Source organism: Cibotium barometz, chromosome 9, assembly GCF_041138505.1.
Source record: "Cibotium barometz isolate CiBa-2024 chromosome 9, ASM4113850v1, whole genome shotgun sequence".
NCBI classification, from domain to species: Eukaryota; Viridiplantae; Streptophyta; class Polypodiopsida; order Cyatheales; family Cibotiaceae; genus Cibotium; species Cibotium barometz.
In genome coordinates this window covers 39,626,761-39,698,849 of record NC_141054.1, presented here as the reverse complement: position 1 = coordinate 39,698,849, position 72,089 = coordinate 39,626,761, and the positions used below count along the sequence as shown (strand labels likewise).

The following is a 72,089-nucleotide window of genomic DNA, read 5'->3' as shown; positions in this document are numbered from 1 at the left end:
GGTTTACAAGAAGAGGGAAAGATAGGTCATGGAGTTGCAAGGATCAAACTCCACTTGCTTGTTGCTACTAGTCATGGAAGATATTAGTCGTTGAGGTTTACAAGAAGAGGGAAAGATAGGTCATGGTAAGAGAGCTGGAGTGGAAAAGAGCGAGTTGTAAATGATTCAAGGAGAGTGAGGGTAGTGGAGTTTGTGATGGCGAGAGAGCTAGAGTGGGAAAGAGTGAGAGAGCAAGTTGCAAATGATTCAAGGAGCGTGAGGTAGTGGAGTTTGACCATGGTAGGGTTTCTTGATTAGGGTTGCATTTTCAAGGCATTTTCTCCTTCCCATGATGATTTCGCCAAAAGCAATGTCGCCACCCAAGAATGTCATGATTCCCATGTGTATGTGCTGTATTTTGTGTGCCGCATCTACTACTCTTTGCTCCAAGTTCACCTTCCTTTGCTTTTCATCATACATTCTCTCTCCATTTGATGTCACCCATTGGAGTGTTGTGCACATGTCTTCATCTGGTTGCATTGTATAGATGGGAATGATGCCATCATGCGCTCGTCCGCTCTGTGTCTACCTTTGTGTCCTCCTGACTGGTTGGTTGTTGCCCTTCATCATTTCTTTCTCTATAGGGTTTGAGTTTGAATATGTTTACAGGTTTGGGTAGTGTTTTACCACTTAATGTTTTTAGCCTGAATGTGCCCTAGCTTAATTCTGCTATTTTGAGCTTACCTGGGTGTGGTATGAGCTTTGAATTGAATAATAGTACTTTGTCATCCTCTTGAAAGATCTTGTGCTTGCTGTTTCTATCCACCCATTTCGTTATTCTTTTTTGAGTGATGTCTTCCACCCATGCACTGTGTAGCCTGCTGCTCTCTTCTATCTGGCATGAGGTACTGCATCTGCTGGTTGAATGATTCCTCTAGGCTGAGCCTTTTGGTCAAGGCTATTCTGAGGCTTGGGATAACATAATCAATTGGAACTACTACCTCTAGGCCATAGAATAAAGAGAATGGGATGAATCCAATGCTTACCTTGTATGTTGTGTGGAATGCCCATAGTGAAAAGTGCAGCTTTTCATCCCAGTCTATTTTATTTTAATTGACTATCTTTACAAGGATCCATTGATTTGTAGATTGTGCTTGACCATTTGCCTACGGATAGTAAACAGTTGATTTTTCGTGTAGTATCATGTGTTGCTGGAGTCAAATTGTGAATCATTTCATTGATGAAGTGCCCTCCTTGGTCACTTACTAGCTCCATTGGACATCCAAATCTTGTCATTATGTTCCTATAAAAGAATTTGGCTACTACTGTAGGCTAAATTATCCTCGAGGGCTTTTGCCTCCACCCATTTAGTGTGTGCAGTAGTCAATTGTTGCCCACGAAGATGTAGATAATGATCCGCATGAAACACAAAGTGATTTCCCAGTAGATAATGATAAAATTTATTAGTAAATCAGTCTCTCCCAAGGCTTCCATTTTAGTGGTGCTGTAATTTTTCTCAGCATCCGAATAGCATAATAAATGGGCCTATACCACCCTTCTTCTGCCTACTAGATCAGCACACTTTCAATTGTTGTGTCCAATACATCCATGAATACATGGAACGTCTTATCCCATTCCGGTGGTTCGATTATTGGTGTGCTAGAAAGCATCTGCTTTAGAATTTGGAAGGCTCTTTTTTGCGCTCTTCTAACCAAAGAGGAATTGTGTCTCCTTCTTTGTGACGTTGTACAGTGGTCTTGCCCACATCAGCAAGGTACCTGAGGAATCGGTTTTGACATTTGATTTGGACCAAAAATTTGCTGAGCTCCTTCAAGTTATGAAGTACTTGGACATTCTTTGATCTATTGTAGTCTACTACATGAAGTACTTAGATACTATGGTTGTATGTCGTGCTATGTCACTAACATGTACTTTGTGAAGTAATTCTCTTGTACTTTGGTGGTACTGGTATGTTGTAGTATTGTCATGTGCTTACCTCTAGTATGTTCAGTACTATGTGTACTGTCACACAACTACAGGAAGTACTTGGAATACTATGGTTCTATGTCCTATGATATGTCAATACTATGTCCTTTCTATCCTTTAAGCTCTTTGTTCTTTGGCAGTACTAGTATGCCAATGGCACTAGTATTGTGTAGTACTTACATGTCCTCAGCTCAAGTATGTTCAGTACTATGTAGTGTGTGAGTATTGTGTGTACATTGTGTATAGTACTGTGTGAGTACTGTACGACTACTGTGTGAGGACTGTGGAAGTATTGTGTGTTGTGTGGGGGGGGTTTGCAAGCAAGGTAGGGTCTCTAAAGGAAATGGAGTAATGACTATTATATTAGTATTGTTCACAGTACTATGTGAGTATTGTACATAGTAGTGTGTGAGTACTGTTCACAGTACTATGTATTGTACATAGTAGTGTGTGAGTACTATGCACAGTACAATGTGAGAAATGTCTGACTACTGTGTGGGGTGGTCTGCAAGCAAGGCCTATGCGTCTTAAAGTCAAGTACAGGAAGTACTTGGACATTCTTTGATCTACTATAGTCTACTAAGTACTTGGATACTATGGTTGTATGTCTTGTGCTATGTCACTAACATGTACTTTGTGAAGTAACTCTCTTGTACTTTGGCAGTACTGGAACGTTGTAGTATTGGCATGTGCTTAGCTCTAGTATGTTCAATACTAACTATAGGAAGTACTTGGAATACTATGGTTCTATGTCCTATGATATGTCAATACTATGTCCTTTCTGTACTTTAAGCACTTTGTTCTTTGGCAGTACTGGTATGCCAATGGCACTAGTATGGTGTAGTACTTGCATGTCCTCAGCTCAACTATGTTCAATACTATGTGTACTATGTGAGTATTGTGTACACTGTGTATAGTACTGTGTGAGTTATTGTACGACTACTGTGTGAGTCATGGGTAAGTATTGTGTGTTGTGTGGGGGGGGTCTGCAAGCAAGGCAAGGTCTCTAAAGGAAATGGAGTAATGACTATTGTATTAGGATTGTTCACAGTACTATGTGAGTACTGTACACAGTACTCACAGTACTATATGAGTACTGTACATAGTACTATGTGAGTACTGTACACAGTACTATGTGAGTATACACAATATAGTATGAGTATTGTCTGACTATTGTGTGGGGGGTAATGGACTAATGTGGGTTGTGTGGCAGGGTCTACAAGCAAGGTATTGACTGAAAGGAGAGATAGCTGTCAAGAAGCAATGAAGGTGGATGGTGGGGAGGATGTGTCCGTTGTTGATGGTACGGCTAATGTAAGGCAGTCTGCGAAGAAAATACGGGCTTCGCAAGTCGATGACTTTGACGAGGATGCCCTATTGCAGCAAGTCAAGAAGCAAGCCAAGACCTACAAACAAGTCGAATAAGGTGAATAATGTTGAATGCACTCCGTCAAAGGGTGAAGCTACCCCGACCCGGAGGTGTCGACGGTTGAGTGGGGAATTGGAGGAGTTGCAAACTCTGTATGAGTCACCTTTACTTGAGAGTTTGGTCTCTGATTTCCACATGTGTTTTCTTTTACTGTGCTCAAAAGACCTGAGTACTCCGAGGTCTAAGAGCCGGTCGGTAGCGCTGAATGAGGCACCTACTGAGAAGGTTGCTTCTGCACATAATGAGGATCCTAGCAAAGGTATGGTTGTGTTATTCAAATTGACATGTTTGTGTTTGGTAGTCTAGGTTGCAAGGGTGAAACCAATATGTACATTGCAAGTCACGTAGAAGGGGAAGGTAAAGTGTCTAACATTGCTAGCAGCCAGCATGTTGTGGGTGTGGATCTTGGTGAGGGCATTACAGCTGTTGTCCGTGACATTATGAAGCTTGGGGGGGGGAGATGTTGCTGACAAGGACATGGAGGGCCCTGCGGATGTTGCTAACAACAAGGACGTGGAGGGCCCTACTGCAGGGGAGCATGCGGTCAATGGTAGGTATCTCTTCTGTGCAGCAGTCCACAGACTTGGGAATGGGTAATAGGGGATAGGAATTGCGATGTAACTCTATCTTAGTCAATCAGATGTTGCTGACAAGGACATGGAGGGCCTTGCTACAGGGGAGCATGCAGTCAATGGTAGGTATCTCTTGTGTGCAGCGGTGTGTTATCTTAATGGTCCGTGTCATGTGCAGTTTTGGTGGAAGAGAACGACAATGCCCCACTGCAAGATTTTTTGGCATCATCAAAGAGGAGAGGGAAAAGAGCCCAATCCAATAAGCCCCATAAAAAACCAAAGCTTTAATGCTTTTTGTAACCATTTGCCAACCAACGATGCAATTGGTCTATGAGCAGAGCTATGTGGGTTGTCTCCTATATTCAGACCTTTTTTTTGCAAACTCAGACTTAGTGCCTTTTTTAGCAAACTAAGAATTAGTGCCTGACTTAGTGCCTTTTTTGCAAACTAAAACTTAGTGCCTTTTTTAGTAGGTGTTGTAAAAGCTATCATACCAGTCATTAAACTGGTAGTTTTGGATTTGAACGGCCTATTAATTAAGTGGTGGCATTTCCATATCAACAAGGTGTCATTCTTTGGCTGTGTTGCGCACGATCTAGGCAAGTATAGAGTTGCGTTGAGACCCGTATTGTGCGCATTGCTGAGGGAACTATTTGGCTTGTTCCGTGTAGCCATATGGTCCTCAGTAAAACAGTAAGAAATCTCTATCATGTGATTCAATTGATAACCAAAGAATTTGAACATGAGGTTTAGGTGCCCCTTCATTTGCTTTTCTTTATTCACATGAGGATTGTGTGCAGAGGCTACCACATGAGGATTGTGTGCAGAGGCTGCCCCATGAGGGTCACAGTCTAAACCAATTTTCCTAAAGCCGTTCAGTAGGATCACTTTTTTAGGTTTTGATCCTTTTCAAACGTTGCTCATAGATGACTCTCCAGAAAAAGCATCTTTGAATCCACCAAACACATATATTTTGCCTGCACCATTCCAAGGGACACTACCTTGTTGCAACGACTATTGCCATATCTGAAAAGGCTTGCAGAGTTTGGTGGGATTGTTCCTGACTTTGTGCACCGTCATCAATGGGAGAAGTAGCCTGAAACCCTAAACCCTAGCTATTATGTGGTAGCTCAGTAAGATTGTAATGTATGCAATGCCAAGAAGCTCAGAAAGATTGTAATGTATAGCCTCTGAACATCTGTAAATACTAATGGATTTCCAAATTAATACAGTAGTATTCTCTCTTAGTTTTTGTGTTTCTCTAGCATTGCATAGTATTTTTTTGCACCAATGAATGACTAGCATGGGTAGGTGGTGGTCCAAACCTTCCTTGCACGACATGATTGTATGCCCCAACCTCACATCGCATGATGCTTAAAGATTAGGCATCTTCATGGGTCAATACATTAGCCAGAGCAAGTTTGGGTTACCACTAGCATAATCTCTCTATCAGTCTTTTTGACATTAAGTGAGAAATCAACTTTGGATATTTGTAATCTAATATAGTGATAAGATACTCTCCTATCTTATATGACCTTGTACTCTAGGCACTTGCTTCAAGCCACGCAAGGCTTTGCGCAACCTGTAAACAAAATTGGGGTGTGCATGATCCTCATATCTTGATGGTTGCACCATGTAAACCTTATGTAAATCACCATGTAGAAATGCATTCTTTACATCCATATATGATACCATCAACAATGACTTCTCTTAATGGTTACCATCCTAGTGACCGCGTGGAATGTCTCCTTATACTCAATGCCATATGTCCGTGCATATCCCTTGGCTAATCTTGCCTTATTGTATCTACTAATAGACCCATCTCTGAATTGTGCTTCACTTTGAAAACCCACTTACATCTAATTACCTTTTTCTCCTTAATCAAAGGTACCAAATCCCATGTCATATATTTCCATCTAATGCAACCATCTCTTTATTCATGGCATCTTCCCAATGCTTATGTCCAAGTACCTCCTCAAAACATGTGGAATTTATCTCTTGAATGTCTTTGACCATATATGCATGATGATGAGTTGTATACTGATCATGCCTCAACTTGTCAACAAGATATCTAATCCTAGTAGACCTATATATACATGTATCACTACCAAGTGTATGCATGATGATGAGCTATATACCCATCATACCTTAACCTGTCATAAGATATCTAATCCTAGTAGACCTATGTGCACTTGGATCAATACTAGGTATTCTGGGCTCGTTGTACACTAGATGTAACGACTACTGGGATCATATACTCTTCATTAAGGCTTTGCTTTGAGCCACTAGACTCTCTGCCATCAATAAGGAGTGACCTACTAAAACACCTATTGAAACATTAGGCATTATAAAAGGTTGATTTGCCTTCTCTTTTCTCTTACATGATACATGTGAACTTGCTAAATTTTCAGCACCTGTAGTACCACCATATGTGGTAATATCTTAGAGTGCCTTACATTCTACCTTAACCTTTCTTACCAAAGTCTCACAATAGATTCTACATTTGTGGCACCCATTCAATTGTTTGCTTTAGCCTCCATAGAATTCTTCACTATTGTATACCATCTACTCATCTCATCAAAACACAACATCCCTGCTCACTCACATCTCATGTATAGTGGAGTTATAACATCTATAACCTTTGAAAGGGAATAAAAAATGAATATACATTTTTCTACCTTGAGATCCAACTTACTTCTCACCTCATCTGGTACATACATGTACATAAGCAATGCACTCAAACACTCTCAAGTGTACGAAATCTGGTTTTCTACCACTAAACCTTTGTTCAACTTTTGTTTAGGTGTCATGCCATAAATTGCAATGGGCATCCTATACATGATATAAACTATAATTACTACTATTTAGCCTAAAAATAGTGAGGCATCCCTTTCTCACTCATCATCAATGTATGAGCAACTTTTGAGATGTGCCTATTCTTCCTTTCTACAAACCCATTTTGATGTGGGGTGTATCTACATGTAAACTATCTCTTTATCCCATGCTCTCTAAGATAATTGATGAATTCATTAGAGAAATATTATCCCCCACCTTGTCCCTCAAGCGATATTTATGCTCACTTGGTTCTCACTTGGTTCATTCGAAGGTAAACTTGGACTTGCCAACCTTAAGGAATGCACACTTATCCTTCTCTAGGAGGAGAGGCCTCTAATGGGGTCAAAATAAAGTTATCACCTATTACATTAAAGAAAATATTGTGATGATGATGATGAATTATGTAAGGCCACTTTCACTTCCCCCTAAGTCTTACTTCACTACATCTAGCAATGTGGGATCTAGTTGGATTAGTTCCATAGGTAGAGGTTCCAAAATCAGCACATGGAAGGCCACTTTCACCTCCCACTGACCTCCCATTGTGTCCTCCTTTCAGAGGTTAGATTGGCTCCAAAGGTAGAGGCTCCAAAATCAACTCTTTTTGTGGCTTCTTAAGAATGGTCACAGGTTTGGCTATAACCTTTAGCATTCTCTGAGGTTCCTTTATTGGTGCTATGATTAAAACTAGAGTAGGGTCTAGGATACGCTCAGGTGGGGTAAGTTCATACTTGACCATTCAAGTACAGGCTCTAGTTCCCTACACTTTCCTTATAAGCTCTTGGGCTTGTTTCTTTCGCTTCAACATGGGGTTAGGATACTCTTTGAGTTTCTTTGGTGGAAGGTTTGTGTAGTCAATGGGTTTCTTTTGTTTAGAAAGATTTGGTTGAGTGGGGGATCGCTTGTTATCTCCATGTGGGAGGCAACTTTGGAGCTATCATTCGAACCACTTTCAATGGTCATGCCATCATTATCCTTAACAACTGAGCATGTATTGCATTTTCGTGTGATCTTTGAGGGGTTTTCTTTTTCTAGACCTCTATTTGCAATACTTTAGCCTTCTCATGGGCTACTATGGCATTTCGGGCTTGCACCTCGACTCTTTGGATGCTGGCTTTGAGGTTCAAGTGTGAGATTTTTTCTTCTTAGTTGCCTTCAATGTTTCCTTAGCAACTTGCTTTGTCTTGGTATGGAGCCTTGTGATGGAATTAAGGGGCACTATATGAATAAGTCCTCCTTGTATGCTTAACAAGGAAAGCTCATCAAAGTGGTTAATGCTCTTGCCACCACTATGGTAATTGTCACTTTGTTGGGATAATCCTTGAAGCCATGTTTGAAGCCACACTTGTAACATGTGCTCATGTGGAGATACTTGGTTCTAGCAATGTAGTCCCACATTATTTCCCCACCCTCTTACTTCAAGTTATAGATATGTGTGATGAAGGTTGCACAAAACCCTATGTTTAAGGATTTCTTGCCCCATGGGGTTGTGGGTTGTGGTTTCCGTCAGCCTGGCTTTGATGTTATAGGCTTGCTCTATGTGAGCTGAGGATACACTATGTGAATTCCCTTGTGCATCCCTTGGTTTGAGGTAGAAGAACTAGAAACTTGGTTCCGTGGAGAAGAAGCTTGTATAATGGGTTGCTATGGAAAGTAGGACTCCAACTTTAATTGTGTGACCTTCGTGTTGGGTGTTTTTGGAATACTTATCCCTAATGGTATAACAAAAGAGACATGTCCTAATTGCTGTATCTACAATCGTTGGGGGTACTGGTGCCTCGGATAAGCCAGCTCAAGATTGACACCAAATGTTCAAAACATTATTATGTTAGATATCATTTGACTAAGGCAACAAACTATGAGGTTGAACCATTAGGTTCTTGAATGCTCCTTTACCTGGTGGATGATGTAGTGGTATCGATCGTGGATTTTGCCAAGAATTACACCTTCAAGGTCCAGAATGAAATTCAATCCATGCATTGGCATAGTGAGCAATGTACAATATTTATCCACATTTGGTATTGGCATGAAGGAGGTGAAACAAAAAAGCAGTCAGTGTTCTACATATCTGATGACAAGAAACATGATACTCTATTTGTGCAGCATTGCTTTCTCCTACATCACTTATCCTAAGCTGTATCCATAGTTCCATAGTACTCATACACTTATCCTAAGCTGTATCCATAGTTCCATAGTACTCATATAGTACTCTTTAGTACTCCTATAGTACTCACATAGTTCTCCTATAGTACTCATATAGTACAATAATGGTGCTCCATGTATACTGTATCCATTGGTGCATTGTACCCATAGAGTACTTAGTCATATAATACATTCAGTACTCTTTATAGTACTCATGCACTTATCCTAGAGAACTCCTAGAGTACTCATATAGTTTGCTTATTACAGTACTGAATAATCATTGCTCCCACAGTACTCACACAGTTCTCCTTCAGTACTCATATAGTACTGTAATGGTGCTCCATGTATACTGTATCCATAGGTGCATAGTACCCATAGATTACTTAGTCATATAATACATTCCGTACTCTTATAGTACTCATGCACTTATCCTAGATAACTCATATAGTACTCATACAATTTGCTTATAGTATTGAATAATCATTTAAAACTCCTACAATACTCACACAGTTCTCCTACAGTACTCATATAATACTGTAATGGTGCTCCATGTATACTGTATCCATAGGTGCATAGTACCCATAGAGTACTTAGTTATACAATACATTTAGTACTCTTATAGTACTTATGCACTTATCCTAGGGAACTCCTATAGTACTCATACAGTTTACTTACATTACGGAATAATCATTCAGTACTCACACAGTTCTCCTACAGTACTTATATAATACTGTAATGGTGCTCCATGTATACTATATCCATAGGTGCATAGTACCCATAGATTACTGAGTCATATAATATATTCAGTACTCTTATAGTACTCATGCACTTATCCTAGAGAACTCCTATACTACTCATACAGTTTGCTTACAGTACTGAATAATCATTCAGTACTCCTAAAGTGCTCACACAGTACTCATATAGTATTTTAATGGTGCTCCATGTATATTGTATCCATAGGTGCATAGTACCCATAGAGTACTTGTATCCATAGGTGCATAGTACCCATAGAGTACTTAGTCATACAATACTATATGAGTACTCACACAGTACTCATATAGTATTTTAATGGTGCTCCATGTATATTGTATCCATAGGTGCATAGTACCCATAGAGTACTTAGTCATACAATACATTCAGTACTGTTATAGTACTCATACACTTATCCTAGAGTACTCATACAGTTCGCTTATAGTATCGAATAATCATCTAGTACTCCTATAGTACTCACAGTTTTCCTACAGTACTCATATAGTATTGTAATGGTAGTACTCACACAGTACTCATATAGTACTGTAATGGTGCTCCATGTATACTGTATCCATAGGTGCATAGTACCCATAGAGTACTTAGTCATACAATACATTTAGTACTCTTATAGTACTTAGTCATACAATACATTTAGTACCCATAGAGTACTTAGTCATACAATACATTTAGTACTCTTATAGTACTCATACACTTATCCTAGAGTACTCCTATAGTACTCATACAGTTCGCTTACACTACCAAATAATCATCTAGTACTACTATAGTACTCACACTATTTTCCTACTGTACTCATTTAGTACTGTAATGGTAGTACTTATATAATAGAACACTGCTCTTTTATGCTCTGATGTTATACCATAGTGTTCTCTGTTAGCTCTGCAAAACCTTAAACCCTAAAGTAGTATTGCATATCTAATGATGCTGGTACTTTTCATTTACTAAGATCCGCATGATCTGGAACTTCTTTGCATCCGGATATGGTAAAGGCGAACATGATGGTGCTGGTGCTGTGATTAAGAGAGCCCTCAGTGCAGAGCACCTCAAAATCAATGGAGCAAAGTTGCAGAATGCCAACGATGTTGTTGTTTGGTTAAGTGCAACCATGATAGATGTCAAGCAGAGATCTTGGAGGTTTGTGGAGGTGAAGAAAGAAGATGTAAATCGGAAAGATCTGTGGGATTGCAACACAGTGAAGGGCACACAAAGGCACCATGTAGTGTATGGTTTCAGCAGAAAGGATCCTACTTAGCTTCTAATGAGAAACCTTTCATGCTTTTGCGAGTATTGTGTGGATGAGTTGTGGGATTCATGTGTGAATCTGAAAGCATAGTCATCCTTGGAAGCTTGTGAAGCTAGAGCCAAGTGTTGCGGCAGGCTGAGACAAGACCCATATATTCTGGAAGAAATATAGTTCGAAGAAGACTTAGTAAACTAGGCCGACCTAATAGACATTGGGGATAACTTTACGGTGAGAGATGAAGAGGGAAACTCCAAAGGTGTTAATTACTATGTGGTCTTATGTGATAAGGCTAAGCATACTATTGAGAAGGACATGACTGATGGATGGGGGAATGTATTTGCAAAAGGAGATGAAGTCATCTGTGGCATATAATACTAGAAAGTTCCAAGTGCAAGAACTAGTTATGTGTTGCTTAAGGATGCACCAAAGGCATACGTTCAATTAGACACAATTATTGCCATTAAGTTCCCTATGCCTTTGGTGACACACAAGGTGAAAGGATGCCAAACAGTGTATCATGTGCCACCAGAGGTGCATGCAAAATATTTGATAGCTTAAACAAGTAATTATGTTTGATTATGTATTTGATATTTGATTGTGTGATTATGGTCTCAGTATGGTATGAAACTGTCTGCAAATGCCCTAAACCGGTTGACCATAGTACTCACCATAGTACTCACAGTGCTCACAGTACCCGCAGTACTCACAGTACCTCGAGTACTTTTAATGGCCTTATTATTTAATCACATGGTGTGACGAGTCGAGGAAATTTAGTTTTGAATTTGTTTTAGATTAATAACCTTTGGTGGTTACTTATCATTGTATGCACTCTGTACATGGCCTTGAAATTCCCCCTTTAACTCTCAGTACAATGTAACCTTTTTATAAAAAAATACTAAAAGCGTAACCTATGTATACCTATTTATAAAAATACTACAATGCCTAAAAGTAGGCATGCTATAGTTAGGCAGTTGACTGGCGCTCTAGCTCTACCTCTCTCTCACCCATCGAGGTATCTCTCAACTCTCTCTCTCTCTCTCTCTCTCTCTCTCTCTCTCTCTCTCTCTCTCTACTTATCTCTCTGACTATGAATCTCTAAAATGGTTGCGCACCCTCTCTTTCTCTGTCTCTGTCTCTCTTTCTCTCTCACTCTAAATCTGAAATGGTTGCGCACCCTCTCTGTCTGTCTCTCTCACTCTGAATCTCTGAATTGGTTGCGCCCCCCCCTCTCTCTCTCTCTTTGAATTGGTTGTGGGGCCTCTCTCTCCTACCGATGGTTTTTCCCAAGGGTTGTGACAATTTGCAAAATCTGTGCAGCTGTGGAATGCACTTTACTGAGATAGATAGGCCTTGTGAGGAAGATATAGAGGAAGACTCGGACGAGAAGACTGAGGAAGAGGAAGAAGAAGAGCACGAGAATGTTGAAGAAGAAGAGCACGAGCCTACTGAAGAGGAACCATATGGCTACTAGTTTTTGAATGAGGATGCAGATGATGAGGATGATGATGCAGAGGAAGAGGAGGATGAGGATGCAAAGGAAGAGGAGGATGAGGATGCAGATGAAGAAGCAGCCAAAGGAAGGAAGGAGTCCAAGAAGTCTAAGTAGTAGGCTAGAAGAAAATTAGGTTAGAAGAAAAATGAAACCAAAATTGTACTCTTGCCTATACCTCGCTATAATGTAATGTTGGGACTCTTGGCTATAATGTAACAGTCAATTAGTGTAAGATAACTTTTTTGTATGCAAATTTATCTTGATGCAAACTGCCTTGATGCAAACTGTCTTAATGCAAATTGTCTTGATGTTAACTGTCTTGATGCAAACTATCTTGATGTTAACTGTCTTGATGCAAACTATCTTGTATGCAAATTTATCTTGATGTTAACTGTCTTGATGCAAACTATCTTGTATGCAAATTTATCTTGATGCAAATTGTCTTTATGTGCTTTGGGAGTACTCACACAGTACTCCCAGCAGTCAGTACTCATCATAGTACTTCTTAGAGTACTCACATAGTACTGTGCACAGAACTCACACAGTACTATGCACAGAACTCACACATTACTATGCACATTACTCACATAGTACTGTGAATAGTACTCACACATTACACATTAATCCATTTCCTTCACAGACCTTGCCTTGCTTGCAGTCCCCCCCCCCACACACACATCACACAGTAGTCAGACTAAGAGTGCCATTCCACCAATCAAAGGCTATGGGCCGCTTTTACCAACAACAATTTAAAGGGCCCAAGCTATTCCCAAAACGGAAGGAGGCCTCGCACAGAGGCATAATTTCTACTTCGTATCTACCTTCCATGCTGCCTCGAAAAGTGACCTACCACTAGGGCTATCTAAAGCTTATCACTAATATGCATTGTGGGATTGCTCTCGAACCATACCACTTAATCTCGTACACTAACTTTATGGCATATCTTAGACCATCCACACCTCTCCACTCTAGGAGCACCTTCACCATTGATTTGGGTGATGCGAGGATGCACTCATCACCATTAAGAAGGGAGATATGTTAATTATTTCGTAGGTTAATATGGTTTCACCCGCCTGACCTAATGTAAGGCACTTTACACTTATCTTTTGTAAGATGGCACTGGAACAGATAAAGCGACCTTAACATGACCATAGGGAAAGTCCAAGGATTTTGTGTACATACTTGCTGAAGACTAGTAATAGTGGTCGAACCATTTTTTTAAGTTTAGTTAGTTTTGACACTAAGCAATATACGTTCATTTCCTTGCAATAAAACACGTATGCTTGCTTGTAGGTTGAATATGCTTGCTTTTAGGTTGCTCCCTCATTGGCTTCCTCTTTCTCCACCTTTTGTGAGAGAGAACCACCGCTAAGGCCAATCTCTATTTGCCTATGTCAAGGTAAAGAGAGCTCTTCCTTCACCCCTTAGCAAAGGTGCATTCTGATGTCACCACGGAGTGAGGATGTAACACACAATCTAGTGTACCCACATTCGGGAGTTGCATTGCATCTCGAAGGTAAGACTCAAATGACACATAATTCAGAAAGGCTAAGGCAGTTTTTGGCTTGAACATCAATTGAGAAAAGCTTAGTACATAGGGCAAACTCTTGGCCTTTGAGAAAACCTTACGACAAAGGCCAAACTCTTGGCCATTCAGAAAAGCTTAGATATGCTATAGACCTACGTACATAGAAAAGCACTATAGCACTATACTTTTTTTCTCTGCTCCACCTAGGAGAATCCATGCTCATCTATGCCATGCAGAAGCGCATATATCACTCCTGCATGGAGAGAGATAAAAACATCAATATTATTGGGGGGGAGAGGAGAGCCCCTCTTGTATATGTGAGAAAGAGAAAGAGGGTTGCACGAAATACGAAAATGCAGAGAGAGAGAGAGAGAGAGAGAGAGAGAGAGAGAGAGAGAGAGAGAGAGAGAGATGCATGCACCCGAGAGAAAAGAAAAGCCAAAAAGTTTTAAACTTTTTTATTATGATAATTATATTCTTTTTTCTTGTGATGGCACGTGGATAGCCCCAATGGGTTTGCCCTCTTTTTCCCCCGCCGCAATAAAAAAAATAGAATTTAGAGTTTTCCATTGTGTAGGGTAATATTATATATAAGCATATTTCACAACAAGTCAAAAAAGGAAACCTTTGCTTCAAAAATCTACATATGAATCTGTTTTACAATTGAAAATTTTCAAGTATACCCAAAATTTAGATCTTTAATTTGATACACTAAAAGGGTGGTTTTTTTCTAGCTTGGTGTAGAGGAAATTTTCCAAGCACTATGCATTTTCGGCCATGGGAAGTAGATGGAGGTTCGTTTCACCATGTTGTGGAAGTTGTTTTCCAGAGCAAGTTGTAAGGGCTCTAAGTGTTCCACAGAGCATGGGGGCCCAACGTCTGAAGGTTAAATACGAAGGAACCATGTGGAGTGTGAAAAGGCTCTAACTTCGAAGTGTCCCGGATAGGATGGGCCCAAGGAAATGTGGAGTGTCGTTGGGCCCAATGTCCAAAGGAGGTTGAGGAGGAGACATGTGGAAATGCGGTGTGAAAGGGACGCAGAAAGTGTCCGGGCTGCGGACCTTTAAAATGTGGGCCGCCAAAAGCACAGCGCCCACTGCATCTCGCAGGAAGAGAGCTTTCTACATGCGGGGAGTTCCCACTCACAAGTGAGTGCGCTGTGCTTTTTTGCTGTGCTTTTTTTAATCTTTTCATTTATCTTTTTTTTTATTAAAAAAATGTGCGCGCGCCAGTCAGTGTGTGTACACACTGTAGCGGCTCGCCTATGGCTTTCCGTCCTGCTTTTTGGTTCCCTAACTTCAACGTTCATGTTGTCACCAGTGTACCTTCCTCCAGCAGCTGTTGTACGCAACCTACGAAAAAGTCCTTCCTTCGCCTACAAAGCCTACATATAAGAGCCTGTTTATGCGCCCATCGCTGGTGCGCCATTGCAATGACAACGTGTTCCCAGTTCACCTCCACAAATGTGGCCACAATCTGCAAGCTATACAAATGGAGTAGAAGCTAGCAATTTTCCGATTCTCTGGCGAGCGAAGATCGCAAAAACATACCGATTACGCTTGTGTTGATCCGGCCTGTCCATGTACCTGTCGAGCCTGCCGGCCTCACAAATGTGGCCACAATTTGCAAGCCGTACAAATTGAGTAGAACCTGGCATCTTTCCGTCCATCATAGTACATAGGGGTGAAATAATAACGTTGGCCCTTCATATCCCCCCTCCTTCGATTTGTTCATATATGAAAAAGAGAGCCCTGCCCCACCAAGTGCAGGGCATGTGACCCCACCACCCAGTAGAAGCTGGCATCTTTCCGTTCATCATAGTACATAGGGGTGAAATACCGTTGGCCCTTCATATCCCCCCTCATTCGATTTGTTCATATATGAAAAAGAGAGCCCTGCCCAACCAAGTGCAGGGCATGTGACCCCACCACCCAGTAGAAGCTGGCATCTTTTCGTCCATCATAGTACATAGGGGTGAAATACCGTTGGCCCTTCATATCCCCCCTCATTCGATTTGTTCATATATGAAAAAAGCCCTGCCCCACCAAGTGCAGGGCATGTGACCCCACCACCCAGTAGAAGCTGGCATCTTTCCGTCCATCATAGTACATAGGGGTGAAATAATACCGTTGGCCCTTATATCCCCCCTCATTCGATTTGTTCATATATGAAAAAGACAGCCCTGCCCCACCAAGTGCAGGGCATGTGACCCCACCACCCAGTAGAAGCTGGCATCTTTCCGTCCATCATAGTACATAGGGGTGAAATACCGTTGGCCCTTCATATCCCCCCTCATTCGTGAACAAATCGAATGAGGGGGGATATGAAGGGCCAACGGTATTTCACATGCCCTGCACTTGGTGGGGCAAGGCTTTTTTCATATATGAACAAATCGAATGAGGGGGGATATGAAGGGCCGATGGTATTTCACCCTATGTACTATGATGGACGAATGAGGGAGACATGAGGAAACCAAGGGTATTTTACCCCTATATACTATGATGGACAAATTGAATCAACGCCATATGGGATATCTAGAAGCCATTGCATGCCATGTGGAGAGAGGAGGGAGATTAACTTCAACACCCCCCCTTAATCAAAGCCTCCTTTTGACGTAATGCTGCAGACAACCATGCAACACGACCACAACACCACTGGGAGCCCACACCAAGATAGGTGCTCATCACACCCATCATCAAATAGGTGGTGCATAACTTTGTCCAACTTCCAGTCTCTCGTCACCTCCAACTTCTGCTTCACCTTGAGCACTCATCCTCCTACCACCTCCTCCTTCATGCCCTCCCGCTCTGCAACACCTCCTTCACCTGCGACTTCTGCTCCACCTCGAGCACTCAGTCTCCCGCCACCTCCTTCTTCACACCCTCCTGCTGTCCAACACTAACGTGGTGGGGTAGTCTCACATGGGGGGATGACAATGAAAGATGTTTAGTGGGGGGATTATATTGCCATTTTAATCATCAAAAGTGCTGACATACATTGTGAGAGCATTTATTGTGTGTAGTATATGTGTGTATAGTGGTGCATTCAAGAAACTTTCATTTAAGTAGGCTTACTGACTAAGGCATCAAAACCATAACATTTTTTATTAAATTATTAGCCTCTTCCCACATCGTATAATTTTTAAAAGAAAGTATCATAGAGATCACAAACATCGATCTATAAACCAGAAAGAAAATAACTTCAAAGTATAAATACATCTCTTTCATATCTTTCTACCATTTAAAGAGGCTGGCAGTGAATTTGAAAAGGGAGAAGACTCGTAGAGGCTAGTCTAGAAAAGTGGGATGAAGAAGAAGATGGCTAAAATTTTTGTCACGTAGGCAACCCTCGAAAAGGTCCCCTATTATATTATGTAAGATAAAGTGCTTATTTAAATCCATCATAATTGGGCCATATAGACATTAGGTTCAAGTGTCGCCTTGCAACAAACGGTGATGTCCAGAGCTCACGCGTCAAATAGACAGGTCAGGACCTCACACAGTAGAGAGACACAATGTCCGAGGTGAGAGAGAGAGAGAGAGCACATTGCATCGTGAGCAGAGAGAGAGGGGCGAATTTTGTCCCTTGTTGTGAAGAAACGGTAGTAGAGAGACGGAGAGGCCACGTTGCAACCACAACAGAGAGAGAGAGAGGCGCGTGGAAGGGAGACACAATAGAGAGAGAGAGAGGCGACGTTGAAGGGCAAGACGCGAAGAGAAAGAGAGAGTCCAAGAGAATAGGCAACCCTAGAAGACTCCAGAGTGTCCACATGGTGCGCATGGCCACCAAGGTTTAATCTTCTTCCGGCAACAATGACTGCATACTTTCTTAGTTCCCCTGAATCAGGCATTCGCTATGTACGAGCATCAGCGGGCATCTCCTCCTGAAGAAGAGTAACTACTGCACGGATCCTTCTCTCTGGGTTTCGTACATTCGCGTCAGGCATCCCTATTATAGTGGTACCGACAGCACGGATTCCTAGCTTTCTCACGTAAGGCATTCCTATATACAGACACAGTTTTCTCTCTGCAAACCTACCCCAGGCATTCCTCATTTTATCAGAGCGTCAGGCGGCATCCCTACCATAGGAAAAGGATAACAGAGAGGAAGAGAGAAGCAAAAGATTGTCATCAGTTATGTTAACCGTAGTGGGGTCAGAATGAATTTGGTTCTTCATACGAGGAAAGTGTTGCACGACCAGAGGCGTAATAGGTGCGGTTGCCAAGGGGCGACGGGAGTTTTCGGAGGCTTCTCGCGGTTTTCCACTAGTAATCCTCCCTCTTCTCTCCCTTTTCGTATTGCCCGGCGGTCCGTGAGATAGAGTCGGGAGTCCACCTGCGCCTAGTGAGAGGGGTCGGGCGGAGCCCTGCTTCATCGGCTTGACGAGGGCAAAGCACAGGAAAGGCGGTAGATTTTGTCGGGCCCGCATTTCCTATGTCCCATCCCCCTCCCGTAAAACTGGTGCAGGCTGCACAAGTGCTCTCCGAACCGGGCTGGATAGTCACCCATCCCATCACACGGCTCTCTAACTTGACGGATGAAAGGCCGGGTTCCCACCCGGAAATTACCCCTCTCCCCTCCGGCTCTCAGAGCGTGACAAGTGCGTAGGCTCCTTCCCTTCTACTTGGCATTCGCCAAGTGCTTCCCGGTTCCTAGGAGGGTAAGCAAGTGGTGTGGGCCCTCTGACTTCTTTCTAGGGCTTTGCCCCCATAAGATCTCACCGTTGTTTCCTACATGGCTTGTCCAATTGTTGATCGAACGCCCTGTGTTGGGATGTCATTCAGTGTTTTGTCCCCACATGGTGGCAATCCGACTAGGAACGTTGGTTCCAATAAGCACGGCGATAGTCACGATGGCCGCCGTAAAGTAGGCACGTGTATCCACGTCCGAGCCTACGGTGGACATATAATAAGCCCGAGCAGTAAATCCAAGAACTCCGATACTGATCATGGCATACACCGTGCCTGAATAACCGAAGACAGGTTTTCTGGGGAGAGTGGAGACAATATAACTAATGATACCAAGTCTCGACGGAATAGAAGTATGAACCTCTAGATAACCAAGGAACCAAAAAGGATGCTGGTATAAGATAGGGTCCCCTCCTCCAGCAGGGTCAGAAGAGGTGATATTAGAGTTTCAATCGGTTGATGACATGGTAATTGCACCTGCCAATACGAGAGGAGGTGGTAAAAGTAGGAATGCTGTCACTGAAACGAACCAAACGAATAGGGGTAATCTATGCATGGTCATTCCGGGTCCGCGCGTATTGGGGATAGTGGTTATAAAATTAATGGAACCTAAAATAAGGAAAACACCTGATAAGTGGGGACTAGAAGTGGCTAAATCAACAGCTCCTCCGGAATGACTGGTTATACTACTCAAAGGGGGATAGCACATATGTTAAATAGCCTCAGCAGCGTTGTGCTTGCCTAATGCTATACGCCATATGTCTCTGTATGGATCGGACTGTACCTTTATCTATCACCCTGTCACGAAGCCTTTCCCTTAGAGAATCCCTCAGGTCTACTCGAACTTTTCCCGATTATTCTTATAGCGGATGGCCCTTGACCGGAGCTTCAGCTCTAGTGATTTCATACCCCTGAATCGGCTTTAGAAGAGCTAACTTGTGCCAAGCACTGTCCCACTATAGACAGTCTTTAATCAATAGGGGCGCGCGTGGCCGGGCCGAGTAGGAATATGTGGCCTTCGTCCCATAGCCTCTGATAAAGGCCTATCCAATTCGTCAAGCCAACCGCGATAGAGACCCGTTGTTGTTTTCTGTCCTTCTCGTATAAGGTCTCTCTGCCTCTATAAAGCCGGTAAGCCGATCAAGGTCAGCAGCCATACCTGTTGCCGGGATTGACACAAGTCTCTGGAAGAGTAGCACCCCTTGAATCTTTACGGATGTAGCATTTGTGCCCCATTGAGAGCTTTGGATCTTTCAATACCTGATGGGCTTGACGAACTCCCTCGCAATAGAAATGCTTACTAGTTAAGCATGGGTATTGACCAAATATAGGAAAAAGCCCCTTAAAAAAAACTTTAAACTTGAGGTCATGACGTTCAACACTCAACACCTAAGGTCGTCCACTCTCTCCACCATTTAATTAATGGACAACAAAATTTGGTGCCCATATTCTCATTAACCCATATGGCATAGGAAGAAGGATTGATTTTAGGTTCACTAAAAACTCTTTCTTGGACATGGGGAGACTGGGGGTGCAATTTCATGCCCCCATGCACCCCCCAAACTTTCCCATTGACTTTATTCTCTTATGGTGACGCTGCTCCAATCCCATCTCGCCTAAACATGCTCATCAACTACCAGAAGACTAGAAAGTCCAAATTTTATGCAAGATATTGTGAAGAATGGGAAAAAATTGTTCAGTCAAAGCTATTGGGGTCAATCATCAAGCGATCCAAAGGTGGAGGTTTGTTTTGCAAGTTTTGTTTTTGAATTCGGTATAAGTATGTTTCCACTAACATTTATTATTTGTGTGAGTACAATTATTTCTTACAATAAAAAATTAGACATTAATCCATCAAAAAGGTGAAGGTTTCTTTTCATAAATTTGTTTTTGAAAATTGTAGTTTTGGTGTAGATATGTTTTGATTAGGATCTATTGTTTGTGCAAGTATAAAGTTAGTCATCAATCCATCAAAGGTGAAGGCTTCTTTTTGCAATTTTGATTGGTGTGATATGTTTTGATTAGGATTTATTGTTTGTGAAAGTATAGCTATTGATAATAAGGCTCGATTCAAATGAGGGTGGAAAAAAAAAGGTGCTTTCGTCCTTCAAGCATTTCGTCCTTCAAGCATTTCTGGCTCCGAAAGTATTCAGACAGGGCAGAGGTCTTCTCTGAATCAACTAGGTGGCCCTATCTTGCAGATGCTCGTCTAGTCTACCAAAGCTTTTCCCCTCCAAGAAAAGCTTTGGTTTCTTGCAGATGTCTACAGATATCCACTCTCTACAAGCCGGAAACACTTTTTTCAATGGAATTTTTGTGGCACGACCACCACATCCTTCCCTCTCATCTTAAGGGGACCTAAAAACACTACATAGTGTCATAGTGGCAAGCCACCATTTTGCAAAGGAATGTTTGCAAATTGTGTTTTCTCTTGATTCAATTCAAGTAGAGGGGAGAGGCCCGGATAGCCCACACTTTAAAAAGCCCATTTATTTTGTTGTTCTTCGTGCTAGTACAAATCTCTTCCTTTGAGAAAAGCCGGCATTTCTGGTAGAAGACCCAGTTTCACAAAGCCCTTCTGAAGAAAGCTCTCAAAGAAAACCCATGCAGCCCATTTGTAGGAAAACACAGAAAGCAGAACTAAGTGCCCACAAAGCCTGTATGAAGAAAACATAGAGAAGGCCCATCTCAGAATTGGCTTTTTGAGAACCCTGATTGAAGCGCAGAAAGCCCACTTTGCTGAGCCCTTCGCAGCCCATTGATGTGGCTATTATAGGCAGAACCCGCAAAGCCCACTTTGCTGCTTTAGCTCTTCGGTGTATTTCTTTCTGGTAAGAGAGAACCCACAAAACTCTTCTTCACCCTGTTTGCTGCTCAATGAAAACCCACAAAATCTTAAAAGATTGCTGTTACAGACAGAATCCACTAAAAGCCCTTTTCTGTTCTCCTTGTTGCGTTACCTAACAGGAAACCCACTTGCGCTTGCACAGCCATGAAAAAAGAAACCTTAAAAAAAAAGCCCACTTCTAGTAAGAAAGTTAATTTACAAAGCCCACAAAGCCGACTTGCTTAATTTAAAAAAAAAATCCCAATAAACTCTCCTTTAATCTTGTTGTTTAATGAAAGAAAACCTTAGAACGGGAAGCCCTCTGTCTTGTTCTTGCTGGTAGAGAGAACCCAGAAAGCCCTTCTTGCTAATAAGAGGGAACCCCATCAGTTCTTAATTGCTTGCAAAGAACCATAAAAGAGAGAACTAATCTGAATGCAGACTCTGCATCTACGTGTACTTGTGTGTGTATGTGGATTTGTTTTTATTTTCTCTCTGTATTTGTCTCATTCAGGCCTCCCTTACTTAACTGCAACCAAAGAAACGTCACACGGTCCATGCGTGCAACCTTCCCGCCTCTTCACCTCAACAACACCACACATGAAAAACCCACATTTCCCATCACTTTCCTGGAACACTTCCTTTAGAGTACACAAACCACAGGCAAAATACACATTTAAGGGCACAGTCTGTTATCTGAATCAAAACCCCACCTTTCCATCCTGCAGTACCTTTCCACGGTTCCACCGGATTCAGCTGCCTCCACGCGCAAATGGTGAGCACTGAGAGTGGGCACTTCCTACCTTAAAAGAAAAGGAGCTCACTGTAATGCAACTCCTCCTGTCCACTTGGTCATTATAAAGTAACAGGCTCTCTCTCTGTAGGATTGAGTTTATGGTGGGCTAATTAACTCCTATAACTGTATCAATAGTGGGCTAGTTAAGACGGTACTGCATCAATGGTGGGCCCCAGTTGTGTATATGGTGGGTTAATGGAGACCCTAATCGTGTTTTTGATGTGTTGACGGACCCCCTGATTGTCTATGGAGACCCTAATACTGTTTTTGATGGGTTGATGAAGTCCCTGACGGTGTGGATGGTGGAAATAATGGTGGGCTTTTGGAGACAGTCTTTTTTATGGTGGTTTTGACTGTGCATGGTGGACTAACGGAGACCCTTGTTGTGTGTATGCTGGACTCAAGGAGGTGCTCATTGTGCTTACGGTGAACTAAGAGAACCCTCTCTTCGTTCGTATGCCGACTATTCACTGATCTTCATTCCACATGGACCTTGAAGCTGGCCTTCAACCAAAGAAACATGGGGTGAGTCTGTCTGCTTGTATCAAATCTCAAATTTTTCGCACAGTATAGCAATTTGTATGGGCATTTGGGTTTTTTGATATGAAAGCTTCAAATATTTTCCCCTGCTTAGTCAAGCTTATTATAGTGACTTTAATCAACCTTATAGTATGCCCAAGTTTAGTCAGGCTTACAGTGAGTATGGACAGGTTTAATACCAACTATAAGCCACAATAAAATTGGTCGTACTCACTAATACCAATTTTAGTAAGGTATTAGTGAGTGCGACCAAATTTATTGTGGCTTACAATGAGTATGTGCATAAATATTCTTGGAGTGACTCACTCTCTTTGATGTCTAACCCAAAAAACTGAATTTTAAGAGTTATTTTAGAGTTCTTTTGTTTGGCACCAAATAACTTCTCTAGTTGGGTCAAAAGTTGGAATCCCATCAGCAAGTTTAGCAAAAGGGAATGTCGTCTGCATGCATATGGACATGCTAATCCCAGTGCTTATCCTTGATTTGCAGCAGCAGATAAAAGACTTGATTCTAGAGCTTCATTAGCTGTCATAGGCATGGAAGGTATTGTGGTGGACCAGGTCTCTGTCGGCCAGCAGATGGAACATTGACATGATGGGATCATCATGAAGGTATTTTTCCAGGTCCATGGAACTGACTGACAGCAGGTCGGCCAGTTCACTTGTCCTTAAAGGGCCTATAAAAGGTGGTGCTTGGCTCATTGTTAGACATCTAACACCTTTGGGTGCTAGGTCACAGAGTAGATTAGGTAAGATAGGTTTTCCACCTTTTCATGGGCATGCCTAGGATTGCCAAGGACTATGTACCTTTTTGTACGATATGAACATACTGAAAATACAGTTATTTCTCTCTCTTCTCTCCATCTCTTCTTTGCGTTTTGCATCAAGATGTTCCTATGAAAGGTATTTAGGGCTGAAAGAAGACAGAGAGCTTCCGCACATGTCCCGAAAAGGTGAACTAGGGTCTACCTTAGCTAAACTTAGACCAGGAAGGATTTCTTCATGTATCATATTCTTAGATGTGTCCTTGAGAGTGGTGGTGACTAGAGGCATAGCACACATTTTATTTTCTCTGAGGCAGATTGCCCCATGTCCTCCCCATTGGTTTCTAGAGGCATAGCACACATTTTATTTTCTCTGAGGCAGATTGCCCCATGTCCTCCCCATTGGTTTCTTCCATTATCCAACTTGGAGCAGTATGTGGATATTTTTCCGTCATCGACCCCCAAGCTCAGTAAATGAGGTTGACAGACAGTCCATTATGTGGAACAACCTTATCAGAGACGATCTTGTAGACCCCGGAAGTAGCAGGGTATATTGAGTGGCCATGCGGGGAGAGATGCGCAGCAAACAGTACTTGACTGGAATAATTTTAAGTGTCTTTGAGATGTTGAGAGAGAGGCAACTACCCAACATCTCAGAGGGCGTCACCGACGGATTGCAAATATTGATGCAACTATTCCTAACCACTGGTTCATTGGTACATTTTTACATGAGTATCATCACTTATGGTTTGGGTTTTTTTATGGGACAGGCGTGCCCCTTCAGGTGTTGGGATTCTTAAAGCCAGAGGAGAAAGAGGGTGTTGCCTTCTATTCAGTGTGGATGGCAGATGGAGAGATCTGATGTAGTGGTGATCACACCAGGCCTTGTGATCCGTCCAGTGAGAGTAGTGCATCGCTCTTGGAAGCATTGGTATACTGACCCTTCCATATGATGGATGCCCTATCAGATTGGGACCCTAGAGATTGGGAATGGACTGATGCTCCTAACCCCATTAGGAGCATCAGCTACACTGTCTGTAATGCCAAGTTGCTCATGCTTGGACAGACCCAAAGAGTTCCGGGTTCCCACTCTTAGGCCTCATTGGGAGGCATTTATGCATATGACATTACTACACCCCCCATTCAGAGGAGATTCTAGCAGGGACGTTGGCTCTCGTACAAGAGGAGCCAGATATCCTACTTCTTCTAGCTGTTTCTACAGAGTGGGTTGCTCACCAACCAATGGAGATCTATTTTTGGTGTGGATCCCTCTTGTCCTAGATGCTCAACTCCATCCGAGACAATGTATCATTGCCTGTGGGAGTGCGAAGGAGCACAGAGGATCTGGGTATCTATAGCCCAGCTCTTGGGCAGATTGAGGAGTGATCCTATCTATATTACTTGGGGTGCTATTGCATGGTTGACGTAGTCTGGCCCACAGCTTCTTTTTGAGGTCAGGGAAGTAGGTCCTGTTATACTTGTCCATAGGGGCATAGCTCAGAGATGTTTGCTTGAGGATACTCCCCTAGTTACGATATACACAACACCACCTCCTCTGAGTATTGACACCACCGGAGATTATTGTTAGTATCACGTCGCTGCATATCCGGAAGACTAGATGCTCAGAGGCCTTTAAGGGTATTGTTTATGACACTCAGTGTATTTGCAGTATATGGAGTGACATCGTTTATACTCTTTTGGCCACCTGGGCCCGTATACAGGGATCTTCTAGAGTTGTGCGCAAACAAAATGCAGCAGATTTATGAGAGTGTGGAACCATGGTATTTTCTTTTCCTCCACTCCTACAGGACTTTTATGGCAGCATAGTGCCCCCAATTGGTTGAGATCTCCCTAACTTTCGGTTTGAGATCTCCCTTTGTTTGATTCTATATTACTTAATAGAAGTCTCTTTTCTGAAAAAAAAACAAGGGAATGTTCTTTTTAAAAAATTAGACATCAAATCCAAATGATGCCACCTACTCAGGCATATAGTGAGTATGGCCAAGTTTAGTCAAGCATAAGCTTTATGCCAGCCCAAAGTTTTGTTTTAAATTTCTTAATTGTTAACACTATGGTACCTCAGTTTGTCTCTATCCACCATTTGGTAATCCTTGTCACTATAACCCTAGGGAAAGTAGCTTAATTTATCTCAAAGCGTTTATCATCGGATCTGGTTTTTGGGACCATTTTTATTTCTCTATTTGCATCTATCTAAAATTTTTCTGCTCTGTCCAACCACATGCCACATGGCAGTTATGGTGCAGCTCTTACTATGGACTTGTTTGAATTGCCACATGGTTTAATCAAATATTTGGTAACATGAAGGATTTTCCTTACATTGATAAGGACTGGTGTTTTTTTGGCTATAAATGTGGCCCTCATTTGACATGGGGAGTGAATCTTCCTAGGAATCTAGTCTAATATTCCCTCTCTAAAATGAAGGGTGGTTTCCCAAAAACTTTTTGATTAAGGGGTCTTTAGAGAGTAGACGGTTGCCAAATTTGAGGGTTTTTGAGATGGAGTACATGCAAAGAGGGTGAGCAAGGGGAAAGGTAATGGAGGGGAGAAGTGGCTGAGTCCACCCTTCATCTCTGGAGAAGTGATAGAAACCGAGTATCACCCACTAAGCTGGACATATCTTTATGCACGAACCTACAGCTACTTTTGTGCGTTGATGACGTGAGCAGGGATGCCATAGCACGTAGTCTATGCTATGCATGATGGAGTTGCTTTGTGAGTAGATGCTTATGGAGTTGCTTTGTGAGTAGACGCTTATGGAGTTAAGATCACACTTTGGTTGCTGTTGAGTTTGGGGAATTACCTGAATTTCCATTGGTATATATTGTGTCAAGTCCTAATTCTTGATAAATTACAATGGAGGTCTTTAGTAGGCTTAGCTTTACTCTTACACAAATGCATTGGCTTTCTAATAGTGTTCTATTCTTCTGAGTAGTTACTACATGATGATTCGTATACTAGCTTCATCGTCATTATCTCATGTTCAAAGCTTGGTGTAACACGTTTTTCCTTGATTGTAGGGAACCTCCTGGAAAACTGTGTTGGCTCTTGCCTATCAAAGCTTTGGTATTGTGTATGGAGATCTGAGCATTTCCCCCTTGTATGTTTTCAAAAGCTCATTTGCAGGAATCGTGAAACTTTCGGAGGATGATGCAGAAATCCTTGGGGTTGTGTCTTTAATATTTTGGACGTTCACTTTTGTGCTGGTGATCAAGTACGCCTTTTTTGTTCTCAAAGCTGATGACAACGGGGAAGGTACTTTTCATGCTCTTGAAATTTTTCTAGGAGGAAGTGGGTTTCCTTGCTTGAAGAAGAGTTTTAATTGGAAATGATGCATGTGCGCGCGCGTGCATATGTTAGCACACAAAGCAACTCTGTTTTACAAACTTTTTTGGCTCAACAACTGCCCCAAGACTCTCATGATTGCTGTGATGTTGACAACCTATCAAACTTGCTCCTTTGGTAAATGGAAGCTACACTATTGGGATATACTATTTGGACATATCCAAGGCAAGATTCCTAAATATGTTATGGAACATGAACATAAATCAGTGATATGGTGGAAAAAACTTTGCAAAAGCTATGGAAAAGCAAGTTACCTCTCAAATAGAGTCTTCTTTCGGTGATGCATTGCAAGAGTACTTCCTGTTGGTAGGATTTTGGCATGAAGAAAGATTGCTTCTGCTCATTGTCCGAGATGTTTTTGCTTGAATGAGACCATTTATCACTTGTTGTGACGTTGCATTGACACACAAGATTTTGTGCTTCATTTATCTAGATGCTTGAATGCCAGATTTCTAGGAGCACGTTCCGCTCAGCATTTTTGGATATTTGACAGATATGAGCAGAGATTTGCACATATGGCTGTTTTTTTCCAATGGACACAATTTTGGGCTCTCTAGACATTTTGGATTGCTCGTAATCGACTAGTTTTCCAGTTGATCTCGATTGACAAATATCAGTATTTCCATCAATCGTTGTGACAAACTCCACATGATTGCTATCAACTACAATAGTCAGATCAGTCTCATATGAATTTGTTTTTCCAGTGTTTTTAATTTTCTTTCCTCATGTGTGAGACCTCTGCTGCTTTGATGGGGTCTCTCTTTGTACATTTGACATAATAGAAACAATGGTTTTTAGCCCCAAAAAAATGTGTGCGTGCATGTGTGTGTGTGTGTGTGTGTGTGGGAGAGAGAGAAATGAAATGAAATGAAATGATATATATTAACGTCTCTAAGAGGCCATAATGACCTATGAGACCAAAACTGAGAGTACATCTGAAGTTGGTGTCTCATCAAAGAGAACAACTAAATGAGACTAAAAAGTACAATAAACTGATTGTCTTATAGTTATAAAAACAGAATTGTAAGACTCCGAGATGATACTGAGTAGAAAATATTGGAAAATGTATATCAGGTAGATCCATGTATGCTGATCAGTTGAAGTGTTGCCCTCTCCTTAGATCAAGTATCTCCGCCATGGGGCTGTCTAGAATGGAGAGGTCGTAGAAGCGAGGTAGGCGCCTCTGATGCTGAGCAATAATGGCTCTAATCTGGCGATGGTGAGGATGCCGTGGTCGGGATCTTGGTGGGCATGGGCGACGAGCACGACATAAGATGACTGCTCTATCAGTGGTGACTCCTTGGGAGCGTGGTCGGTGCCCTGATGGCCCAATGGAGAAGGTATCAGGAGGTGTGTTGGTGCTGGTGCCAATGCCGAAGAAATTTGTCAGGGTCCTCTGTCCAGGTACATCATGGCTCGGTCTCCTGTCTGCCAAGAGGGTCTCTCTATGTCTCCTGAGCTCAAGTAGGAACAATCCCAAGCATCTCTGATCTTCAAACTCCATGACCCTGCGTAACGGCCCAAAACCCTCTCGGAAGGGGCAGTGATATCTCCCTCAGATCTCGTAATAGACTATACATCGGCAAATGTAGTGCTCCTATGTCTATGCCTCCTAGTAGCATAGCTGACAAATGTGGTCATCCAAGATATGATGCACATATCGCCCTGTCTCAATCCGCAGCTGGTGTGCTGAGGTCCGGATCTGTCCAATGGCACAACGTATCCAGGGTTGTTTCTCGTACGCGTACGAATCAATTCGTATGTACGATTCGTACGGTACGATACCGTACGATATCGTACGGTACGATATGCCAGTTTTGCCCGTTTTTAGCCGTTGCGCCGCCGCCGACTGCGCATTTTTGTAGCCATTTCTGTCCGTTGCTGTAGCCGTTTGCTGGCCGTTTTGGGCATGCTTTGTGGCCCATGTGCCCATTGGCCATGGCCCATGCTACATGGCCTTATAAAATGCCCACCCCCTAAGCCTCTCTCAAAGCTCTAGCCTATCAATGCTCATTACTCAAGCCATCAAGCCCCCCCCTCTCTTGAGTCTTGCTCAAGTGACCATCAAGCCCCCCCCTCTCTCTCTCTCTCTCTCTCAACTCTCAACTTTCAAGCCACTCTCTCCCCCATAGGCCCTCTCTCAAGCCTCTCTCTCTCTCTCAAGAGTCAAGACTCAAGCCTCACTCTCATTTTCTCAAGCCTCTCTCTCTCTCTCTCTCTCTCTCTCTCTCTCTCTCTCAAGCCTATCCATCTCTTGAATCTTCTAACTTCTCTCTCTCTATTACAATGACAAGGGAGAAGAATGAAGCCTTCAATGTGCATGCTATCCATGTAGAGAAAGCCGATGGAAAGTCCAAGTCATATAGGTGGACTTGTAAGTATTGTGGCAAACAATACACAAGTGGAGTTACTAGGCTTCTCCAACATGTTGGAAATGTGGGGGGGCAAGTTGCGCCATGCAAGGAAGTCCCCCTTGCTATATCCGATGAGATCTTCAACAAGATCAAGGGTGGATTGGGTGCTCACTATGATAGTGGTAGAAGCTCAAGGGCGGATGATGAGGTCATTTCCCCGCCTTGTGATACATCCTCCCCCGCCGCCTCCATCGGTGCCACCTCCATCGGTGCCGCCTCCGCCTCCGCCTCCTCAAAGAGACAAAGGCTTGAGTCTCCCATGAGGCAAGCCACTCTAGCCCAAGCCACCGGGGGGTTCTCTTCTTCTCTATCACATCTCCGAGAACGGCAACGGCTAGCGGATATAGAGATTGCACGCACCATTATTGAGTGCAATCTCTCATTCCATGTGCTCAAGGTAGATCAATGGAAGTCAATGGTGAAAGCCATTGCAAATGTGGGCCCATGTGAAGGATGGACCGGCGTCTCCTATCATGACATGCGCACGAAGAGGCTTGTGGACGAGAGGGAAAGAATCGATAGATCTCTCAATCCGGTGCGGGCGGCATGGTCCAAGTATGGGTGTAGCATCCTCTCCGACGGATGGAGTGACCGGAAGAAGAGAGGCATCATCAATATACTTGTCTCTTGCCCTCTTGGCACATACTTTGTGCGGGGCGTGGATTCCGGAAAGGCGGGGAGGAAAACATCGGGTGCATTCATATATCGCCATATCAAGCAAGCCATCATGGAGGTAAGTTTCAACTTTCAAATTGCACTAAAGTCTTTAAAGTTTAGGCTTTGGTATATGTGATATGAATCATATGATCATATGTGGCTATATCATGAGTCATGACTCAAGAGTCAAGTCTCATACGGCATACGCTCATTGCATCCATTCATGTGCATTGTGACATGTAGGTTGGATCGAAGAACGTGGTGCAAGTCATCACCGACAACGCTTCAAATTGCCGTCGGATGGGGAAGTTGCTCGAGAAGGACTATCCCTCCATAGTATGGACGCCTTGTGCCTCCCATTGCATTGACTTGCTCATGGAGGATATGGGCAAGTTAGTGTGGATGAAGGAAGTAATGACCGAAGCTATCTCTATTGTTACCTTCTTCACCACAAAGGTGAAGGTGCTTGCCATGTTCCGCGAACATAGCAAGTTGGAATTGAAGAAGCCTTCATCTACACGCTTCGCCTACATGTGGCTCGTCTTGGAGCGCCTCCACGATGTGAAATCCTCCCTTCGCCAAACAGTGGTCTCCACAATGTGGAATGAGTGGGATGAGCGAGAATCGGCGGAGGCCAAAGCCATGCAACGGCTTTGCCTAAAGGAGGAGTTTTGGCAGTCGGTCCGCACTATTGTCATTGCGGTCACGCCCTTCTATAGGGTATTGCGGATGACCGACATGGAGGGAGCCACCATGGGCCTTCTTGTTCACTTCATGGGAGAGGCCATAGCAGAGTTACGCGTTTCTCCTTCCATCGACGAGGAGAAGCGCGATGGTATGTTGGCCATTGTGGAGAAGAGATGGAAGTGGATGCGAAGACCTATCCATGGTCTTGCCGCTTTATTGCATCCGGCTTACAAATCACCCGCCCTCTTCACCAACGTGGAGCTACTTGAAGCCCGAGATGCTTACTTGCCCAAAGCATTGCCGGAGGATCGCCATGGGAAGTTCCTTGAGGAGCTCATAAGCTACAATGACCAAAGGGGAGGAGCCGCGTTTGCATCTACTACCTGTTGGAAGAGGGAATCCCTTGTGAAGCCCCTCTTTTGGTGGGAGACATTTGGGTATGCGCTCTCAAGCCTCCAAAAGGTGGCTTTGAGAATCCTAGCTCAGGATTGCTCTTCAGGTGCATGTGAGAGGAACTGGAGTTCCTACTCACTTGTACACACGAAGTTACGTAATCGCTTGAGCACGCAACAGTTAGAGCGGCTAGTGTATTGCCGCGCTAACTTGCGCATGCTGCGCGCAATGCAAAAGATGGAATCAGCGAGACAGGTATAAGTTACAACTTATAAGTTATAAGTTATAAGCATTCAAATTTCAAACTTCAATGTTTATTGAAATTTGGAACCAAATTCTAATACATTGCTTGTCACTTGATCATTGTACAATGTAGGTGAATGTGGATGCATTCAAGCTCACAGGGGACACTCTTCAGAGTGTTAACAAAGTGCAGGATGAGGAGGAGGAGAGGATCTATGCAGAGATCTATCGAGAGCTCGAGTCATTTGATCGACGACCTACTCGCACTCGTCGTGGGCGTGGAGGTAGTGGCAGAGGAGTGCAAGTAGGAAGCCGTGGATGCACGGTTCGTGGTGCTCCCAGGGACATAGTGCATACCTATGTGCGGCGTGGATCGGGTAGCTCCACACTCGCTCTTGCAGATGAGGATGCTCCCTTTGGCTTCTCACATGAGCTTAGAGAGCTAGAGTTCGATGATGAGGGCAACCTTCTTAGCGATGGCGACTTCGGCGAGGCCACTGATGTGTCCTCTTCTCATGAGGATGATTTCAGCGAGAGCTCTGATAGTGATGCCTTTGTCTAGTCTCTCCTTGGGCCTTGGCTCTAGCCTCTCTTTTTGTACTCGCGCCTAGCGCGCATGATCGCATCGCACCTCTATACTTATGTACTTTTGTTTGTCACTTCAAACTTGTTTAGTTGTTTTTAATGATATTTTGGTTTGAAACAACTTCTCTAGACTCTACCCTTCCAAATTGAAAATGTCTATGTTTGTAGGTGTTCTTTAATTTAAAAAACCGTATTTTATCGTACCGTATCCCAAAATTTCATATCGTACCGAATATTCCCGTACGGTATCGTACCGTACGGTATCGTATTTTCGTACCGTGACAACTATGAATGTATCCCATGTGATAGGTGTACATCCATGTACGTCGGGCGGGTGATAAAATCATCTGGTGAGAGGTGTAGAAAATGGCTCTTGTAATGAGCCATTTTCATGCCTAAGGGCTCAAGGGGGCTAGTCCATGTCCTCTCTGTGTCCACTTTGATGATACCATCCTGATCACGCGGTTTTGCTCTGAGCGGGTGAGATCCAAAAATGGACAATCCAGACTATACTATTGAAAGGGTGGTAGTGCCTCTATCCGCAAACCATGTAGGTCAAACCATGATCTCATCTAAGCATACAAGCAATGAGTATCTCCATCCTCTGCCAACTGTATGGATGAGGTCAATGCCAATCGGGAGTACCTCTGCTGAGGGAGATCCCATAGCCGCTGTAAAAAGGTAATTGCCTGGAATAGGGCCTCGGTCACTACTGGTGCGGCACCCAACTCAGCCCGAACAATCTCATGTGGTACTGATGATTTGCTCCGAATCATGCGGGCAATCATCATAATCAGTGGTCTCTCCATTTGCGTCCATCCCTCATCCGTCCCTCTTTGAGATCTGTGATGTATGCTGGGCCCCCAAAGGGTCCGTGTGACAAGCGTATCAAATAGCCACAATTTGGTGCGTGGCTCCTGAAACTGTATGTGTGCACACTGCCTCTCAAATGCCCCCAAGGCTGCATGCCCTCGAGCTAATCTAGCTGCTGCTACCTCCTTAAGGGAGAAACGCGGTCCTTTGAAAGTAACTCCCAAGTAGACATATGACCTAACGTACTCAACCGGCTCCCCTCGGAAAGTGAACTGAGGCTCTGATCTCGTCACCCATGCCTGTGTGGTGTTAAACACCATAACCTTGGTTTTCCCAAGGTTCATTGTCAGATCTCTATCCGCACAGAAAGCTTGTAATGCATCGAGGTGTCTTTGTAATCCCTCCGGAGAGTCTGAGATTAGAACAATATCATTAGCATATAACAAGATGGGTATCAACACCCTTGCCAGGCATGCCCCTGGGCCTCCCAATCTGTCTACATAATCAGAGACCGCATCGATGTACAGTACAAAGAGGGTAGGCGATAGCGGGCATCCCTGCGTCACCTCTATCGTGCTGGTCACCATATCGGATAGTCCACCTGGAGCTCGGACTCTGCCTGTCACACAGACTCATACAAAGCATATATCCCCCACTGCATATCCTCGGGTACCTCAATGTCATGCAATCTGTGCATAAGCCTAGCATGTGGTACGGTATCGAAGGCTTTGCGGAAGTCCATAAAGTAGCAGTATATCCTTCTCTTCTGTGCCCTGCCCTCTTCAATAAGTGCCCGAAGTGTCAGTATGTGATCTAAGGTAGTAAATCCTCTCCTGAAGCCGGCCTGCCCATGTGCTCGATGACCATGCCTCTCTGTCCAGTGGCTCAGCTCCGACTCCAATATAGAGCCATATAGTTTGGCCAAGTAATGACCAATCATGATCGTCTTGTAGTTGCCTGGTACCATGGGGTCCCCACTCTTAAAGAGTGGTACAATGATATGGTCTGTCCAGCTTGCCGGGAAACCCTCACAAATGGCATATGAGACCAAAAAAGTACAGTGTATACAATTTGTAATAGAAGAAGATGCCTAAAACATCCCCTAAACGCTCTTGCAACAAAGCAATGATATATTAAATGACTTGAAAAAGAAACTAGTAGTTTTATATATTAATAAAGAGTCAGGTTACATAGCAAGGCCATAATCTCATGACTAGTATGAGTGCATCAGCAGCATGAATCAGTACAATGAACAGCAGTATGTACTATGAATACATCAGCTTGCAAGCTCGCTCTGTGCCAAAGGAATAGGGCTACATAGCCAGGGAAGAATCTCATCTTTTGAAGGCCTAGAGTGCAAACCATCCATGTATTGAGGGAATACATGGAGGATTCTCATCTGCTCTGGTTGTTAAATGTTTGCATGGTCAATGTCTTGTGTAGGACTCGTTGTGATCTCCTTTGGCTTATAGATGTGGCTGCATGATGAACTGTGGGTTTGTGGGATGCTGCAAGTCTCCGGGATGTCTTGAGACAAGTCCCTTATGGGCAGCCCTCAATCTAACCTTTGAATGGGATCCTGTGGGATGGTGTCGTGTGGTTCCCTCGATCTACATTTCCCTAGAAAAAAAGAAGTAAGGTGTCACGTGCACCCCGCACTTGGGTGGCATGGTGACATGACAGTTCCAGAAATTGCATGTTTTGGTTAGTGATGTGAACTGTGCATTTTGTGATCTCCAGTCGCCACTTGCCGTCAGGGTAGGCCAGGCTAAGTACATGCAGTTGTATGTGCGCAAACCGCACACAGTTGTTAGCCCACTTGGAGTTGATGCATGTAGATTCTAGAATGTTTAGGATGCTTATTAGGCAAGTGCCATGCACCAGACACAGGTAAATGGGCCACAGGCAATCACAGCTGGGCAGCCCATCTGGGACAGATTTGGAGGTGTTTGGACAGGTCTGGAGCAGTTGGGCAGGTCATACAGCAGGGAAACCAGGCGGACCAGCAGAAGGGGCAGAAAATTTACCTATTTAAAGGCCACACCTCTTCTCAACCAAGGCATCTGATTCTTAGCTTGGAGACAGGTCCAGGGAGCAATAGCAGCAACATCTAGCATGGCATCATCCAAGATGTCACGCGGACGTGCTGTCACGGGGACGTGTCACAGTAGATGTGCTGTCACGGGCGAGTGTCGCAGAATTTAATTGAATTAATCTGATGTGCAAAAAATGTGCACATTGAATTAATTCAATAAGTTAGGAGAACCTTAGTTTTTAAGGTTATAAAGTTTTAAAAGGTTTCAGACCATGGGCGGCCAAAAGTTAAGTGACTTGGCAATTTTTAAAACAAAAAGGACTTGGGCTGAAAATTTAATGTGGATTTGTGGAGGAGGCAGCGTGGAGATTGCAGAGGGAATTTCAACGCTGATTTCCTGGCTGAATTCGTGTGCTTCTTGCGGGGCAAAATCAGGGCAGATTTGGTGCGAGAAATCAGGGCTGATTTCGGGCCTAGCATGTACGCGAATCGGTGCTGAATTTTTCAAGCCTAGAAACAGTAATTTTCAGCTTTCTTGTTTAGGGCAGATTTGGGGCTGAATTTGGACACGTGTGGTTTGCGTGTCAGCCTCAGAAGTGTGCGCGTGTGCGGTGTGTGCACCGGCACAGAATAAAAGCAGGATTCCAGACACAGGAAGGGCAGGGCTGAATTTCATGCGTGTGTGCACAGAGAATTTGTTCTGTGATTGGGATTTACAGCACAAATTGTGCAGGTAGAATTCAGTAACAGAAATTGCTGTGCTCTGTGGTTTTCTCAGAGTTCGTAGGAATCTTTACAAAGAGGCAGCCAATCAAATCAGGTTTGTTAGGGGTTTTCGCCCGTCCCGTTGGACCCTCACAGTTGTAACAGGTTCAAGTTTAATATAAAGAAATACCGAAAGGGGCGCTCGCGTTAAGGGCCAATCTGGTGTGCTGTGTGTTCGAGTAGGAGCGCTCTAGCTCCCTTTGTTTTCTTCAATTATCTGTGTTGGAATTTGAATAGTTTAAGTGCTGTGAGAAATTAAGAAGATTCTTCACCGCCCGATTTTGTATTGGCCGGTTTCATGGTTCCGTTGCCGGGACATCACCAACTTTCTTAAGGAGGTGAGCCTGTGTTGTCTTGGGGAGTACCAGCACTTAGATTTTCTGATAGCAGGTTTGAAGAATTTCTTAAAGTTAGCAATTGATCAAGATGTCGGAGAACAGTAGTGACCACACTTATTCCACAGGGGATAGGGAGTCTCCAGAGCATGTAGAAGATCGTTTTGTTGATGCAGACGAAGAGGAGGTTCAGCACATGAGAACTGCAGATGTGAGACAGTCACAGCCTGTGTCTAGAGGTATGCGTACAGAGACTGTTAGACCTGACACTGCAGTGCCAGGTAGATCTCAGGGAGATGTGGATGCAGATCATTTGTTTAGAGCTCAGATGATGAGTATTTATGATGCATTCACACAGTTGGCTCAGAATCCTCGTTTTATAGAGTTCATGAATCTGCCTAAACCTCAAGTTGCGGGTGTTGGACCGCAAGTTGCTTCTGATGCGCATGTTATGCAAACAGGACAGTTGGCAAGGACACCTGTTGTACAAGGTGATCAAGTGCATAATGCTTCAGGCCAACATAGAGATGCGCATGTGCAGGGTCATGTTGATATGCATGCTCAGGGCAATAATTTTCAGCAGATGCATAATGGACAAACGAGTGCACGAGGACCTATTGGGCAGCCCACTTTCTTTGGTGGTGGTTCTGTCTTTCAAGCCATGAGAGCTAATGTACCTTTAGGTAATGCTATGTATGGAAATATTGGAATGCAACCTGGCTTCCAAGGTGGTATGCATGCTAAAGTTCAAGATGTTAGTACTTCACGACCACCTGTTGTGGGAAGTGCTAATACAGCTCCTTATTTACAGCCACCTGTGTATGATAACTTGGCTGCTAAGGGTAAGCCAAAGGACTACAATGAAGGTGGAAAAGCAGTGAAGTTTGATACATTCAGTGGAATGCAGGACAAGCTGAAAGCTTTAACATTTCTACAGCAGTTTGATGTAGCATTTGCTGCTGGAAATTTCACTGAATCTTCAAAGATTCGTAGAGCTTCTACTTTTTTGAAAGGGAATGCTATGCAGTGGTGGACAAATCTAGTAATTCAACAGCAAGCTCCCTCGACTTGGGTTGAATTTAAGCAGCTCTTTTCAATCATGTGGTTGACAGACACATTTGAAGTAGATGTAAAGACTGCTTGGCACAAGTTGGACTCAACCAACTGTGAGAATATTGAGGGATATAATAAGAAGTTTTGGGATGCTTTGTTGCCTTTGAGTTCATACAGACATGTACCTTTGGAAGAGCAGATAGAGAAGTATTGTTGTGGACTTCTGAAGGAGATTCGAGATTTCTGTACAAAGACAAAGGTATCCAGTATGTCTCAATTGATTGAGAATGCATCTACTGCAGCAGCATTACTTCGTGGTAGAGTGGATGGTTTCAAGTTTGGAAAGAAAGAGGATGAGCAAAAGCCTGGAAAAGTTGGAAACTGGAAGAAGAATGGCAGATTTGCGAATGCTAATCAAGGTAATAAGCAAAGGAATGCTAAGGAACAGGGTAGTACCTACAGAACTTTGGATGAAAGGAAGGCTTTACAAAAAGCCAACAAGTGCTTCAACTGCGAAGAAGAAGGCCATATGGCTAGAGAGTGTCCAAAGAAGAAGCGAAAGGCTGATGATGAGAGTGATGCCAAAGGAAAGAGATCCAAAGCCTCAGTGGGACTTGTATCTGACTTGGTTGGGGAGAAGCCCAATGAAGATGATACAGAGTTATGTAGAGCATGGGGAAAGATAAGAGATCAGGCAGCCCTGATTTTCTTTGATCCTGGTGCTAAGCGTAACTTCATTTCACCTGAGTTAGCAGGCAAGTTAGGTATTCGTCCAGAGGAGATGGGATCCATGCATGAGGCTACTATGGCAGCTCCAAGACATGCAGAGGCAGTCACTCCTATTATTGGCAAGCTTAGGCTGCATGTGCAGAGTTATGTGGACACTGAAGAATTCTTCATCATGCCATTGGATGGTTGTGATGTTTTGTTAGGTATGCCTTGGTTCCATAGGATTCATGCTTTGTTGGATGCCCATGCTAGGAAGATCACTCTTACTCATAGGGGCAAACAGCATGAACTTGATGTAAAGCTTAAAGGGGAGTCTATCCCAGTTGTATCGGCTTCTGCCATTACTTCAGTAATAAAAAGTCATATTTCTGCGTACTTGGTTTTTGTTAAAGATCTTCAAAGTAATTAAGGTGTTGGAAATATGTCTAAATTAGATAAGGAGAGGTTGGAATTTTTAAATCAGTTTAAAGATTGTTTTTCAGAACCTCCACATGGTCAATTGCCGCCTGAAAGGCCTGAGGATCACGCAATTGATATAATTCCAGGTAGTAGTCCTCCAAACAAACCACCTTACAGAGTAAGTGCTGCGCAGCAAGAAGAAATCATGAGCCAGGTTAAGGAGTTGTTGGAAAAAGGATACATCCAACCTAGTTCTTCTCCTTATTGCTCACCTGTGTTGCTTGTGCAAAAGAAAGACGGTTCATGGCGAATGTGTATTGATTACAGGGCCTTGAACAAGATAACCATTCGGAATAAATTTCCCATACCAAGAATTGATGATGTCTTGGATAGGTTGGAGGGATCAGGTGTTTTCAGCCGTATTGATCTAAAGAGTGGTTATCACCAGGTACGGATTAGACCAGAAGATGTACCAAAGACAGCTTTCAGGACTACCTTTGGACTTTATGAGTTTCTAGTCATGCCTTTTGGTCTGACTAATGCTCCTGCTACGTTCAATCGAATGATGGACAGGATTTTTAGACCATATAGATCTTTTGTTGGCACTTTCTTTGATGATATGATTGTGCATTCAAAAGATGAAATGGAGCATAGGAAACACTTGGCCATTGTTTTTGCAGAGCTCAGAAAACATCAGCTGGTAGTCAATGCTAAGAAAAGTGAATTCTTTTTAGAAGAAATTCAGTTTTTGGGTCATATTGTGTCCAAGGATGGGGTACGTATGGATCCGTCAAAGGTAGAGGCAATCAAGAATTGGCCTCATCTCAGAAATTTGCATGAGGTTCGTAGTTTCTTGGGATTGTGCTCTTATTACAGAAGGTTCATCAGGCAGTTTGCTGAAATTGCTTCACCTTTGCATGCTTTGCAAAAGAAAGGTGTACCATTCACTTGGTCACAGAGAGAGATTGCAGCTTTCAATAAGCTTAAGGAAAAGTTGACCTCAGATCCAGTTTTGGTTTTGCTTGATTTGAGGAAGGCTTTTGTTGTTCAATGCGATGCATGTGGAAACAGTATTGGTGCTGTTTTGATGCAGGATGGACATGTTGTTACCTACGAAAGCAGGGTTTTGCAAGGGCCTGAAAAGAATTTGCAGGTCTATGAGAAAGAGCTTTTGGCAGTGGTTCATGCATTGACAGTGTGGAAGCATTATTTGCTTGGTGCTGATTTTACAGTACAGACTGATCATCAGACCTTGCGATATTTTCTTACGCAGACAAAGTTGTCTGAAAAGCATATGCGTTGGGCAAACTTTTTGTCACAGTTTCACTTTCAGATTGTGCATGTGGAAGGCAAAAAGAATGTAGTTGCAGACGCTTTGTCAAGGAAACCACAGGTTTCAGCAGTGTCTATTGCTTATCATCATGAGTTGGATGAAATGAAAGAGCAATATTCAGTCGATGAGGATTTTGGAAATGTTTATGACCAGTTGTTAGATGGTCAACGTCGTGAACATTATCTTTTGAGAGATGGTTTTTTGATGATGCATGGTCGGTTATGCATTACGAAGCAGTTGAGGCCAAAGGTTCTAATTGAAAGTCATGCACCTCCTTATGCAGGGCATAGAGGAATTGATGCTACCGTAAAAGCTGTGGAGACTTTCTTTTATTGGCCAACACTAAGACGTGATGTAGATGCTTTTGTGCGTTCATGCATTATCTGTCAGAAAGTTAAGTTTGACAGACAGAAAATGCCAGGGTTGTTGCAACCATTACCGATTCCTGATAGACCGTGGCAGAGTATAGTTATGGATTTTATCTTTGATCTTCCTAGGACACCTACAGGAAATGATGGCATATGGACAATTATTTGCAGGTTCAGTAAGCAAGCCCATTTCATTTCGGTCAGGAAGAAGATAACAGCAGATCACATGGCTAGATTGTTTCTGCAGCAGATCTTTAAGTATCATGGCATGCCACAGTCTATTGTCAGTGACAGGGATCCCAGAATGACTAGTTTATTTTGGAAAGGTATTTTTGAGAACATGGGTACAACTTTGAAGTTTTCTTCATCTTTCCATCCGCAGACTGATGGACAATCAGAAGAAGCAAATTCTACTGTTTTGGATTTGCTAAAGTGTTATGTATCAGATCATAAGAATCAGTGGGAGAAGTACTTGCCATTGGTTGAGTTTGCATACAATAACACAGTACATAGCTCAACTGGTAAGGCACCTTTTGAGATTGTGGAAGGGGGAAAGAAAGTGCCTCCTATTTTGCATACAAAGGATAAAATCTTTGAGGCAGATAAGTTTGTGGAAAGTCTGGATGTGGCTTACAAGAAAATTCAGCAAGCACTCCAGAAAACACAAGAGAAACAGAAAAGAGCAGCAGACCGTCATCGCAGACCTTTGGCGTTTGAAAAGGATGATTGGGTGCTCTTAAAGTTTGAAAAGGCAAGGCTTAAGAAGTGGAAAGGCAAGGAACGCCTATATTCCAAGCTTAGCATGCGATATTATGGGCCTTTTCAAGTAACAGAGAAGATCAATGATGTAGCTTATAGGCTAAAGCTACCAGATCATTGGAGGATTCATAATGCTTTTCATGTGAGTCTTCTTAGACCTTTCACAGGCGATGTGCCAGAGGATACGATCAATGAAGATCAACCAGAGGTTGAGGAATTGGATGAGATACTGGTACCAGAACAAATCTTGGCACATAAGGAAATGAAAGTTAGAGGTAAAGTTTCCAGGAGGTATTTGGTGAAGTTTCGGAACTATCCACCGCTTGATGCCAAATGGATGGAGGAAGGTGACCTAGCAAATTCACCTCAGTTGTTGCAACTTTACCTAGAGGCGTTTCAGTTGACACCGACCTTGAGTCAGGGTCCTTCAGGTTCAGCAAAGCCGCAAGCATCTGGAGTATTGCCTGATACTCAAGAGGGGGGTAGCACCTCCACCCCTTCATGACAGATGGGCTTAGAGATCTAGAAATCGCATTGGTATGCTATATGTATATCCGGGGTACTGTATGCTGGCAGTATTTTTGCTACAGGGATTTCTATGATGAGTGTACTAGTCACTTCAATGAGTAGGACAGATGCATATCGATGCCTACTGCAGCTCTGAGTATCGTATGTACTTCTGTATTTTTGAGATGCAATTCTGTTTGCAGTTTGATATATTTTTGATGGTTATCACTGTCAAGAATGCTGTTATTTCAAGTGGGATACACATGGCCGTAGCAGATGCATATGTTACTCAGGTCATGGAGACAGCGTATTCCAATTTTGGTTTCATCAGTGGCATCACTTCTTTTGCAATCGAGGTCGCTTGCAAGATTTCCAGAGGGGGGTATGTCACGCGGACGTGCTGTCACACGGGGACGTGTCACAGTAGATGTGCTGTCACGGGCGAGTGTCGCAGAATTTAATTGAATTAATCTGATGTGCAAAAAATGTGCACATTGAATTAATTCAATAAGTTAGGAGAACCTTAGTTTTTAAGGTTATAAAGTTTTAAAAGGTTTCAGACCATGGGCGGCCAAAAGTTAAGTGACTTGGCAATTTTTAAAACAAAAAGGACTTGGGCTGAAAATTTAACGTGGATTTGTGGAGGAGGCAGCGTGGAGATTGCAGAGGGAATTTCAACGCTGATTTCCTGGCTGAATTCGTGTGCTTCTTGCGGGGCAAAATCAGGGCAGATTTGGTGCGAGAAATCAGGGCTGATTTCGGGCCTAGCATGTACGCGAATCGGTGCTGAATTTTTCAAGCCCAGAAACAGTAATTTTCAGCTTTCTTGTTTAGGGCAGATTTGGGGCTGAATTTGGACACGTGTGGTTTGCGTGTCAGCCTCAGAAGTGTGCGCGTGTGCGGTGTGCGCACCGGCACAGAATAAAAGCAGGATTCCAGACACAGGAAGGGCAGGGCTGAATTTCATGCGTGTGTGCACAGAGAATTTGTTCTGTGATTGGGATTTACAGCACAAATTGCGCAGGTAGAATTCAGTAACAGAAATTGCTGTGCTCTGTGGTTTTCTCAGAGTTCGTAGGAATCTTTACAAAGAGGCAGCCAATCAAATCAGGTTTGTTAGGGGTTTTTGCCCGTCCCGTTGGACCCTCACAGTTGTAACAGGTTCAAGTTTAATATAAAGAAATACCGAAAGGGGCGCTCGCGTTAAGGGCCAATCTGGTGTGCTGTGTGTTCGAGTAGGAGCGCTCTAGCTCCCTTTGTTTTCTTCAATTATCTGTGTTGGAATTTGAATAGTTTAAGTGCTGTGAGAAATTAAGAAGATTCTTCACCGCCCGATTTTGTATTGGCCGGTTTCACAAGACATCAGGGCTCTTCTTTAAGGTAGATGGCATTTGTCTCAGATCTGACAAAACAGGGTATTGCAAAGCCCTGCTCAGCTTGTTCCGCTAAGGACCTGTTTGAACTTTGGAGCATCCTATTTTTTAGTGACTAGTCTAGGTATACATGCTTATTTTCAGCTCGGCAGGGAGGAAGTTATCTCAGGTCAAGGATATTTCAGCTTCATAATAAAGCAAATACAATGAAAGGTGGGGGCCCTTCAGCGGGTATTGGGACCCAATGTTGTCTGGTTTTTACACACCATAGTATGCACAATCCAGTTATGTATGTATAATGCTTCCACATGTGACATTGTATCAGAGCAGAGGAAGCTATGTTGCATGAGAAATGAGTATCAAGGCTTCCGCGTGTGAAATTGTAGAGCAAGGCCATGTTGCACAAGACATTAGTATCAAAATATCAAAGCATCAGGTTCGCCCTAAGGCACATCAAAGCTAGGGTTCTCGTCCTAAGACATGCTAGAGCAGAGCAAAGGATATCAGTCAAGCTCAGTAACATTGGGTGCATCAACATTGGTATCAACAGATGTGTGTAGTCCAGTCAGTATCAAGAAGACGAAATTTTGTTGGAGAAGCATCATTGATGCCTTGATGGAGCTCCAGAGGTTGCAGATGAAAGGGATGGTACTTTGGACGCATTTTGACTAGTCTGCAGCAGTTGAGCAGCTTGAAGGTTGGTAACAGGTCATACAGCAGGCTGGCCAGGCTGATAAGCAGAAGGGTGCAGAAAATTGCCCTATTTAAAGGCCCTGCCTCTTCCCAGCCAAGGCATTAGATTTCCAGCCACCAAACATTAGCAAGAGCATCGGCATGGCATCAATCCAAGACATTAGCACTCTTCTTCAAGTTAGATGGACGCAGGCAAGTGTTTTGCCTGAGACCCCGAAAAAATAGGCTATTCTAGAGCCCTGCCTTGTACACAAACTCCGCACAGTCTTGTAACCCACTTGGAGTCGACATACGTATAGATGCTTAGGATGCTTACTAGGCCAAGTGTCAAGCATTGGACATTGCAAGTAGATAGCACACAGGCAAGACACCTAAGCCTGGCAGTTGGGCAGCCTTGTAGGGACAGATCTGGACGCATTTTGACTAGTCTGGAGCAGTTGAGCAACTGGTCAGGCAGCTGTAGATTGGTAACAGGTCGTACAGCAGGCAGGCCAAGCTAATAAGCAGTAGGGTGCAGAAAATTGCCCTACTTAAAGGCCCTGCCTCTTCCCAGCCAAGGCATTAGATTTCCAGCCACCAAGCATTAGCAGGAGCATCAGCATGGCATCAATCCAAGACATTAGCACTCTTCTTCAAGGTAGATGGATGCAGGCAAGTGTTTTGCCTGAGACCCCAAAAAAATAGGGTATTCTAGAGCCCTACCTTGTACACAGCTGTTCTGGCAAGACCTATTCCGAGTAGCAAGATCCAGCCTATTGTACATGCTAACTCCACACAGTCTTGTAACCCACTTGGAGTTGACATACGTATAGATGTTTAGGACACTTACTAGGTCAAGTGTAAAGCATTGGACATTGCAAGTAGATAGCACACAGGATTGTAACCCACTTGGAGTTGACATACGTATAGATGTTTAGGATGCTTACTAGCCAAGTGTAAAGCATTGGACATTGCAAGTAGATAGCACACAGGCAAGACACCTAAGCTTGGCAGTTGGGCAGCCTTGTAGGGACAGATTTGGACGCATTTTGACTAGCCTATTGTACATGCGCAAACTCCAAACAGTCTTGTAACCCACTTGGAGTTGACATACGTATAGATGTTTAGGACACTTACTAGGCCAAGTGTCAAGCATTGGACATTGCAAGTAGATAGCACACAGGCAAGACACCTAAGCCTGGCAGTTGGGCAGCCTTGTAGGGACAGATCTGTAGCCAGGCTGATAAGCAGAAGGGTGCAGAAAATTGCCCTATTTAAAGGCCCTGCCTCTTCCCAGCCAAGGCATTAGATTTCCAGTTTTTGTTTCTGTTTTTCGAGCCGGGCCAGAGACGAGCACGCTCGTTTCTGAGACTCGAGCAGAGAAACGCTTTTGTCATTAGCTTCATCGTCTCGGTCGTGAGACTGGTTTCGCTACTTCTTTAAGGCATGACCTCGGAAGACCCATTTACTGGGCATGACAGCGACCAAGAACTCCCAAAGGAGCCCAGGTACTGTGGGACTTGCCATTAGGCAGCTGGAGGAGAGGTTCACCAAGCATTAGCAGGAGCATCAGCATGGCATCGACGCAGGCAAGTGTTTTGCCTGAGACCCCATAAAAATAGGGTATTCTAGAGCCCTGCCTTGTACGCAGCTGTTCTGGCAAGACCTATTCGGAGCAGCAAGATCGGCCTATTGTTTAGTCTGGGCATACACTTATGTTCAAGTCAGGAAGGAGGAAGTTATCTTCAAGTCAAGGATAAGATTTCATTGTACATATTTCAACTCTATATCAAAACAAAAACGCTGAAAGGCGGGGGACCCGGCAGTATTGGGACCCAATGCTATGTTTAATGTATCTCCTCTCTTCTCTTCAATTAATGCACTACTGTATGCACAATCCAATTATGCATGTACAAGGCTTCCACATGTGACATTAGCATTAGAGTAGAGCAAGGCCATGTTGCATGAGACATCAGTATCAAGGCTTCCACATGTGCATAAGGAATATTTGGTTACTGTCTTGTGCTTTTTCAAGGGTCTCTCCCTATGCATATGAACTTCATGCACATAGAAAGCCAAATGTATGTGGTCCTCATACTTCATGATTCTTTGCAAGGGATGTACCCTTCCTTGAACAAACAATGTGTGCGTGTGTGTGTGTGCGTGCATGTGTGTGTGTGCGTGCATGCATGTGAGAGAGAGAGAGAGAGAGAGATGCTTTTATGTCACTGTTGGCCCTTCTCATGCAGGTGGTACGTTCGCTCTATACTCGCTTTTGTGCCGGCATGCAAAGTTGAGTCACTTGCCAAATCACCAAGATGTTGATGAAGAATTGTCAACTTACAGACTGGAATCCTTTCCTAGAGAAAAGCAAGGGCATGCTATGAAATCCTTTCTTGAAAAGCATCAATGTTTACGCACTTTGCTACTCAGTGTAGTTCTCTTGGGAACATGTATGGTGATTGGGGATGGTGTTCTCACTCCAACAATATCTGGTAAAATATGTCATTGTCATAGAATATCCTATAGAACTGCTACTTGGCCAACTAAAACACTGGTTAACTTTATTTGATGCCTTAGCTTTCCCCTTTTTGGTGCAGTGTTATCGGCAGTCTCTGGTATTAGAGTTGCGACGGACAACCTCAATGAACGTGAGTAGCTATGATTTGAGGTTTGTGGGCCTACAATGAAGCTGTCCTGTTTTGTTGCTTTTTGTAGGATCATAAGTCTTTTGAAATTGGTGTTGGAATATTGTTCATTATTGTTTGTGTAAGATTTGTGCTAGTCCAAGGTCCAGATGGAGCCCCTGTTTTATAAACTCCTGCATCTTACTAGGACTGACAGATAAACTAGAAGGGGGACCCAAAGGCCAATCAGTAAACTAAAAACAATGATTTTGGGGTGATTATCCCATTCCAAATGTGCCATACAAAACCACCAGCATGTTTGCCCTACTCTAAATGCATGTAGCCTTTCACAAAGATCAACATATTACTATGTAATCATGATAAGACCTTGATATGGTGTCCAGAATCGGGATCTGGAAAATTTGTGTCACTTAATCTTGGCTTCTCCTTATAATGGGGTTATAATGGAGCTAGATGGATCCCAAGCACAAGTACATAGGGTGGAGCATAGATTCTGAAGATGCACCTCGCCTCACTTGGGCCATGTAAATGGATTTAAAACAGAGGGCAGGAGCATTGATCTTAACTGTTGGGAAATCGGAGTTAAGTGTGGGAACACCCTCTTAACCTGGGAATCTTCCCTTCACACCTCATTTAATCAGGTCAAAGAAGAGGTTGTACTTTCAGCCCATAAAAGGGGCACCAATGTACTCACAAATCAATCAAACAAACTTGTACTCGAAGCCAAGCAGTCAGGATGGGTTGAGGTGGTGAAGAAGAACATCCGCAAAGAAGTGAGGGAGGAGACTCAAAGGGAAGAACATCAAATCATTCACACCACCATTGAGGAGGAGAAGATGAAGCATGCCCGCCGCCTCAACATTCGAGTCACAGGTATAGCCGCGAGACACCCAACTCCACTCCCGAGAAAGATGGACAGCTTCTATGCATGAAGCTAGGCTACAGGGAAGAGGACCCTCTCCCCTTCACCAAAGCATGGAGAGCCGGGAAAGACTCAACACGCAAGCGAGCCCTCATCCTACAGTTTGCAGGAGAGACGGAGAGGGTCACCTTCATGAGGAAGAGGGTCATACTACGAGGCTTAGAGGGAGCTCCTATTTTCTTGGATGATGATCTCACGAGGAGCAGCTAGAGCATAGGAGAGCTTGCATGCCACGAGTCTTACACGCGAGGAGAGAAGGCAAGAAGGCCTTCTATCGAGATGGTCGGGTCATCATTGATGGGGCCGGCCCATGGATTAGCGGTTTGGGGCCTATGGGACACAGACCGGGCCACTGACAGAGATACACATGGCAGTATGGAACTGTAATGGTTCACTATGGGTGTAGCCTGGACGACTGGAGCATGTTATGGTGGGGAGAGACATCATACTTCTTTCTGACAGAGACACATTAGAGCCCAGAGAGAGGGCTACATGTGAACCAGTAAAGGGGCTAGCGTGTCCCTAGCATGGGAGAAATGCTCGGTGAGGAGTCCATCATGATCTTGTGCTCTCCAAGTCTGCATCTTGTCAATAGCATCTCTCACCATGCTGAGGTGAAAGAAGGAAGAGTGTGGGGGACGAGGTTTGGGTGGATGGGGGAGAGGTGGCTGCTCAGGGACATGGTAGAGAGAGGTGGCATAGGTGTGCCAGGTGCTGGGTGAAGTAATCGGAGTTGGAAGGCGATGATCCTGGAAGATCCTCCAGGCCTCCTTACAGTCCCTTGGGGTCCATGGGGTCACCTGCTTTCAAGAAAGGTACAATAGTATTCAATGACCAGTTAACGGGGAAGCCCTCACATAAAGCCCTGTTAAACATGTGAACCAGTAAAGGGGCTAGTGTGTCCCTAGCATGGGAGAAATGCTCGGTGAGGAGTCCATCATGATCTTGTGCTCTCCAAGTCTGCATCCTGTCAATAGCATCTCTCACCATGCTGAGGTGAAAGAAGGAAGAGTGTGGGGGATGAGGTTTGGGTGGATGGGGGAGAGGTGGCTGCTCAGGGACATGGTAGAGAGAGGTGGCATAGGTGTGCCAGGTGCTGGGTGAAGTAATCGGAGTTGGAAGGCGATGATCCTGGAAGATCCTCCAGGCCTCCTTACAGTCCCTTCCAAGAAATAGCTGGTATAGCTCCTGCTCAAGATTGCAGGTGACTCAAAGACCATACACAGCACTATCGGGGTGAAGCAAGGCTGCCCCTTGTCTCCTACTCTATTTGGTCTATACATTGACGAGATCTCGGATTACATAGATAGACAGGGAGGACGAGGAGCACATTTGGCAGGAGTCTTGATACCGATCCTCTTGTATGCAGATGATATTGTTCTTATTTCTGATTCACCAGAGGGGCTGCAGAGGCATTTGGATGCATTACGGGCCTTTTGCGAGGACCAGGACCTTACTGTGAACCTTGGAAAGACCAAGGTCATGATCTTTAACACCTCCTCACAGTGGATAACTAGATCTGCAGTACAGTTTACATACAGTGGAGAGCCTGTGGAGTATGTTACCTCATATTTATACCTTGGGATCACTTTTGCTGGACCTCAATTCTTGATGCGGAAGGCGGCCGACGCTAGATTGACGAGGGGATATGCAGCCCTTGGCTCGCTAGAGAGGCAATGCTCACAGATACAGTTTCAGGAGCCGAGGACGAAGCTTTGGCTATTTGATACTCTAGTTAGAACTACTGTATGGTGCCCCCATCTGGGTGTCGTAGCTTATACCACAGGAGGAGACAGAGGAGAGAGCCGGCCGAGACAGATACAGAGGAGGTATATGATGGGTGGAAGCCGATGGAGAGGCCCCTAGTGGCGATGATCTCACACATGATTAGGAGTAAACCATCAGTGCCACATGAGATTGTGCGGGCAGAGATGGGTGCCGCACCGATAGTGACGGAGGCTCTATTCCAGGCAGTGACATACTGGCATAGGCTATGGGAGCTTCCACTTGATAGATACCCCCGGCTAGCCCTGGAGTCCTCGAGACAGTTGACACTTGAGGGAGATACAGAGTGCTGGTATGCATAGGTAGGCACTTGGTTTGGCATGCACGGTATGCAAATGGAGGTACTCCCCCCCTTCCAGTACAACATAGAGGCCCCGTCATTTGCTCTCAGCCACACAGAGCGGAACAGGGTTTTCAAGAAGGACATTGTCAGACTGGACATGGAGTTCACCTAGTCGTCCACCACTGGGGACAAAGATGGCCTTCTACAAAGATCACCTCCTATGCTTGACAGAGGATGGGTTCATCATCCGTCCACGCTACATGGACATACACCTATCCTTTGGGGTGAGATGTGCGATCGGCCAGATCCGCACCTCGTCCCACCAGCTGAAAGTGAAGACTGCCAGATATGGGCCTAGGGCGGCCGCACCAGAGGACAGGATATGCCAGCTCTATCACACAGAGCCCGAGACAGAGGACCATTACATATGCCGATGCCCCGTGTACTATGAGATTCGGGGGAGGTTCCACTGCCTCTTCCGAGCTGGGTTCGGACCACTTTCCAGGATCATGGACTTCCCAGATCAGAGATGCCTGGGAGTCCTTAGTGAGATCCAGATCAGCTGTACTTGCTCGAGGACCAACACAGAGAGCTCTTACTGACTTCTTCCATACCAGCACTTCGAGGGCCGATCCACCCATCATACCCAGACCACAGGCTAGTGTAGGAGCTCGGCTGAGAGGTGTGACACTCAACAAAGCCAGTGAGCTATGCAGAGCTCGATGCCCCAGACCCCATGGCCCTCGCCCACGGCCACGCCACCACAAGAAGATCTGGGCCATCATCTCCCATCATCGTAGGACCTTCTCGCGCACCAGCTCAGTTTTACCACCTTGAGCACCATGTCACAGCGGCCCATGAGGGGATGTATTAGGATGATATGAGAGCTCTTTGCTCATGTACCTAGATCAGATTTTAAAGTTCTAGATTTTTGTTATCTTTCTTTATTACTTTTTTGTCCCTAGGATTATGTACCTCATGGATATGATGTAACCTTTTGGTCTCATAGGTCATTTTTGCCTTTTGAAGACGTTAGGTTGTATGATGATGGTCCCACTTTGTATCATATGGCTCAGATTTGACATTCTCAGCTCATAGCTCTCGTCTTTGTTTTCTTTTGTACCATGATGAGATTACATGGACACTATTGTATCACTTTTGGTCTCATAGACCCACTGGGTCTTTTGAAGACGTTTAATATAACTCTCTCTCTTTCTCTCTCTCTCTCTCTCTCTCTCTCATGCTAGTTGTAGATATTATACACTTTTGTTGTACCTCAGTAGGAGTATTTTCCTTTCATAGCTGTTTAGGACTGTTTTAGGACTTTTTTAGTCCTTTTTGTCTTACTTTTGATGAGACACCATCAGCTGTGTACTATGTTTTGGTCTCATAGGCCACTTTGGCCTTTCGCAGACGTTAATATCTCTCTCTCTCTCTCTCTCTCTCTCTCTCTCTCTCTCTCTCTCTCTCTCTCTCTCTCTCTATCGTAGTCATGACGGCTGTAGTGCAGAAGCCTCCATAGCCGCTAATCCAACATTAACAACCCCTTGAATGTTTACCCAAAGGCAACAAGGAGCCCTCGATGTCAAAGTGTGCATGTCCACCCTCGCTGAAAGATTAGCATTAGATGGCTAGAAGAGTAAGATCCGGTCAGTGTGTCGGTACCTGGCTTGGAGGGCCTCTTTCAGCCAAAAACTGACCTATCATGTTACGTGCATCACCCATGTGAGTTCCATGTGGACATGATCAGCCAACTCAAGGGAAAATTTAAAGGCATGATTGGATCAAGTTGGAGCAGTTGAGCGCCCAATAGGCACCCAAAATGCTGGCATCTACAAATGCCAGTCCTCAGAGTAGCAGAGGCAAGTTGTGGGCGAGAAGAAGGGCGTTCTCAAGCAGCCAGATTCAGCCCGGGAATAACCAGAATAGCAAATAACTAGTAGCATTAAGCACAATAGGATGCAGCCATATCTCTTATAGATCTAAGTAGTACATATTCACATTCATGCAATATACAATATATATTGTCAATTCAGCCTTGTCTTTTGTGTACTTGCACTTCATGTGATTAGTGTTAATTAGTAGCTCAATCAGTGTTTGTTTCCTTCCACATGTCACATGCTTGCAGTTCATGTGATTAGCATTAATTAGCAGCTCAATCAGTGTTTGCAGCCTTCCACAAGCATGTTCCGTTGTCTTTTGTGTCCTTGCAGTTCATGTGATTAGCGTTAATTAGCAGCTCAATCAGTGTTCGCACCCTTCTGCAAGCATGTTACATTAGCATGGTTGGAGAGAGACCACTAGCCACTAGAAGTGGAACTTTCTATTTTGTTCTTCCTTGCGTTCTAGGCTCACCAAAGTCATGAGATGCCTTCTGGTAAGCAAGCCATGGCTGCTCCTACAGTCCGGCTGCAGTTCTGCTGTATGGATTCCAACCCATCTTGTGTGTACATGTGATAATATGCATTTTTGCTTAATGGCCACCATGGACTTTGCAATGCCTTCATTCCCAAGTCTCATATTCTTGACTTCCTACGTAAAACAATGTGCTTTATTCAAATCTGATTTGAAACTGTCAATCCTTCTGGATGTTGAGAGCAACTCCATCAGGCCCTAGTGTTGACACATCAGGACCGGTGTTCCATCAAGCCTTTTACCAGTTGTGTTTCTTGCCTGTGGTGATGTTGAAGAGCTGGGTGTGGCACTCCAATACACACTGAAGAAGAGACGAAGAGACTTACTTTATGGGAGGAGGCACCCGTCCTCTCCATGTCTCTGGCAAGCACCCATTTCCAAGGTAGCCTGACCATTAACCTAGGCATGAACAGTAGTGTGTCCCATTCCAAATTTGCTTTGCAAAATCACTAGTGTGTTGGCACTAATCCAAATACACTAGCATGTTGGCACTAGTTCAAATGCAATGTGCATGTAGCCTTTTTGCAGTGTACTAAATCTTCATAAAGGCGGTCATTCTGCTGTCTGATCACCTCAAGATATTTGTCCAATGTGCAAACTGGGATACCAGACATCTGTGCTACTTGTCGAGCCTTCCAAACATGCATCAGGCTGTAAAAAGCAATGCTACCCAAGGGTTTCATCAATGGGGAGCAGCCATATTAATGTGAGAATAGCTCACCCTAGTCTCTTTGAAGAATGTGTTGCCCTTAAGTGAAGAGTTTCTCTTGAGAAATTCTAGAATCATTCTCCCAATCTAACGGTAGGGTATACATGCCATATGTTCAACATGCATTGGGAGGGCGTTTCTGCCACTAGAGTTCAGGTATCCCAAAGGGAAGCTGTGCCATCATCTTTCATGGAGTGTTTGGGCGGGGGAGGAGATTGCTACTGTAAATGGAAATGAGTCTATGGAGGGAATGCAAGGTTCAAATCCACTAGAAAAGGCTTTGCAGCTTTTCACAGGAAACTAAAAAGTTATCTTCATCTGCTATCAAAAGGGACGATTAGGGAGCAAAGCAGGTACCTTGGCTTGACTGATGTAGAGAAGTTGGCCATGAAGAGACGAGTAAAGGGTTGCTGCAAGGCCACCATATTGAGCTCTAGATACCTTTCTACTCTTTTCTTCATTCATACTTTCTCTTTCGAGGTCTAACCACCTTGTAAAGCTTGCTTTATACTTTTGGAGTTTGAACAAGGAAAAACAAAAGGCTTTTCTACCATTCCTTACATGTGGTGATTGTTTGGCAGATGTGGTGGTCTTACTTTCTTGCCTCATACTCATCGGTTTATTTTCATTGCAACATCATGGGACACAGAGGGTCGCATTTATGTTCGCACCCATTGTCATTGCATGGCTCATCTGCATTGGTTCTATTGGCATTTACAATATCTGTCATTGGAATCCTGATGTTATCAAAGGGCTTTCACCATACTATATCTACAATTTCTTTAGAGTCACTGGGATGGATGGATGGATGTCCTTAGGTGGAGTGGTTCTTTGCATCACAGGTATGTTGTCATCTGTGATCGTCAACTTTTGATGTTGATTACATGCTTCTGACCATAATTTTTTGTGTAGGAGCTGAAGCAATGTTTGCAGACTTGGGACACTTCTCACAGCTTTCTATCAAGGTTATGCCTATACATGCAAAAAAGATCTTGCAGCATCGAAGTAATTTGCAAGCCTTTTAATTGAGCTTTGAATGCAAAACTAAGGTTTAAGGCTACTCGTGCAGCTTGCTTTTATATGTGGTGTCTATCCGTGTTTGATGCTTGCCTACATGGGAGAGGCGGCCTTTCTTTCTAGAAATCGGGATGCAATCGGATGGAGCTTTTACAGATCAATTCCAAGTAATGAATCTTTTGAGATCTTTTTTACAACTGAGGGGACAACTCTGCCCACGAAAAGGGGAGATCTCAGCCACCTGTCCCTGATGGGTGGGGATCTCCCCTGTCTAACCCTTGCTGGTTCGATGGGTGGAGGATGTGTCTTTAAAGACCCTAAATTGTTTGTCGTAGTTGGGAGTAGGCTCAACAACCTTTTACTGGCGTTTTTAAACTTTGCAGAGCCAATCTTCTGGCCGGTATTCGTGGTAGCCACACTTGCATCTATTGTGGGAAGCCAGGCTATCATATCTGCAACCTTTTCAATTATCAAGCAGTGCTCATCGTTAGGTTGCTTTCCCCGTGTGAAGATTGTTCACACATCCAAGAACATATTTGGACAGGTTTATGTCCCAGAGATTAATTGGATTTTGATGATCCTTTGCTTGGCTATCATGATTGGTTTCCGGGACACAACGCTCATTGGAAATGCTTATGGTTCGTTGTTAATACCACACCCTTGGTTTTACAAATGGAGTACATGAGTACGAAACTAGACACCTAAATATATAATTTACATCACACAACAACAACAAAAAAGGAGAAACTCTTATGTTTGATAGGTGGGCTCAAAGCTTATAATATGATTGGTGGCCTCAGCCAAATCAACAAAGACTACATTCTTAAGATGGATATGCTGGCTACTAATTAAAAGCAGTTTTTTGTCTTGGCAGGTCTTGCTGTTGTGACAGTTATGCTAGTTACCACATGTCTCATGTCACTTGTCATTGTCATCGTTTGGCAGAGAAGCATCTCACTGGCGCTGGGGTTCCTTTTGTTCTTTGGAACTATAGAAATGGTATACATTTCCTCCTGTTTGATCAAAGTGCATCAAGGTGGCTGGGTTCCTCTTGTGCTCGCTATGGTATTCATGACAGTCATGTGCACATGGAACTATGGCCTCAGGAAAAAGTATGAATTCGAATTGCAGAACAAGGTCTCTATGAAATGGCTACTCACACTTGGCCCAAATCTTGGCATTGTCCGGGTCCCCGGCATTGGTCTCATATACACTGAATTGGTCTCTGGGGTTCCGGCCATCTTTTCACATTTTGTGACAAATCTTCCAGCATTTCATCAGATTGTTGTGTTTGTCTGCGTAAAGGCAGTGCCAGTTCCATATGTACTTCCAACCGAGAGGTTTTTGGTAGGACGGATCGGGCCCAAGGAGTACCGGATGTTTAGATGCATAGTAAGGTATGGATACAAGGATGTACACAAAGATGATGATGACTATGAGACCCAGCTTGTGCTCAACATTGGTGAGTTTATACAGTCAGAAGGAGCAGATATGGCAGCTGATGCACCTCTTAGTGAGATGGTTATGGATGGTCATCCCACAATGAAGCTGGATGGTCACCCTGCAATGAAGCATATACCAGCTCATCATCAAGGGGATGAAAGTGTCTCTTCTCTTTCCATGTCATGTGATGAGTCCCTCAGTTGTCAAAGCCTTGACCAGCTCAGTTCCAATTTTGGAAAGAGGAAAGAAGTGAGGTTTGAGCTACCGAAGAGCTCACATGTAGTCCAGGCAGTCAAAGACGAGCTGAAGGAACTCATCGATGCAAAAGAAGCTGGGGTTGCTTACATACTAGGACATTCCTATGTGAAAGCTAGTAGAAACTCCTCTTTGATGAAGAAGTTTGCAATCAACGTGGCATATAATTTTCTCAAGAAAAACTGTCGGGGTCCTTCTGTGGCTCTGAGGATTCCCCACACTTGTCTCATTGAGGTTGGGATGATCTACCATGTGTAGGTTGGAGAGGGAGGCAGTGGAGTTACCTCTGTACTGTGTCCATACTTTGGGGATATCTTGAAAGGCTATATGGTCGTCAACCTGGTATCTTTACTCTTGAGATCTTTATGGAAGGTGGCCATTTTGTACAAATTCACTTCAGAAGCGTGCCAGGTATTGTGATATGTACAGTGCTAAATGAGATAAGATAGTTTAATTTTTGTTCAAGTGTATTCTCACACTTGCCTTAGACGGGGCTTATACTGTTGTTATATTTATGTGGGTCAAGAGGGAAGTGCTTGTGAGTAGGCACTTGTACATCAAGTGTGTGCGGGGATGTAAGGCAGTTTTTTGTTGAAAACCTTGTATTGCAACTTTCTTGTGGCTTGGAGTCTCTGATATCTTTGTAGAGCTACATGAGAGAGAGAGAGAGAAAGAAAGAAAGTTATACAATAGTGTCCATGTAATCTCATCATGGACACTCTTGTATCACCAAGAGTTTGTGGCTGTAAACCAGTTTTCTGAAACCCATTTACTCATCTCTCTTGAGGCTTCGAAGTTCTGATGCTTTTTAGAGAGCTTTGCTTTGAACGTCTACAGGAGTGTTGCTCTTGGGAGAGTGTATCCACAAAAAGTGGGCCACGATGGTCTTTGCACTGGTCCCATTGCCCGTGTTTTGGCCTCCAGCCAAACGAGCAATGGTTACAAAAGAGAGAACTTCAACAAAGGCACGCCAATCTTATGGACCCATTGTGGGTAATTTTGCTGACTACAACCAGACGTGTGGAAGCCTCCACAAACTCATCCACGGCTTGTAGCTCTTGAAGGTGGCACCATGGATTGCATTTTGCATTGAGGCTGCACAAAAAGGAAGCCAACCTGATATTGTAGTTAAAAGCTTGAAGGTCTGCTGCTGGGAAGGTCGTAATGACTGCAGGAAGTTGATACGGCACAGTTCCTGTTGTCGAGCAGAAGTGCCACAACCACTAGAAATAAAGAGGAAAGCTATATTAATGTCTACAAAAAACTAAAGGCTGTGAGACCAAAATGTTACAATGCTTCCATACCGCATCCTGGGGAAAGTTAAAACAATCTAGCTACAGAGAATAAAACATCCTAGAGTATGACAATGTTACAAAGTATCCTGTAGTTGCTCAAAGAAAACACCCTAGCCAAAAAGGCGACAGGATGCAGAATCTTAGCTACAAGCCAATAGGGATCAACGTGTCTCTATATGCACTGCATGCTAGATCACAAGGCATGGAAGACAAAAAAAAAAGGGATGATAAGCTTTTTTACACACAAAAACCACAAGAGCCACATTGGATGAAATATGTCTCCTCTTCATAGGATGGTTGAGGTTACTAGCTTTTGTGAAGTAAACTTTATGAAATTCTATCTGTAAGAACTTAGGGAGTTCTATGTGAATAATTTCCATTTTTTGGGGTTTAAGGAGATGGTTTTAAGGAGATGGTTGTGAACTATTTCTAGTATGAATGAGTACCATATTGACATCCTCACTGATATCCCAAGGGGTGGAAGGTATTTGATTAATTCTTTTTGGAGGTGGTTTCGGAGTTGTGTTGACTTTATGAAAGTCAAGTCCAAGGTGATGACATGATATCCCAAGGGATGGAAGGTACATGATTTAACCCCTTTTGGAGGTGGTTTCGGAGTTGTGTTGACTTTATGAAAATCAAGTCCAAGGTGATGACATGGTCCTACTTTTGGTGTTTAAAATAGAAAGGCCATTGCATATGCCATTGTATGGCATATGCAATTGGTAGTGTTAGGAGATATGAGAAAACATTCTCTTGCATTAGTGCAATTTTTTGGTTTAAAATACCATGTTATGACTAAATATTCCCAAAAATCCCGGGTAAAATACCATGCAGGTGTGTGTGTGTGTGTGTGTGTCCTGTAATCTGTCCCTGTTAGATAAAAGAGGGATGGGAAGAAAAGGCTGCAACAAGTCAGCAATTTTTCCCCAAATGAACCTGTGATGCATGGCTAGTGGATAGGAAGCCATAGCCCGAGGGAAGGAAAGCATTTGACCAGTAGCATCAATATACTCTCTCCTCCAGCCATCACCATGGATTCATTCACATGCTAATTCTCTTTGGCATATGACAAAATCACTTGCTTGGTGGCGAAAGAATCTTCGCAATTTATGAAGGAGTAAATTGCCTCTCAAGCAAAAGCTTTTCCTATGGCGTTGTCTTACAGGTTCCTTATCTGTGGGGGTCACTCTTGCTAAACAAAGGATTGCATCTGCTTCTTGTCTTCGATGCATGGCCCCTTCTGAAAGGGTGCCTCATTTGTTTTGGACGTGCTCCAGCACTAAGGCCTTCATCCGCAAAATTTCCATGTTACTTCGCCTTCGTTTCCCTAACTCTTTTTTTGGGAAACACTTTTGGCTTTTTGGCATACTCCCTACAACCACGGTCCATTACTCTTTACTTTTGTACTGGGTCAGATATTGGGCTTTCTGGACCATATGGCAGGATCACAACATGAGATATTTTGGGAAACCGTTTTTGCAATCTTATCAGTATTTTAGAAGCTACTTACGGCAATCTGTTTATGATGCTTGCCACCAAGGAGATCTTCATCAGTCATGCCTGGAAATAGTTTCTCTTTGCTTCTGATTTCTCGTTGAGGCTCTCCGTTTTGGAGACTCTCATGTAAATTTCTTTATTAATATATTGTTCATGGATTTACCAAAAAAAAAAAAGTGTGTGTGTGTGTGTGTGTGTGTGTGTGTGTAATCATGTAGATATGTGTATTCACAAAATGCATAAAGGCTACTCCACTTGATATTTTTTGAAATAGATCATAGCCCAAGCCCTAAACCATAAAGTCCATACCCTAAACCCTAAACCCTAAATCCCATACCCTAAGCTCTAAAAAATAAAGTCCAAACCATAAAACCCAAACCATAAACCCTAGATCACAAATCCTAAACCTTAAATCCTAACCCAAAACCTAAAACCCTAAAGTTTGAAACCTAAACACCCTAAAGTTCAAACCCTAAATATTGACCTTCAAATCCTAAAGCCGAAAGCTTAAATCCTAAACCTAAAGCTTAAACCCCAAAGCCCAAACACTAAATATTGAACCTTAAACCATAAATCCTAAACCCTAAAGCCCAAGCAAACACCCTCAATGCTTGAGTGTTCAAATTGAACAATGCTCAATTTGAGGACATCTCAATGGTAGTTAGGAGCTAAAATCAAACAATGTTTAATTTCAGGACATCCCTATGGTTGAGGCCTCAAATCGAAAAATGTTCGGTTTGAGGACTAGCTATCATAGAGAACAACTTGAGTTAACATATTGTCTAGCTTTGTATCTTAATGACTCTGGCTAGGGTAATCAGAGATTCTTAACAACATTCTCCTTGACACTTTCTGAATGAAGTGATTTGGAATATTCTCCTCGACACTTTCTTAACAATATTCTCCTTGACACTTTTTGAATGAAGTGATCCGAAATCTTACTCGGCAGCATATGGTTATCCACAAGAAGTCCATAGTATATTATCCACACCCCAACGATCAAGTATGGTCTACTAATCAAGTGTTGTAAAAAATCTTGAAGAAGATAGTCAATGAAAATTATGCTGATTGGGATCAAAGGTTGTACTCTGCACTTTGGGCATCTGGACAACTTATAAGGTAGATATATCCCTTTTTTCATTGGTGTATGGTCTAGAGACTATTGTGTCCATGGAGTTTGTCATTCCAAGCTTCAGAGTGGCTGTTTCTGCTCAACTTCTCTAGAGGAATCAATGTCTCATCGATTGGAGCAGTTATTGATAGAAGCAGCTCTGGAATATCTGGACTCTCCTGATGTCATCCAGAAGGGTGCCCAAAGATTTTTGTGGGTAGGAATTCCAATTTAAGCGAGCCACACTAATACTGTGTACTGTGAACAGGCTCCATTTCAGGTTTCTAATAGAGATGATTATGTTAACATATAAGGCTACATATATGTTAAAGAAAGCTTTGGGGATGTATATCTATGCTTCTGCAGTAGGAAAGCCTATTGCTTGGGCCACTATACTTTACAACCATTTGCAGACAGAGTTAAAGAATCTTAACCCTAGTTTGGGAAAAACTAAAATTGGGTAGTATTTGTTTTTCTTGCATCAAGGCATTCTTGCAGCATTGGCTGCCCTGGACACTGCAACTTTAGGCCATCAGGAGGCTACAACAAGATGAAGATAGGAGATGTAGATAGGAAAGAGATAGGAGGAGGTTATTAAGCAAACTACCCCACACAGCAGTATTAGAGACAACAGAGAAGACTCCAGAGTGCCTTATAGAGAAGACACCTGAGTAGCAGCCTGAACCCCCTACTATAGGATAACAACCTGAACCCTCTGCAGAACACAACAGCTATATGCTTCAGAAGGCTCTAGCACAACACACTGACTTTTTTGGAAGAGCTGGATGTTGAGGATGAGGACTGATCCAAGCTGCATGAAGGTACATTTCTAGGTGATGTAGGTGAGGTTGGAAATGCTCTAAGCTGAGGAAGCCCTGCAGGGTGAGCTCAACAAAGCCAAGGCAGAGGTAGTTGAGCTTCGAAATAAGGTGGTGACCAAAATGCTCAATGCTGAGGTGCTTGCATTGAAAATGGCTAATCAATTTGCCATTTATACAACATACCAATGGAAACACTTGCTGCCAACAATTTCCCATTTTCACCTAACTGGCATATAATTCAGATGATAGTGTGACACATTTTAGTTGGAATGTTAATCACAACAGAGCTGGAGCTGCTTGCTATTTCCACCTAATTGGCTAAAACTAGAGACCATCAAGCTCTCATCGGCCATCTATTCCTTGTATCAAGATTTTGTACTAGCTTCTCTGGTGCTTCATTCTACACATGCGCACATTGTCGTGGTGCCATTACTTGACTACATGGCCAGAGTAATGATTTGGACCTACCTTTGTTGCACTCCTGTTAAGAGTGTACACAACCGTGTTATTGTCTTAACCCAAAATGATTTATGTAGATTCCTATGATTGCAATAGCACAATTCTTATGCTCTATAACACCATTTTTTGCTGCGAAGGTTGAGCAGTAGTGGGCTACCGCTTTATGCTTCTTTCTTTATAGAAACCCAAGAATTCATCAAACATGAATTCTCCTCGGGTCTATTCTAAACTACTTCATTATGTTCATGTCTCAATTTTAACCAATGCAAGCTATTCCTTAAACTTTTCGAAAGCTTGAGATTTTTCCTTAAGAAAATACATCCAAATCTTCTTACTGTAATGATCTATCAATGTGAAAAAAATAGAAAGAACCTCCAAGTGCAATTGTACTCATCTTTCCATAGAGATCATAAGCGTGTATGAGCTAAAAAGGAGTCTTCGCCCTAAAACTGGCCTCTTGTGGTGGAAAGGGTTTTCAATGCTGCTTACCTATCATGCAAGCTTCACATACATCTAGACTATCATAAATTGGTGAAAAATGCGTAACTAGCTCACCTTCTACATCATTAAAAGAGTCTAAATATCAAGATGTCCATATCTCTCATGCCAAAGTTTACGGCTACTCAAGTCGATTCGGGACATACAAGTTGTTCCTCCAAATTCCCTTTGCAATGACCTTATCATCTCCATCAAGAATGACTACACCATTCTTGTCAAAGTGAAACCGCAAGTCACGGTCTGTGATGGTTGAGACAGAAAAGAGGTTTCTCTTCATATTTGAACATTTGAAAGACTTTTTGTACAACCTTCTTTAGACATGAGTGAAATAGTACATGGACCTTTTATTAGGCACTTCGCATCATTGTCCAATGCCACCATGATGTCATCTCCCACAGGCTTTAGGGAGGAATACCATTCCTTGCGAGACTTGTCACGTGCCTAGAAGCCCCAATGTTGATGATCTAAGAATCATCATATGCTGCAACATTATTTGTCTCATTACACACTTCTTTAATGGCAATAAATGGCTCTATTTCAGCAACATGACTGGAGTTTTCCTTGGTCTTTAGAGTGCCATCTTGGCATTTGCTTGCTTTGTCCTGCATTCTTTGGCTATGTGCCCTTTCTTGTTATACAATAGTAAAAGCATTTAACCTTTTTCTTCCGATCTGAAGAGTTAGAATCCTTACCCTTCTTCTTTGTGTTCGTGGAGAAATCCTAGTCCCCACCATTGTGACTCTGCATCCTCATCTCCTCATCCCAAAGCAATGATCTGAACTCCTCGAATGTGAGAGGACTAGGTCTGACACCAACATTCAAAGATATAACAAAATTACCCAGACGAGAAAGATCCAAGGAGAGCACATTCATGTCGATTACAACCATCTGGTAATTGGAGATCTTTGATTCTTGTGAGAAATACCTCCACCATTTCACCTTCATTCAACTTATCTTGTTGAAGTTGATTTTTGATATTCTGAATCCTTGAGGGATTTGTGGTCTCGTACTAGCTCTACAATAAGACCCATGCATCTGCAACTATGGAGACATGTTGAACCATGGTCAATACACTATCTTCCATGCTCATAACAATGGCACACACAGCATCTGAATCCCTTTGTTTGCAATCTTGAACAAGGTCAGCAGCAACAACATGTGGTACCATCTACATCCCTTTGTCTCCAATCTTGAACAAGGTAAGCAACAAAAGGTGGTACCATCTGCATCCCTTATTGGTAGCAGGTGAACATCAACACCAATGATCGTGTCTCAAAGCTCGTAGTAGGACACAATAGCCTTAAGCTTGAACTTTCAGAGAGGATAATTGGTGCCGTTAAGCTTTCCATCATCACCAAATGGTGTGCCAAATCTAATGTAAGCCATCTCTAAACCATTTGGCCTCATAGGCCACCTTCTCGTGTGAATACAAGGATGCTGCATGCTCAAGCTCCTCAACCATGGCTACTCCTCATAATGGGGGCTATACAAACATGAGTTAGCTAGTGCCTGGACAATACAATCTAAGGGTGGAGCATTGATATCCAACACCCCACCCAAACCGCCACCCCCTCAATACCTTTGTGGTGTGATGAAGCTGTTGCCACTCCATCTGATCCCTACTAAGAGCTCTGTCATAAGAGAAAAATTCGTAAGATTATCGTGAGCCGTGTTTTCCTCCTCTAGTCTTCTGGATCTATGAACATCTGAGGAGCAACCTTGATGGCAAGAGGTTCTGCTCCATCCAAAAGTTGCCTAAAGCACTTAGGAAATGGCTTACCTTTTTGTGGCACATCATGGTCTTCATCTTCAAAATCCATGTCCATAGGAAATGGAATAGGCTACCCATCACAATGCAAAGAAGTCCATGATGCATGTGGAGTTGTGTTACCTTGGTGATTTCCTTGTTGCATGATGAGAAAGAAGGAAGCTCCTCCTCCACTCTATGGGATTGCTCTTAGAATACCATATCACGGCTCACTATGATCTTCTTTTCTTAAGGGTCATAGAGTATATCCCTTCGACCCCCTGTTGTAACCTAAGAAGATGCATTTTTGGATTTTGGCATCCAATTTGGTTCTCTAAGCATCTGGAACATGTACATAAAAGATTCACACCCAAAAACTTTTGAATGTTTCTTACCCGAATAGGCATGTAATGGAGTCATCCCTTTGACAGCCTTTGTTGCACTCTTGTTAAGAATGTACACAACCCTGTTATTGCTTAAACCCAAAAGGATTTAGGTAGATTCTTGCCATTACAATAGCACAATTCTTCAGCTCTATAACACCATTTTTTGTTGCGAAGGGTGAGCGGTAGTGGGCTGCCGCTTTATGCCTCTATCTTTATAGAAACCCAAGAATTCATCAAACATGAATTCTCCTCCAATATATTCTAAACTACTTCATTCTGTTTATGTTCCAGTTTTAACCAATGCAAGCCATTCCTTAAACTTTGCAAAAGCATGAGACTTTTCCTTAAGAAAATACATCCGAAATCTTCTTACTGTAATCATCTATCAATGTGAAAAAATAGGAGGAACCTCCAAGTGCAATTGTACTCATCTTTCCATAGAGATCATCAATGTGTATGAGCTAAAAAGGAATCTTGGCCCTTTTCAATGTTGCTTACCCGTCATGCAAGCTTCACATACATCCGAACTGTCATAAATTGGTGGAAAATGCTTAACTAGCTTACTTTTCTACATCTTTGAAAGAGTATATAGCAAGATGCCCATATCTCTCATGCCAAAGTTTGTGGCTACTCAAGTCAATTTGGACATACAAGTTGTTCCTCCGAATTCCCTTTCCAATGACCTTATCATCTCCATCACGAATGACTACACCATTCTTGTCAAAGTGAACCGGCAAGTCACGGTCTGTGATGGCCGAGACAGAAAAGAGGTTTCTCTTCATATTTGAACATTTGAAAGACTTTTTGTACAACCTTATTTAGAGATAAGTGAAATAATACCTAGACCTTTTATTAGGCACTTCGCATCATTGCCAAATGTCACCATGATGTCGCATCATTGCCAAATGTCACCATGATGTCATCTCCCACAGGCTTTAGGGAGGAATACACATTAGTTGTCTCATTACACACTTCTTTAATGGCAATAAATAGCTCTATTTCTGCAGCATGATTGGAGTTTTCCTTGGTCTTTAGAGTGCCATCTTGGCATGTGCTTACTTTGTCCTGCATTCTTTGGCTATGTGCCCTTTCTTGTTATACAATAGTAAAAGCATTTAACATTTTTCTTCTGATCTGAAGAGTTAGAATCCTTACCCTTCTTCTTTATGTTAGTGGAGAAAGCCTTGTCCCCACCATTGTGACTCTGCATCCTCATCCCTAAGCAATGAGATGAACTCCTCGAATGTGAGAGGACTAGGTCTGACACAAACATTCAAAGATGTAACAAAACTATCAAACTTAGGAGCCAATACCTAGACGAGAAAGATCCAAGGAGAGTACATTCATGTCAATTATAGCCGTCTAGTAAAACGAAGATTTCTTATTCTTGTGAGAAATACCTCCACTGTTTCACCTTCATTCAACTTCTCTTGTTGAAGCTGATTTTTTAGATTCTGAATCCTTGAGGGATTTGTGGTCTTGTACTAGCTCTGCAATAAGACCCATGGGTCCATAGGAAATGGGATGGGCTACCCATCAGAATGCAAGGAAACCCATCTTGCATGTGGCGTTGTCTTACTTTGGTAATTTCCTTGTTACATGATGAAGAACTAAGCTCCTTCTCCATTCGACAGGGTTGTTCTTGGAATACCACATCACGGTTCACTATGATCTTCTTTATCAGAGTCGATATCCCTTCAACTCCATGTTGTAACCTAAGAAGATGCATTTCTGGCTTTTGGCATCCAATTTGGTTCTCTAAGCATCTGGAAAATGTACATAAAACATTCACTCCCAAAACATTACGAAGGTTTCTTACCCGAGTAGGCCTGTAATAGAGTCATCCTTTTGACATCCTTTGTTTCACTCTTATTAAGAATGTACACAAGCGTGTTATTGTCTCAACAACCCAAAAGGATTTAGGTAGATTCCTTCCATTACAATAGCACAATTATTATGCTCTATAACACCATTTTTCGATGCAAAATGTGGGCATTAGTGAGCTGCCACTTTATGCCTCTTTCTTTATAGAAACCTAAAAAATTCACCGGACATGAATTCTCCTTAGGTATATTCTATAATACTTCATTTTGTTCATGTCTTAGTTTTAACTAATGTAAGCCATTCCTTCTTTCCAAAAGCCTGAAAGTTTTCCTTAAGAAAATACATCCATAATGTGAGTGATGTGTTCACTTTCCGCATATTGTTGGAAAGGTGAGTGAAGAAGAAGAGAAAAAGAAAATGAAATTATTTTTCTATTTATTTTCCTTGTTGGAAAGGTGAGTGATGTGTTCACTTTCCGCATATTGTTGGAAAGGTGAGTGAAGAAGAAGAAGAGAAAATGAAAATGAAATTATTTTTCTATTTATTTTCCTTAGATCTAATGTAAATCTATTCATTTAGTTGTTTTCTATACTTAGGGCGTGCTAGGAACTAGCTAGATACATTTTAGAATGCATAGTTACATATAATAGCTTCAAATCTAAGAGATTTTTGTATTTTTGGTAGTTTATAGAAAATCGGATAAGTTTAGAGCTTAGATCCAACTTTTTATTTGTTTTATATTGTTTTTCTTATAATAGAGTATATAGATAAGTTATAGCAAGGGATTAGGAAAGACTAATCAAGCAAAGAATCACTAAAAAATCATAAGAAACTCTTGATTTTTGCTAATTTTCACTAATCTATTAGTTTTTCGATTAGTAGAGTCAAGAGATGAAAAATCAAGAAAACTATTATATGTGTCAATTGGGTCTCATTGAGTTTAAAATTATAATTCCCATGTCTACGATATGGATGCCATCAAAAAATCAAATCTATATGCTGCTTTCATTTTCACACCCATAAATAAAACCTGTCATTTGACATCGTGAAAATATTTTAAACATTATTGATGAACTGTAAGGGATGGTAATTATAGGGTGTTGACAGGATAACCTTATGCAAAATCCAGAGTTTTTCATGCTATGAAAAAACAAAGACTTTCATGCTGTGAGAAAGAGGATTTCAGGCTTGTCTTTTTTTATATATATATCTCAAACTCTTACACAAAGCATTCACAAGCAAACATCCACTTTGAGATTACACCATTTTTAGAAACTCTAAGGTTAAGTGTGCTTGTTCAAAAACACGAAACTCTAAGGTTAAGTGTGCTTGTTCAAAAACACAACTAAGATGTGACCTCCCATAAGCTTTTTTCTCCAGATAGATTTTAACATTTTGGCTATACACAGTTTGGAGTTATTTAGCACGAAAAGCTAGGTTAGAAATTATCTCAATTTCAAACCGTGTGCATTTTTAAAGCACTTAAGCTTACTTTTTTTGGGTGTCCCAGGTTAAATTAGATTTTCTAATAAACATCCACACTACACTTAAGAGTCTGTTTACACGTAAATTAGTCTCTCTTATCATGCTAAGCTAACAAAATAAAAACATCTAGAACTTTAAAAAAATCCAAACAAATTTCAAAACCCAAAATATATATATATATATATATATAGAACTCCACAAGCAACAACATGAATCTAATGCATAAACATGTGGAAGAGGCCACTCTAGAGGTAGGGGGAGCCAGAGAGGCCAAGGTAGATGGCAAAGAAATCAGAGTGAAAATAGCATGGATTGCTAACCAAGGCATATAGTAAAGGACTCCTATAAAAAGAAAAATGACATCAAAAGTGTGAAGTTACAACTATGCATCTTCAAGCAAGCAAAAAGAAGATAGAAGTCAGCAGCTTTTTGTGATGCAACATTTAGGTCCACGACTCCAGATGTACGAAGTCCTAAAGATGTATGGCATATTGATTCAAGTGCTTTCAACCACATGACCAATCATGGTCACTGGTTTAAAGATATGTAGAAAATAGAAAAACTAGGGCATGTAGAAACATGTAATGATACTATGCATCCTATTGTACAAGTTGGTAACATGTTATTGTCTATGAAAGATGAAAAAATGAAGTACCTAGCTAATGTACTTCATATTCCAAAAAATGAAGTACCTGGCTAATGAAAAAATGAAGTACCTGGCTAATGTACTTCATATTCTAAAAATTATAAAGAACCTGGTTTTTGTAAGAAAAATGGTTGAGAAAGGTCTACAAGTGAGGTTCAACCCTTTGTAGAAGATTTCAATAACTAGTGTTGTGTGGTTGCAAAGGGAAACATAATTGGTAGAATGTTTACCTTAGATGTAAACATGCCTGAAGTGAAGAATTTGATATTTAGCATAAACACATTAGTCATGTCAATATTCAGGGCATGAAAAATATGCAAGTCCAAAGTATTATTACTATAAAGTGGATGGAATGCACAAAGTAAGCATGCCATTTAGGAAAACATTCCAAGCACACATTGCCACACTATAAGAATAAAAGTCAAAGACCTTTGGCTATTGTGCATTCAAATGTTTGGAGACTAATAAAGTGTTGGGGTAAAGGCACTATGCCCACCCTTATAGTGTGTACAAGCCCATAAGTTATAGTACATAGTACACTTAGTACTTTTAATGTACTAAGTGCACTATGTGTACTAGTGCAATATACATGTGTGATAGGGGAGTCACACACTCATATCATGAGTTGACTTATCCCCACAACTCTCTCTCTCTCTCTCTCCCTTGTTCTCTCTGTGTATGTCTCCCATGAATGAACTCTAATCCTAATCTTCTCCCACTCAACTGGTATCAGAGCTCCATTCAGTGTAAGCAGATTCTTCCCTAGTCCTTTGTTGTCTTCAGAGTCTCCAGCCAATCAAGCGCATACCCAGAAGCTCCAACTCGTTGAAGAAAGCACGGTGACCAGCATCTGTCCAGTGGCGCTAGAGGGAGGTTTGCCCAGCCAATCAGGTGAGCGTTCGTAGAAGGCTGTCCAGGCTGCCTAGCGCAGTTAACCTACAGCAGCTGGGCGTAGGCAGCCCAGCCAGCGTGGGCTGCCCATTCAAACTCCAGCCAGTAGCGTAACGAAGGGCAGGCGTGTCAGGCGCCTACTGCAACCTGGCGGATACGTAAGCCAAGGCGTAAGAGCTCCGTTGGTCGACCGCTGGCCAATAGGCGAAGGCTTTCATGCGTCGGGCGTTCAACTGGCCACTAGGCGAAAGCTTTCATGCGTCGGGCGTTCAAGCGCTACTAGGCGGAGGTGGCAACGTAAGAGTCGGCGGCATTCAGAATACGTGAACTGCCCAACCAGGCGCAGCCAGTGTCGTCTGGTCCTTCGCCTGCCCAAACACAGCCACGTCTGTGACCAGCCCAAGCCCCACTACAGAATCAGCATCAACATCAGCAAGTTTCACCCCCCCCCTTTCTGCATCAGATTTCTGCAGAGCAGCACCAAATTCATCACCCACTTTTTTTTCTGCAACAAAAAAATCAAAAATTACAAGGTATTCTGCTTCAATTTTTTTTGGGATTTGCAATTGAGCAAGTACAGTCATCAATTGAGCAGATACAGGTGCCGAATTGCTCAATTTCTGAGCAAAATTGGCAAAATTGGGTGACATTGGTCACAATCAGGATAAATTTGCAGGAAATTGGATGTCGAAATTTGGGGCTTTTGATGTAATTGTGCAATTAAGCAGTCATACATGCTGTATGATGTGAGAAATCGCACATTTGGGTAAAATTTGCAGCAAATTGCAGTGCAAATCAAGGGGCTTTTGTGCCGATTGTATTGATTTGCAAAATTTGCAGCAAATTGCAGTGCAAATCAAGGGGCTTTTGTGCCGATTGGATTGATTTGCATGCAGGCAATCGCATTTGATGCTGTGGATAATGTGTTGATGCCTTACAAGCACTCAATGTGCCTGTAAATCAAGGGGCTTTCATGTATTGGATGTATATGTGGCCAGGGGGAAGCATCGCAAAGACTCTGGATGCCTTCATGTGCGTCAATGTACCATGTATGATCAGCAATTGATCTTAAATCAAGGGGCTTTTCAAGTTTGTATGCTTGTTGAGCTTGGCAAAGCAACAGGCAAGACATTTATGCCTTGAATCCTCAGAAATCAGCTTGCAGTCAAGGGGCTTTTGCCCAATTTCTGTTCGGGACTGTTGTATGCAGTGTACGGGACTGTAAAAGTCTGATTTTCACTCATTTGGACAGCCAGGAGAGCATTTATTGATACTGTACCTGCTGGTACAGATTTGGCACAGCTTTGTGCATGTTTTGGCATGGCTGTACACTGATTTGAGTGAGGAAAAGGTTCAATTTCAGCTGCTGTACTTGCCGGTACAGGTTTGGTACATCATTGGTGAGCAATTGGTACTGTTATACAGTACTTTGGAAGGGCAATAGAGCACATTTAAGGTGCTGTCCTAAATCTGCAGCAACCAGATTTTGGTGATTTCATCACAAAAAGTGGGAGAAAAGTTGCATTTGTGCTTCCGCAGTGGGAGATAAAGCTTGGGAGAACAACTGTGAGCACTTTGTGTGCTTTTGGTGCAGTGTTTGCACATTTTGCAGGGAGTCAGGCATTGACAGGTTGCATATTGCTATGGTGACCACAGGTGAGAGCTCTTCATTGCTTCACATCAAGAAGCTTGAAGGCTCACATAACTATGATATTTGGCAAACCCAGTGCTATAATGTGTTGCTCCAGAAAAAGCAGCACAAGCCTATCAAAGAAAGGGGTGTAATGCCCGCTTCTCTTACTGCTGAAGAGTGGGAAGATATGGATGAGCTGGCAAGATCTACTATCATGTTGTCTATGTCAGACTCATTACTTTTCAGCATTCGTGAAGAGAAGATAGCTTGGGGAATGTGGCAGAGATTGCAGGACTTGTATGCCCAGCACAGTGCCTCAAGCAAAGTGTATTGGTTGAAGAAACTCATAGGTCTTCAGATGAAGGAAGGGGCGTCTATGACAGCCCATCTAAATGAGTTTAATGGTATTGTCAGCCAGGTCATTAATCAAAAGTTGGCAATGGACGATGAGTTCAAAGCCACTTTTCTGTTATGCACTTTGACAGAGAGTTGGGACACATTCAGGACAGCCACTAGCAATTCGCATGCTATGCTGTCATATGCAGATGTTGAGGGTGCTCTTCTTCAAGAAGAGATGAACAGGAAAAACAGCTATGTTGGAAAGTCCAATGCAATGAATGCACGTGGGAGATCCCAGCAAAGGGGAAAAAGCCAAGAACGGGGAAGGAGCAAGTCTCGCTCCAAAAAGGATTTGGAATGCCATTATTGTGGCAAGAAGGGACACATTAAAAAGCAATGCTACAAATGGAAAAATGATCAAAAGGAAAAGGGAAAAGGCAAAGACAAAGAGAAAGATGAAGCCAAAGATGTAAAGCCAAAGGGCAAAAGTGGAGTCAAAATTGAAGAAATCAATGTGTCACATGCAGGTGACAGTGAGGATGAGGTCCTATTCACGTCTTCACTTCTTACAGGTGGTCATGGTATGCACTCATGGATCATTGATTCAGGTGCCTCCTTTCATGTCACAGGTTGCAGAGACTTGTTTTTCAGGTATACTGCTGGCAATGAAGGAGTGGTTTATTTGGGTGATAACCATGCATGCAAGATTCTTGGCAGAGGTGATGTGAGGCTTGTGTTTTCAGATGGCTCACAGCTTATGCTCCATGATGTCAGGCATGTGCCTGAGATCAAGAAGAATCTACTTTCTACTGGACAGCTTGATGATGCTGATTATGTTACCACATTTGGTCGTGGAAAGTGGAAGATTAGTAAGGGCTCACTGGTTGTTGCCAAAGGCTCTAAGGTGGACACTCTTTACTTCATGCATGCAGGTGTTTGTCACCATGCTAATGTAAATGCAACCGAGCTGCCGGAAATCTCTACGTGGCATAGCCGGTTGGGACACATGAGTGTCAAAGGAATGGAGCAATTGTCTTGTTTGGGTTACTTGCCTTCTCTAAAGTTTTCAAGTTTTCAGTTTTGTGAGCATTGTATATATGGCAGGCAACTGCAGTGCCCCCACAAGAAAGCTCTTGGACAGAAAGATGCTCAGTTAGAGCTTGTGCATATAGATGTATGTGAGATGCCTCAGCTTTCTTTGGGAGGGGCAAAATATCTTGTGTCATTTATTGATGATGCCACACGCAAGGTGTGGGTCTATCCTCTTCGTTTGAAGAGTGATACATTCTCAGTGTTTGAGAAGTTTGTTGCTCTTGTTGAGAATCAAACTGGCAAAACACTGAAGGCTTTGCGTTCCGACAATGGTGGAGAGTATATGTCCAAACAGTTTCAGGACTTTTGTGATGCTAAAGGCATCAAGAGGGAGCTCTCTACTCCTTATGATCCTCCACAAAACGGGACAGCAGAGAGGATGAACAGGACCATTCAGGAGAAGGTCCGTTCTATGTTGTCACATGCTGCATTACCTCATGGTTTTTGGGCTGAAGCTGTTATGACATCCTTTCATCTTATAAACAGGTCACCTAACACGAGGCTTGGTGGGAAAGTGCCAGAGGAAGTATGGACAGGGAAGCCTCTGTCATACAAGCACTTGAGAGTGTTTGGTTGCGTTGCGTACGTGCACATACGCAGGGAAATGCGCACCAAACTTGATCCTAAGTCTCACAAATGCATATTCCTAGGATATGGTGACAGAGGTGAAATGGGGTATAGACTTTGGGATCCCGTGAATAGAAAGATCATACGCAGCAATGATGTCATTTTTGATGAAACATGCATGTATAAGGAGCCTGCAAGGCAACAGGATTCTGGCAGAGTCATCTTTGATGATGATGGACATCATGGACAACAACCAAGGGCTGTAAATCAACCATTACAGCAGGAAAACCAGCCCTTAAATGGTCCTGAAAATGGTCCAAATGGACAACCAGAGATGGCAGAAGATATCCCTATGGATATACCACAGTTAGAGGAGATACCGGGCATGATTTTTCAGCCTTATGGCATGGAACAGGAGCCACCAATAGGTGATATGCAGGCTGGACAGCAACCTGCAAATGATGGTCATTGGGTACGGAGGTCCACAAGACCCTCCAGAGCCCCTGACAGGTTTGTTCCAGGGGTTGACTACTTGATTCTTACTGAGTGTGGGGAGCCCTCATGTTACAAGGAGGCTTTACAGAGGGCAGACAAAGCTCTATGGGAGCGTGCCATGAAGTCAGAGATGGATTCTCTGCACAAAAATGGAACATGGAAGTTGGTGCATTTGCCTGCAGGGCAAGAAGGTTTTGCCATGCAAGTGGGTTTACAGGCTCAAAGTTGTACCAGATGCAAAGCCAAGATACAAAGCCAAGTGGGTTTACAGGCTCAAAGTTGTACCAGATGCAAAGCCAAGATACAAAGCCAGGTTAGTGGCTAAGGGCTTCAAGCAGGAATATGGTGTGGACTTTAATGAGATCTTCTCTCCAGTGGTCCAAATGACCACACTTAGAGCTGTGTTAGCTTTGGTTGCACATGATGATCTGGACTTGATTCAGATGGATGTGAAGACTGCTTTTCTTCACGGTGATCTCCATGAGGAGATATATATGCAACAGCCAGAGGGTTATGCAGTGAGTGGAAAGGAGAAGCTTGTATGCAAGCTGAAAAAGAGTCTTTATGGGCTCAAACAGGCACCAAGGGAATGGTATCATAAATTTGATACATTCATGAATTCACAGAAATTTAGGAGAAGTGACATAGATCACTGCTTGTACACCAAGAAAGCTTTGGATGGCAGTCTATTGATCCTCATCTTGTATGTTGATGATATGTTGATTGCCGGGAAATCTCGTAAGGAGATGGATGCC

The 72,089-nt window shown here is 43.0% G+C and overlaps 3 protein-coding genes across 12 annotated transcripts; all 3 read left to right on the top strand.

Moving 5' to 3' along the window:
* Positions 1–20,779: 20,779 nt before the first annotated feature.
* Positions 20,780–55,157, top strand: LOC147635567 (putative potassium transporter 2). 10 transcript variants are annotated; one of them, XM_086802913.1, is made up of 11 exons: positions 20,780–21,490; positions 22,688–22,807; positions 26,624–26,669; positions 26,760–26,858; positions 45,318–45,563; positions 45,669–45,719; positions 52,412–52,672; positions 52,743–52,795; positions 52,900–53,014; positions 53,231–53,485; positions 53,722–55,157. In XM_086802913.1, the coding sequence occupies exons 2-11, from the start codon at positions 22,769–22,771 to the stop codon at positions 54,801–54,803; spliced, it is 2,247 nt and encodes a 748-aa protein (XP_086659039.1). In that variant the 5' UTR covers positions 20,780–21,490; positions 22,688–22,768; the 3' UTR covers positions 54,804–55,157. The 10 variants fall into 10 exon arrangements, with proteins under 10 accessions (XP_086659039.1, XP_086659038.1, XP_086659035.1 ...); XM_086802912.1 differs by having other exon boundaries at positions 26,624–26,858; positions 53,231–53,336; positions 53,427–53,485; XM_086802909.1 differs by having other exon boundaries at positions 22,691–22,807; positions 26,624–26,858.
* LOC147635569 (uncharacterized) lies at positions 29,145–30,196 on the top strand. The gene has a single exon (XM_086802920.1). It carries the CDS (start codon positions 29,235–29,237, stop codon positions 30,153–30,155), a length of 921 nt encoding a protein of 306 aa, XP_086659046.1. The 5' UTR covers positions 29,145–29,234; the 3' UTR covers positions 30,156–30,196.
* On the top strand, positions 30,216–31,795 carry LOC147635568 (uncharacterized). Its single transcript, XM_086802919.1, has one exon. It carries the CDS (start codon positions 30,320–30,322, stop codon positions 31,358–31,360), a length of 1,041 nt encoding a protein of 346 aa, XP_086659045.1. The 5' UTR covers positions 30,216–30,319; the 3' UTR covers positions 31,361–31,795.
* Positions 55,158–72,089: the final 16,932 nt, after the last annotated feature.

Bases quoted from the DNA above. Each gene is read 5' to 3' on its own strand.
- LOC147635567 (XM_086802909.1), top strand. From the start codon at position 22,769: ATGGACCTTGAAGCTGGCCTTCAACCAAAGAAACATGGG. The intron at 22,808-26,623 runs GTGAGTCTGTCT...CCTTGATTGTAG, and splicing joins TTCAACCAAAGAAACATGGG to GGAACCTCCTGGAAAACTGT. The intron at 53,015-53,230 runs GTAATGAATCTT...TAAACTTTGCAG, and splicing joins CTTTTACAGATCAATTCCAA to AGCCAATCTTCTGGCCGGTA.
- LOC147635569 (XM_086802920.1), top strand. From the start codon at position 29,235: ATGACAAGGGAGAAGAATGAAGCCTTCAATGTGCATGCTATCCATGTA.
- LOC147635568 (XM_086802919.1), top strand. From the start codon at position 30,320: ATGGGGAAGTTGCTCGAGAAGGACTATCCCTCCATAGTATGGACGCCT.